Genomic DNA, 72,089 nt, shown 5'->3' with positions numbered 1-72,089 from the left:
CAATGGAAGACGTTCCTTGACCACGTTGACCACGCCGCGCCGAGAGCACTAGGGCGGTGGACGACGGCGAGTCCTAGGAAGGGAACGACACGGAGGCAGGGAAGACTCGGCAGTTGTTTCCCACGCGGAGGGGAGTACGACTGTACGAGGGTTTACTGGTTCGTCTGCCCTCGCCGGAGAATAGCAGCAGGTGTGGCCGTGTGGGTGAGTAGAGGGATGGCTAGGCCAGCGATGGGAGTACGGTGGGGCAGTGAGGCCTGCGCGGCAGCATAGCCGGCCGCGGGGAGGAGGGAGCAGGCAATCCCGCCGGCGCTTGTTTGAGCGGCTGGAGCAGGAAGAGCAGAGATTGAAGAAGCACGACGGCCGTTGGATGGACATCGTACGGTCACTGGAGCTAGAATCGTTCATATTGACTAAGTTGACAAAGCCCTCTGTCCCCGTCAACTTAGTAGGCCCACAAGTCAGCCTCCCACCATGGTGGGTCCCAGCTAGCAGGGGGAGTATTCATTTTTCTGTGCGTAATAAGGAGGAACTTTCGGTGGGTCCGAGCTAACAGCGGGGGGAACGTTTTTTTCACAAAATACGGTGGTCCGTCCGGTGGGTCCCAGGAGTCAGGGGAAAACATTTTTTTCGCGAAATACGGTGGCCCATTCGGTGGGTCACAGCAGCCAGGGGGAAATGTTTTTTCCACGAAATACTGGTGGCCCATCCGGTGGGTCCCTGCTGTCAGGTGGAGGAATAATTATTTTGCGCGTAATAAGGAGGCACTTCCTTGCGGCTGTCGTGGACCCAGCTGTCAGCCTCTTCACGTACAGTACTCTTTCGATGGAAGTCAGTCATTGACCACATTGACCACGCCGCGCCGAGAGCACCAGGGCGGTGGACGACGGCGAGGCCTAGGAAGGGGACGATGCGGAGCCGGGGAAGACGCGGCAGTGGATGCCCACGCGGAGAGGAGTACGAGGGTTCACTGGTTCGGCTGCAGTGTGAGGCTGGCGTCGCCGCAGAATAACAGGGGGAGTGGGTGAGTGGAGGGATGGCCTGGCCAGCGGTGGGAGTAGTATGGGGATGGTGAGGCCTCCGCGGCAGCACAGCCGGCCACGGGAGGCAGGAGCATGCGGCACGACCGGCGCTGCTTTGGGCGGCTGGGGCAAGAAGACCAGAGGTTGAAGAAGCACTACGGCCGTTGGATGGATATTGTTGACCACGCCGCGCCGAGAGAACCAGGGCGGTGGACGACGGCGAGGCCTACGAAGGGAACGACAGGGAGCCGGTGAAGACACGGCAGTGGCTGCCCACGCGGTGGAGAGTACGAGGGTTGAATGGTTCGGCTGTCGTCGCCGAAAAATAACAGGAGGTGTGGGTGAGTAGAGGGATAGACAGGCCAGGGATGCGAGTATGATGGGGCCATGAGGCCTGCCCGGCAACACTGCTGGCCACGGGAGGCGGGAGCAGGCGGTTCCGACGGTGCTGATTTGGGCGGCTGGGGCAGGAAGATCAGAGACTGAAGAAGCACGATTGCCGTTAGATTGACATCTAACGGTCTAACGCTGGTAGAGTCCATTGTTGACTAAGTTTCTTTTTTAAGAAACCTTGTGTACGCATGAACTTAGTAGGCCCACAAGTCAGCCTCCAAATCTGTGGCAGACAACATAAAGCCCATTTCTATTTTTTACAATTTGCAGCCCATTTGCTAGTTTTTATAATTTACAGCCCATTTGCTAATTCTTAAGTAATTTATTACAGCCCATTTTCTGCCCAGGACCAGGGTCAAAAAGTTCAACCTTATTTTGCATATTTCGGTGGAGTCCAAACTGTTGTAATCCCGAAATGATAAACATTTTTTAAAAACTTATTGATTTGCCAAAAAAATCGTTTTGTTTTTGTAAGCAAATAAGACGTGGGACAATTGAGTTGGTTTAAGGAAAAACCAATGGTGAAAAAATCAGCGCTAGGTGGGAAAAAAACAAAAATAAGGATGTAAATATGAAAAGGGAATTTTATGTGTTTTCAATATAATGATACGTGTATATGAACTAGTAAAACTATAGGTAGAGATTAGAAAACAGATGTAGGACATGCGTTTCAAGAGGAAAATAGAACTGGGCTGTGTGTTTGATTCAGTAAAAAAAACTGCCTGCGGAGACAAAATATAACTAATGCTGGCGGGCCAGAGGCCAGTAGATACCTGCTGGATCTTTGTGCCCCGTTGTCGTCATGGGCTGGTCCTGTTAAAAACAAAACCAACCCTGGTCAGTCTACAGCCCAGTTGAAACTTGCTCGACCTGAAAAAACAATATACGTGCTCAATAAACGAGAGAATTCTGCAAGCACAGACTGATAACTGGGGAGCAGCACAGATATTGTTTTTTTATCATGATAATAGTGCATGCACTTGTTTCGAAAAAACTGCAGAACTGGGAATTCGAACGGCGGGTGCTTATGCTACCCATCAAATAAAAATCAGGTGCCTGAGAATTTGTTTCGAAACAAATGATTCAGCTTTATATCCACGTCGACCCTCGGCATGATGGTTGGAAGCAAATGCAAGTTCATACCAAAAGATTGTTAACAACAATACCAACTTGCGAACGACAAGGTAGTACAACAACCAATACCAAACTAATCATGGCCCTAGTGTTCGTCTAGTAGAAAATCTTGCAGAGGACTAGCTCCCGCTCCTTCTCGTGCTCCAGGTCTCCGAGGTGGTACTGGTGCATCACCCAGTTGGTCCTCTGCTGGTCGAAGTTCTTGTTGGTGTGCAGCACCAGAACCTTTTTTGCTGCCCCTCTGCCGGCCATTGACCATCACAGGCAAGGTATTGCCGGTCTTGTGCCACATCGCGTGCATGCCGTACTCCGACTGTATCTTGCAACGCGTCCACGTGCCCCTTTTGAACACCCTGGAATTGCGCTGGAAGAAATGCTTCCTTACGCCACTTAGTGTGATACCTGCAGTATTGTGGAATACAGGTTTTAGTGTACCTAGTTGGCATTTTCATAACATCTTTGGCATGTTGCAGTCACTTGTTTCACTTTTTATTAACTGTCAAATTGTAATTGTTTCACCAGGTCTGCGTCTAAAAATAAAAATAGAGCTATAAACAAAGGAATATGTTTGTGCAAGTAGACGGCCGATCGGTGTCTTACCTGGAAGTTTCTCAGGTTGGGTGTAGCATATGTCGTGCTCGCTGTCGATGGTTGGTATGAACAAATCGATGAGAGACTGAAATCTCGCGCTATCAACACTCACTTTGGCCTCAAGGTGCTCGATCAGCTCCTGATCCGTGGGATCGAACTTGACGCCAGCCGGCAGCACCGGCCAATCCTTCTTCGACTTGCATCGGTAATTCCAGTTATATGGTACTCAATGTATGATCAATCGACTGTTTTAAGTGAATGATGAAAGATTTCGACAGAGTAAAAACTCGCGCTTCTTCGACAGTTGTACGAGAGTAATTGCCATGCCGTTTTGCAAGGGCGCTTGTAAAAACTCTAAACTCTATTCTCCTCTTATTTAATGGATGAGGCAAATCTTTTGCCTCCGTTTCAAAAAAAAAGATTTCGACAGATAAGTGGCACTCCAAATCTGAAGTCCGGAATACCCGAACATGCCGCCGGGATTCTTGTGTCACCTCACGCGCAGCGTGTTGTCACGTCAATTCAATGTGTGGACATGATGAATAATTTGACCGACGTATACTAGTACTACTACTGTACTACTCTCTCCGTTCCTAAATATAAGTCTTTGTAGGTATTTCACTATGGACCACATACGGATGTATATAGATGCATTTTGTGTGTAGATTCACTCATTTTGCTCGGTATGTGGTCCATTGTGAAATCTCTTCAAAAACTTATATTTAGGAACGGAGGGAGTACTTACTAGTCGTATTTAGTGTCACAATTTATACATAGGTTTAACTAACAAGTACACACTTGAAGCCTAACTGATATATATGTATACATATGGCTTCTGCACAGCATCTCCATCATCATTATCAGTACATCCTACATAGGTGAGTTAGGATAAACTTGATCCCAGGAAGGTACCTATCCTTCAAACCAGAGGAGTGCTTCAAACTAACAACAGTACATAATATCCAACAAAAGAGGGTCGTGCTACAGCAGCAGAATACATGGCTCAGTCTAGATATCAGCACGAATCAAGTTGTGCATATTTGCTGTTGGCATGAACCACATTGCCGCATGTCGGGTTTGCAAAAGCCATCCATCGCATGGAAGCTTGATACCTTTCACACACTGAAGATTACCTGGCAACAAGCTGTGTCAACGAATCTCTGGATATGGTGATTCATGAAACCCATGGTATGATGTGTAAACACAACCCCCCCTCACGAATGGAAGTTGCATAGCACAGTAATCATCGTCGGTGATATGATCGATGATTGGTTGGATGATCGGATAATTGAGCCCAAGGAACAAGGAGTGGTTGCTGAGGCTGTAAACCCGCCTCCAGTTGAATACGCCTGGCCCAACGGAGTTGGGATCTTTCTCGAACATGAAGCAGCCATAGCCATCAATGTCACGAACGCCCCACGCATTGTACTGCATGTGGTTTGATGTAATGGTTTGGTCAATTTGGTATGTGCGAATGAGCATCAAATGACCGCCGTTAGCTGAACGAGCGATAAACCAGCACCCATCGGCTGGTATGATTCGAGGTCCTGGAATCATGAAGACCAGCGCATTTGCGTCTGCTGCAACAATTCAAATTGGAGACGAAAAGGACAAAAATAAACAATCATGTTCAGAGTATGTGTGGAATTAAGATTATTATAACAGTGACACATATCATAGACAGAGAATTGCAATGTCGTGGTCATAATCATACCCCAAGTTAAAAAAAATAAGCCAATGGCTTTCATATTCTAGCAACATGTCATGGTTCAAACATCATGTAACAATGAGAGGAAAACAACTATGATAGCGCCTACTCGTATTCTACCATAGCACTTACTACTACTATTCTCATATCAACTCTAAGCAATAACATGCATTGTTATAAAAATCTTGTAAACGAGAGTAACATATAGCAATCATGATGTTATGCTCATAATATGTATTCTAACAATCATTAGATGCCAATTGTTCTCATATCAACTCTAACAATAACATGTGTGGTCATAAAAATCTAGGAAATGAGAGGAACATATAGCAATAATGTGGTTATAGACATGCTATGCATTCTAAATTTGTAACAAATGAACAGGCAGTCGTATTCATAAGGTAAAGATGAGATGAGATAGAACAATTACACGACGATAGATTCCACCAGTATAGGCAGCCAATCTATGCATCGACCGCGTAAACGATGCCATCGTGCACTATAGCATCAGACAGAAATGTTGCCTCAACAGGATTGATGATGAGCCATAACCATGTATGGCGACCGGATTCCAGATAGACTAATCCCATGTTGAACAAGGCAATGAGCTTGTAATCCATGTAGTCTTCTGATGGTGTGGGCACTTCACAGGTTACAACTTTCTGCAAACAGAGGTCGAGCCAAAAGCCTTACGCGTCTCGTGCGTAGTAGGCAGGAGTGTCCGGCGGGCCGCGAGGCTCGATGTCGGTGGTATCCAACGATGGAAGGGTGATCTCTCGCTGGGTGTAGATATCCACGAGACGCCACGGACTACCGGTGTGGTGGATGAGGATGATCCAGTTGGCCTTCATGCCCGCCCAGTAGTGGCCGCGCATGAAGGACAGGTGGACGGGTAGTGGTAGCATGTCGAGGGGCACCATGGCAACCTCCGTAGGATCATCAAGTCGGTGTCTGGGCCACCTGCGAGGATCGGGCATCAGCAAGCAGGGTGTATTGAAAAGAGCCGGCTGGTTGCAGACGAGTAGACGGTACAAAGACACTGAGCATGTGGCCAGACGGACAGTGCTGAGTAGGTCCATACGACTACAGATCTGCTCCAAGAGAACATCGGGGAGGGAATTCCAATCGCGGCTCTGCGTGTCAGTCGGTTCTGCCATTGGGGTTTTCGGTGCCTGCGAGCCAGCGGGGAAGTGGATTCGGGCGGGCGAGCAAAGAAGCTTCTCCTCATGTGGCCGAGCAGAGAGCGGGGGGATATGGTACGCGTGAGCTACCAAGGAAGATGGCGCGGGCGGGCGAGCAGTGAGCGGGGGTAAATGGTGTGCGGCTGACGATGGGGAAGAGAGGAGGAAGAAGAAGAGAGGAGGAAGAAGAGTGGAAGACGGGGAAGAAAGTGCATTAAATCTCAATTCTACTAGTACTACTACTAGGATATAGGCACCGTCCTCTGGAGTGTAAATAGTTACACCGATGACATGTGGGTCTACCACAAGAGGGCCCATATGTTAGTTAATGGAGGACACAGGTGCGTAGGCGTATTTGCGGAAGCGTGCTCTACTGGCAAACATAATGGCAATACTGGGTAAGGCTGATTTAGTAACACCAACACGCTGGTTCAGCTTATTAATTACGTGTCCCATCTGCTGCAGCGTGTATTGTCACTTCACTGTGAAGACTAGTTGAATAGTTCTCTCTGACCGAGATGGGGAATGATGGATCGCGAGGATTTCCTTTCTACAGTATCCCTATGCCTCTACGCTCACTTCACTCATTTTGCTCCGTACCTAGTCACTTGTTGAAATCTGTAGAAAGACAAATACTCCGTATTTGGGAACATAGGGAGGCTTTTACTCCATATTGGAGTATTTGGGAACAGAGGGAGTATCACCATATGGAGGGAACAGAGGAAGCTTGAAATATGAACATGTCAATGGAAGGGAGTAAGCCCCATGCATGCATGCATGCATGCAACATGCAACACTCACACGTACTCCACATGGACGCACGCAACACTCACGCACCCATGCGGCACACAGCACACGACACAACACACATGCTCACGCTCAAGTGCTCAACCTACTCCCTACGTCCGTGAAAGACTGTACATTTAGAGATTTACACATTGACCAGGGTATAATTAACGCCCAAAAGTAGCAGACTTCTGTGTGCATGCGACCATTGAGATAAGAAGATTAAATGAAGGCCGTTGCATGCTGTAATTAAGGATAGACATGTAGCATATACCTATAGCACAAGTTGGTGCATTAGTCAATCAATATCGATTTAGATTAAAGGCTAAATGCATTGGAAGTGTAGATGTACATCATGTACTACTACACTCTTTGTTTTATAGCCGATGTACACTCTTTGTTGGAAGGCCGAGGGAGGACACGTGCATGCACTCACATACACAGCCAGGGTGGTTCGGGTGCAAGGGTTGGACTCGTGTGGCGCCTGCATAAAGTTTTGTTTAACTGATTTCTTTGCTCCGCCAACTGATAGGTGGGACCCAGAAACCAGGTGACAATTTAACCAGTCAACAAAGTGCCACATCGACTATGTGGACGGTCAGTAGAGTGCAATACGGTGCTCTACGATGAGCTAGTGATCGTATAATCGACTCAAAACTATATATAGTGACCGTAAAGAGCGTATTGTTACATACGTTAACCGCCAGTGTATTTTTCTCGTTTCAAATTAAGCCATATTAATCGGAAAGGACGCATTATGGACTACTACTAGTACTAGTACTGCTTTGATGTGTCCCGTCAACTCGCCGAACGAGGAGAAGCTTGCTTACTACGCCTCTCCCTCGCCCACGCGCGCGGTGGTTCGCAGGACGAGGAGAGGGTTTTGACTACAGCGCCCTCTCCCTCTTCCTCTCCCTCGCCCTCGCCCTCGCGATGGACGTGCAGCAGTTCAATCGGTGTCAGATTGCCAGAAGCATATTGTACTGTAGTACCATCATTGTTGGACCTTCCGAAGAGGCGAAGAGGCAAGTGCAAGGTTCACACGAGTACGAACTGTTGAACCTCCCGAAGAGGCAAAGAGCCAAGCGCAAGGTTTTATAGGAGTTGTCATCCTAGTAGGAGTGTACTACAACTATAGCGAATGATGCTACTGTATGATGCCGCCACGTCACGTATATCCAAAGCTGTGCCACCTTTTTTTATCAAAGAGTGTGTTGGAGCCCGTGCAACAACCACACAAGTTGCACGTACACATAACACATTTACTAGTAATAAATTCTAAAGGACAAATGCCAGTATGCCACACAAGTTCATCTCCAATTCATGTGATAAATTTGTGCACGACTAGTCTACATATATTCACAGTGCTACCGTTCACAATTACCGTACTCCACTTACACGTTATAGATGGGCTACATGCATGTCCTCCTCCAGGTTCCAGTCCTAGGTGTTCTTCATGGATGGCACAATCCATAGCGGTGGGCAATGGGAATCATTGTCACAGCTTTCTAGTCCGGTTCCACAAGATGGAGACTCATCCAAGCTGAAGCGGCATAAATCAGGGATAGCGTGTCCCAGCATGTCGTTCATCGGGCGGTGCGCAATGAAGACACAACCATGCTTCATAAATGGCAGGCCTTCCATGTCGTGCACAGAAGGTGGCATCCGCTTCACAATAGGGTAGCTGTCCCCGATGAAAAGCGAGTACTCTCCAAGAGTGTTCCTCGGCACCCACGTAGCATCACGGGGGTCGAACTCGGCGCTGTTCATCTGGTACACGCGGCATCCCAGATCTGGACACATGGTGACGTACATAGTCAAGGTCCATGCATAATAATGTTGTGCTCAAATATGGCGGTCAGTAATACTATGCAGCAAATAGTACTACTCCAGTATAGAGGAAGTAAAATAACCGGCTTATTATATATAGCCACTCTTGGCTACATGGATTAGATAGTAAGACATGGAAAAACAAAAATGGTGGCAGCTAGTGGGTTCAAGTCTTCAAGGGCCCAGCTAGCTATACGCGTCCTCTAAGGTAAAAAGTACTCCTACTAGTAGTACTAAGTATACTACTAGTACAAAAATGAAAGAGAAGGCGAGAGGGTTAAAAAATGGAATACCTGGGTAGATGGTGACGGTCCGATCATGGTAGATTGTGTGACCATGTTGCACATCAGTGGTACCATGGGTAACGACTGCTAAGATAGTTGATCCCAATATGCCAAAGTCAGCTACAAGGTTCCAGGTTAGACCGAATCGCGGATGCCAATGCACATCCAGGATCGGCGATCTTATTTTGATCGGGGGATGACTGGTCCCTACAAAATAATGGAGTACTGTTAGGGATGCAAATGATGGTTTGTGAATTTTGTTTGTAATCTCCCGTACCGTAGGATGGCAACCAGATGAAACAAGTCCCCTGGCTGGTCACCGCGAAGATGCGGCCTAGATGGCGCACGACATCTTCGAACATGTAGGGGTACAAATTTGCCGCTGCCAACATGCGCCAGCCTCTGCCGTTACTGCGTCTTGCATTGATGACAATCCTTATGTCGAACACCGCGATGAGATAGTAATCGTCGTAGCCGTGTCGCTTTGTCGGCGGGTCCGCAATTGCTATCTTCTTCAATCTCATGTAGGCATCATCATACGTATTCAATCCCAGCCAGTCCGGAAGGCCGATCCCAATGGTGGAGAAGGGGTCTACCGGAACGGCCGCACTGATGTGGATGTTGTGCAAAATGATGGTGGTATCAGGCCGGAGGTATGCAAGCCAATCTTCGTTGGCACCGACCCAGACCTATATATAAGACGGTGGGCAGCGGAGAAATTACGGGATGGAAATGGAATAACTATGTACTACATGATCAAACTCCATTACTGACCTGCTCATCGGACAAAATCCGACTACCTCTCAACGTCGGCAACTCTAGCGGAGTCAACGTGCAACCATGGCCAGGGAGCGGTGGACTGTTCGAAGGATTGTCCCATAGAAGAACCTTCTCCTCGAGGATGCATGGAAGACCAACAAGCATGGCCTTTTCCCAAACATGTTTAAGCAGCGTCTTGAAAAAGTTGGTGCAGGAAGCACCGAGTCTTGCGGCGGTGAGGACGTCAGAGCGGCGTGCGATTTCTCCCAGAGGATCGTCGTCCAAGGTCTCCCAGCCCTGACGAGGAGGAGAACCGCCTGGCGAATCCAAGGGAGCAGCGACGAACTGCCTTCTCTTCGGGGGGAGGGGAACTGGCGAGGAGGAGATAAGAGCGTAGTAACCGCAGGGCCTCGTCCCTTCCAACTGTAGATCGTTCCTCAGCGAAGGGGTGAGGCTATTATTTACTACTAGTACTAGCATTATGGAACGTTATGGGATTGCATTATACTGTAAATAATAGCACTAGTAAGAAATTTTTGGCACTAGGTAGTAGTTTTTGGCGTGGATTAACAAATTTTGGGTATGTTTTTGCCATTTTTTGTACACGCCAACTAGTGTCAAAAAACGTCTTACATTATGTGACGGAGGATTACATACTCGTACTGTAGCAGTACCAGTACTACTTTTCTCAACTACGAGTATTAGTGCGATGTATTGTACTTCTAGTCTAATCTAGTATAGTGCACCAGTTTTGAACTCTTGAATCTCAGGGCCAAGGAGCTACAGTTGGAAGTGGAGGGTACTATTGTTCTCTAGAACCATCACTGTACTATCAATGCAGGGGAAGTACACCTGCGTAGTGGCCTAGTGGGTACTCTCGATGCTATATTCAGCCGCTTCTCTCGCGTAGGAGTAGCTGGCCTACCCAGCCGCTCCTCTCACGCACACACTAGCAGCCTGTTAATCAGCGATGATTACTGCGGTCTGCGGGGGCAGAACATTTGAGTTATTTGATACAGCGAGACTAGGCTTTTTGCTTCATATGTGGAGGTGTAATGGATCTCGTCGAACTTTGTTAGTAGTTCCTTCTTTATGAATGAGATGAAGCAAAGCTTTTGCCTCCGTTTCAAAAAAACACATCAAGAGGAATTTCTTTTATAGTAGAGCCGATAATGGAGTGAAGTCCATGCGTGCAACGCCACAAGCTACAGAGTACTAGTAGTACATCACTTTACATATAGTGCCATATTGCACAGTTCCCAATGCCCCGCCAGGCTTTTCTGGCTCCTCGGGCTTAATTGGGAGGCGCTAGTTTAAATATGCTACTAGCTGATGAGGAAGCTGCAAGCGAGGTGCGGCTAGGGCGAGCACGCGAGCCACGGGATGCTGGGAAGGAAAACCCGTTCACGTGGCTAGGCTGTCTAGTGCACCCAGATTGTGGGGCCGCACGTCCGTTTGACTTCAAAACTCAAACTACCCGTGTAAAATATTGGCTCGCGGCGAAGTGTAGTAGTACTATTTTTTTTTAAAAGGCCGTCGTGCGTTCGGCCGGGATCGAACCCACAAAACGAGGTATACACTCCTGCGACCACTAGTAGTACTCGTTGGAGTACAACGCAACCTAGAATCGCCTTTTGTCGCTAGTAGTACGTACATTGTTCCTTACAAGAAACCCCTAATAATGCAATAAACCACTAAAATGCCAAGAAACTACTACTACTTGCATACGTGGCAGACTTAAGATAAGACTACCTTATCAACCATTGTACATGCTTTTACCAACCAAAATCCTCGAGCGACCTCCTACCTCCGGCCCGTCCACCTAGTCATCCTCGGCCATGGGACGCGGCTACCGCCGCCGGTAGAAGGCGAGGTCAAAACCGTCGGCGGTGCGGAGCCCATGTTGTGGAAGCCTGGATGCCAGCTTCGTTCGGCGCTCGCGGCCGCTAGCTAGCCAAGATAGCTCCGTCCAGCTGCTTGTCTGCAAGGTTGGTAGCTAGATTGGCACGGCAGCGCGGCGGCTTGCTCGCGCGCGCCGCTCTCAGGCCAGCCATCTGGCTCGAGTGAAGGCCAGCGCGGCGGCTTGCTCGCTCGTGAGTCACACTCGGGCCAGTCTGCCAACCCGTGTGGAGGCCAGCGCGGCGTCCGGACCGTCCGGCGGAGCGGCGGCCAACTCGCTCATCACCGGCGCCACCGACGAACACGCATCAGTACTGTTTGAAGTAATGTTCAGGAAAAATAATGATTTGAGGGGGAATAACAGGATAGAAGGTCAGATGTGGGTCCCTCGTGTCAATGATCAAACAAAATGTGTTGGTTTAAGCTGCCTCGTCAGCACGGACGTGTGGGCCAACCCAGTCATAAATGGGTTTAAACGAACCTAATCGGTAGGAGTACTAGGTAGTAGTTTTTGGCGTGGATTAAGAAATTTTGGGTATGTTTTTGCTATTTTTTGTACAATATATTCTTCCTAGGGCTAGTTGAAAGTGGTAGTTTTTTGTTAAATACTCTACATATTGTAAGTAGGAGTGAAAGTTAAGCTTTGGAAGCCAATAAGCAAGGCTAGTTACATAGTGCATATGTGTACATGATTGAAAGTAAATATCAACCATGAGTGACTAATATCTTGATGGAGAACTCGAAACTATGGAAATACTAGCAATGTTCATGTCCGTTGCAACGAATCATAATTAGAATAATACTTATTCACAAACTTGGTACAAAACACCCTAATTTTGATATACATATGTCACTAGAGATATATTATGTTTCAATTATAATATATTCCTTGGGCTATTTTGGTGAGGTCAGGGAGGGATGTGGTTGGTTTTAAGACACTAATTATGGGTTTTCTACAAATTGGTAGACAAGTGGGATGTTGGTGAGAAAAGGCAACAACTTACCTCACAATCATTAGATGTAGATCTAATGGTCAGAAACGACGGATGACAGACACACCAACATCACCAACTTAGTCTTGTGTAGGAGTACTAGCAAGATCCGTGCATTAACGGAACATTAAGATGCATTTTTTTAATAAAAACACTTGTTGTGATTGACCCTTGCGGGAGTAATCCATGTGTAAAAACTAATGATATCTCGAGAAATATGAGATGAGGTGAAGAGGAGTTCGGTGTGGTGGTGGTTGGTGGTCGAACTGAGCGGAGGCATGGGGATTGACGACGCCAGCAGCGGCCACTAGGCCAGTTTGTTCTAGAGGCTTCCTTTCTTAATTGCTCAACAATGAGGTTTGTTGGAGATAAGGATGAACGAGGGAAGGCCTTGTCTGCAAATGTGGAGAGGGGTGTGGGTATCTTTTAGTTTAATTTCCATCCGTCAGATATAGATCGGACGGTCTATATTGCAAGATGGCACACGTACCATCATCACCAACTCGGTTTTTTATAAAAGAAGAAATATAAGTATGGAGATACAAACGTATTATCGATACTTGCTTCCGTAAACTAGCATCTACATTCTATTCAACACCTCGGCATGTGAGGCCTTAGCACAATGACTTCTCGACTGTGTAAAACAAAGATTTTCCCGTCGCCGACAAGGAGGGGGTGACGGCGGAGTGCTTTTTGGCTTGCTCTAGTCCTAGTAGTCATACTAGGTGGTCTAAGCACGTGTAGATTTATTCTTTTTCACGTATCGTGTTCGCCGTACCGCCACGACTGTTGATGAGTAGACGGTAAGTTATTCATGGGGAAACCCTTGTTGAGCGTGTTTGCGAGAGAGAGAGAGAGAGAGAGAGAGAGAGAGCGATATGTTAGAGACTGAGGCAATGATAACAGATTCTTTGTGTCTATGTGTGTGGAGGATAGAGAGAGACATGTACATGGGGCTTTATGTTGTGTAACATGGAGACACATATACATAATTCGAGAGTGAGTGTGTGAGATACACATGCGGACATGGGGAGAGATGAGGATCCAAATAAATGGGTGTTTGTGCGTGTCTGTGTGTGTTTGTGCACGCGTTTGTGTGTGACAGGGAGAGAGTGTATGTGGAGTAGAGAGACCACTGATGATGTAAACCTAGTATAAGAGAAGGGGGAATGGTGTGACATGTGTAGTAGCGAGATAGCACGGGTGCGGGCGGGGGGAGCAGACTATTTGGAAGAGACATCAAGTGTGTGTGTGGGAGAGGGGTGTGAGAGCGAGAGAAAGAGAGAGCTAGCGACAGAGAGAGAGAGAGAGAGAGAGAGAGAGAGAGAGAGAGAGAGAGAGATGATGTCTACTACACAACCTTCTTCTTGTAGACGTTGTTGGGCCTGCAAGTGCACAGGTTTGTAGGACAGTAGCAAATTTCCGTCAAGTGGATGACCTAAGGTTTATCAATCCGTAGGAGGCATAGGATGAAGATGGTCTCTCTCAAACAACCCTGCAACCAAATAACAAAGAGTCTCTTGTGTCCCCAACACACCCAATACAATGGTAAATTGTATAGGTGCACTAGTTCGGCGAAGAGATGAAGATACAAGTGCAAAATAGATAGTAGATATGGGTTTTTGTAATCTGAAATAATAAAAACAGCAAGGTAACGAGCGATAAAAGTGAGCGTAAACGGTATTGCAATGGTAGGAAACAAGGCCTAGGGTTCATACTTTCACTAGTGTAAGTTCTCTCAACAATAATAACATAGATAGAACATATGACAAGCCCTCAATATGCAACAAAGAGTCACTCCAAAGCCACTAATAGCGGAGAACAAACGTAGAGATTATGGTCGGGTACAAAACCACCACAAAGCTATTCTTTTGGATCAATCTATAAAAGAGTTCGTACTAGAATAACATCTTAAGATACAAATCAACCAAACCCTAATGTCACCTAGATACTCCATTGTCACCTCAAGTATCCGTGGGCATGATTATACGATAGGCATCACACAATCTCAGATTCATCCAACCAACATAAAAGTACTTCAAAGAGTGCCCCAAAACCTACTACCGGAGAGTCAAGAACGTGTGCCAACCCCTATGCATAGGTTCCCAAGTGTCACGAAACCCGCAAGTTGATCACCAAAACATACATCAAGTGGATCAATAGAATAACCCATTGTCACCACGGTTATCCCACGCAAGACATACATCAAGTGTTCATAAAAGACTCAATCCGATAAGATAACTTCAAAAGGGGAAACTCAATTCATCACAAGAGAGTAGAGGGGGAAAACATCATAAGATCCAACTACAATAGCAAAGCTTGGGATACATCAAGATCGTGCCATAGAAAGAACACGAGAGAGAACACAAGAGAGAGAGAGATCAAACACATAGCTACTGGTACATACCCTCAGCCCCGAGGGTGAACTACTCCCTCCTCGTCATGGATAGCGCCGGGATGATGAAGATGGCCTCCAGTGATGGGATCCCCCTCCGGCAGGGTGCCGGAATAGGGTCCCGATTGGTTTTTGGTGGCTACAGAGGCTTGCGGCGGCGAACTCCTGATCTATCTTCTGTTCTGGAAGTTTTAGGGTACGTAGGTATATATGGGTGCAGGGAGAAGGTCGGTGGAGCTACGGGGGTCCCACGAGGCAGGGGGCGCGCCCAGGAGGAGGGCACGCCCCCCACCCTCGTGAGCACCTCCCGTATCTTCTGACGTGGGGTCCAAGTCCATCATGTGGGTTTCCTTCCAAAAATAACTTCTCTAGTTGATTTCGTTCCGTTTTAACTCCGTATGATATTCCTTTTCCTCGAAACACTGAAATAGGCATAAAACAGCAAATCTGGGCTGGGCCTCCGGTTAATAGGTTAGTCCCAAAAATAATATAAAAGTGGATAATAAAGCCCAATATTGCCTAAAATAGTAGATAAAGTAGCATGGAGCAATAAAAAATTATAGATACGTTGGAGACGTATCAAGCATCCCCAAGCTTACTTCCTACTCGTCCTCGAGTAGGTAAATGATAAAAAAGAATTTTTGATGCGGAATGATACTTTGGCATAATTTCAATGTAAATCTTCTTAATTGTGATATGAATAGTCAGATCCAAAAGATTCAAGACAAAAGTTCATATTGACACAAAAATAATAATACTTCAAGCATACTAATCAAAGCAATCATGTCTTCTCAAAATAATATGGCAAAAGAAAGTTCATCCCTACAAAATCATATAGTTAGGCTATGCTTCATTTTCGTCACACAAATATGTTCCCAACTTCTATACCCCCGATGACAAGCCAAGCAATTGTTTCATACTTAAATAATCTCAAACTTTTTCAACCTTCACGCAATACATGAGCATGAGCCATGGATATAGCACTATGGGTGGAATAGAATATGATGATGGGGATTGTGTGGAGAAGACAAAAAAGGAGAAAGTCTCACATTGGCGAGGCTAATAAACGGGCTATGTAGATGCCCATCAATTGATGTCAACATGAGGAGTAGGGATTGCCATGCAACGGATGCACTAAAGCTATGAATGCTCAACAAAAGAAAACTAGTGGGTGTGCATCCAACTTGCTTGCTCACGAAGACCTAGGGCATTTGAGGAAGCCCATCGTAGGAATATACAAGACAAGTTCTATAATGAAGAATTCCCACTAGTATAAAAAAGACAACTTATGAGACTCACTACATGAAGAACAAGGTGCTACTTTGAAGCACAATATATGAGACTCACTACATGAAGAACAAGGTGCTACTTTGAAGCACAAGTGTGGAAAAAGAGATAGTAACATTGCCCTTTTCTTTTCTTTTTTTGGGGCCTTTTTTTTGGCCTTTCTCTTTTTTTTGGGCCTTTCTTTTTTTTATTTTGGCCTTTCTCTTTTTTTTGGGCAATGCTCTAATAATGATGATCATCACACTTCTATTGATTACAACATAAGGATTAAAACTTGAAACTTAGAACAAGATATGACTCTATATGAATGCCTCCGGCGGTGTACCGGGATGGTGCAATGAATCAAGAGTGACATGTATGAAAAATAATGCATGGTGGCTTTGCCACAAATACGATGTCAACTACAAGATCATGCAATGGCAATATGACAAAAGTAATGTATGTCATGATGATGATGGTGGAAGTTGCATGGCAATATATCTCGGAATGGCTATGGAAATGCCATGATAGGTAGGTATGGTGGCTGTGTTGAGGAAGATATAAGGAGGTTTATGTGTGATAGAGCATATCATATCACGGGGTTTGGATGCACTGGCGAAGTTTGCGCCAACTCTCAAGGTGAGAAAGGGCAATGCACGGTACCGAAGATGCTAGCAAAGGTGGAAAGGTGAGAGTGCGTATAATCCATGGACTCAACATTAGTCAAAAGAACTCATATACTTATTGCAAAATTTAGAAGTCATCAAAAATTCAAGTACTACGCGCATGCTCCTAGGGGGATAGATTGGTAGGAAAAGACCATCGCTCGTCCCCGACCGCCACTCATAAGGATGCACAAGCCAGGTACACTTCATGTTTCATATTTGTTACACAACTTTAACCATACGTGCATGCTACGGGACTTGCTAACTTCAACACAAGCATTTCTAAAATTCACAATTACTCAACTAGCACGACTTTGATATTATCACCTCCATATCTCAAAACAATTATCAAGCATCAAACTTATCTTAGTATTCAACACACTCATAAGAGAGTTTCACATATCTTGAATACCAAGTATATTAACATTAAGCAAACTACCATGCTATTAACGACTCTCAAAATAATCTAAGTGAAGCATGAGAGATCAATAGTTTCTTTAAAACAATTCTACCACCATGCTCTAAAAGATATAAGTGAAGCACTAGAGCAAAAATTATCACGCTCAAAAGATATAAGTGAAGCACTATGAGCAAAACTATTAAGCTCAAAAGATATAAGTGAAGCACATAGAGTATTCTAACAAATTCCAAATCATGTATGGCTCTCTCTCATTAAAGGATTTCATATATTTATACTTCATTCAAATAGCAAGAAAAGCTAAAGAAAACTACAATGCAAGGATAGCACAACTCATGTGAAGAAGCAAAAACTTAAGCTCAACCGATACTAACCGATAGTTGTTGAAGAAGAAAGGTGGGATGCCTACTAGGGCATCCCCAAGCTTAGATGCTTGAGACTTCTTGAAATATTATCTTGGGGTGCCTTGGGCATCCCCAAGCTTGAACTTTTGTGTCTCCTTAATTCCTCTCATATCATGGTTTCTCTTCTTTTATCAAAAGCTTCATTCACAACAAACTCAACAAGAACTCGTGAGATAGGTTAGTATAAACCAATGCAAAACCTTATCATATTATACTGTAACAAATCACTTAAATTATTATTTCACATTGAATACTAAATGCCTCTGTATATTTAATACTCCTATCCTCAAATAGAATCATTAAACAAGCAAACATATGCAAACAATGCAACCATAACAGCAATCTGCCAAAACAGTACAGTCTGTAAAGAATGCAAGAGTATCAATACTTCCCTGACTCCAAAAATTATGAACTAAAATTCCCACTGTAATAAGTTTATCAGAGCTCAGTATGCAAAAATATTCAACGTTAGACCATTCTCTGACTTTTCTAGGGAATTTTTGCAACAGCGGTAAACTTTCTGTTTTCAAACAGCAACACGCAGACAAGCAAAATAAGCATGGCAAAGGCTATCCTTGACCTTTTTATTGCAACTAAAGGTGCAAAATACTATTCTAACTAACTGCAAGCAAAAACTAACAAAATAAAATGACGCTCCAAGCAAAATACATATCATGTGGTGAATAAAAATATAACTCCAAGTAAAGTTACCGATGAACGAAGACGAAAGAGGGGATGTCTTCCGGGGCATCCCCAAGCTTAGTTGCTTGGTTGTACCTGAATATTACCTTGGGGTGCCTTGGGCATCCCCAAGCTTAGGCTCTTGCCACTCCTTATTCCATAGTCCATCGAATCCTTACCCAAAACTTGAAGACTTCAACCACATAAAACTCAAAACAAAACTCGTAAGCTCCGTTAGTATAAGAAAATAAAATCACCACTTAGGTACTGTAATGAACTCATTCTAAATTCATATTGGTGTAATATCTACTGTATCCTAACATCTCTATGGTTCATACCACTTAATACTAGCCATAGATGCATCAAAATAAGCAAACAACACATAGAAAACAGAATCTGTCAAAAACAGAACAGTCTGTAGTAATATGTAGAAAAAGTATACTTCTGGAACCCCAAAAATTATGAAATAAATTGCTGGACCTGAGAAATTTGTCTATTAATCATCTGCAACAAGAATCAACCTAAAATCACTCTCCAGTAAAAAATGGCAGCTAATCTCGTGAGCGCTAAAGTTTCTGTTTTTCGCAGCAAGATCATATAAACTTCACCCAAGTCTTCCCAAAGGTTCTACTTGGCACTTTATTGAAACAAAAGCTATAAAACATGATTAATACAGTAGCATAATCATGTGGACACACAAAAACAGTAAGGATAAATATTGGGTTGTCCCCCAACAAGCGCTTTTCTTTAATGCCTTTTTAGCTAGGCATGATGATGACAATGATGCTCACATAAAAGATAAGAATTGAAACATAACGGGAGCATCATGAAGAATATGACTAGCACATTTCAGTCTAACCCACTTCCTATGCATAGGGATTTTGTGAGCAAACAACTTATGGGAACAATAATCAACTAGCATAGGATGGTAACACAAGCATAGCTTCAAGAATTTAAGCACATAGAGAGGAAACTTGATATTATTGCAATTCCTACAAGCATATTTTCCTCTCTCATAATAATTTTCAGTAGCATCATGAATGAATTCAACAATATAACCAGCACCTAAAGCATTCTTTTCATGATCTACTAGCATAGAAAATTCACTACTCTCAACATAAGCAAAATTCTTCTCATTCGGAATACTAGTGGGAGCAAACTCAACAAAATAACTATCATGTGATTGAGAATTAAGATCAAGATGACACGTTTCATGGTTATCATTATTCTTTAAAGCATACGTGTCATCACAATAATCATCATAGATAGGAGGCAATGCTTTCATCGTAGTAAATTTGCTCATCAAAGCTTGGGGGACAAAAAATATCATCTCCATCAAACATAGCTTCCCCAAGCTTGTGGCTTTGCATATCATTAGCATCATGGATATTCAAGGAATTCATACTAACAACATTGCAATCATGCTCATCATTCAAAGATTTAGTACCAAACATTCTATAGATTTCTTCCTCTAGCACTTGAGCACAATTTTCCTTTCCATCATACTCACAAAAGATATTAAAAAGGTGAAGCGTATGAGACAAACTCAACTCCATTTTTTGTAGTTTTCTTTTATAAACTAGACTAGTGCTAAAACAAGAAACAAAAAGATTCGATTGGAAGATCTAAAGATATACCTTCACTTACCTAGCCTCCCCGGCAACGGCGCCAGAAAAGAGCTTGATGTCTACTACACAACCTTCTTCTTGTAGACGTTGTTGGGCCTGCAAGTGCACAGGTTTGTAGGACAATAACAAATTTCCCTCAAGTGGATGACCTAAGGTTTATCAATCCGTAGGAGGCGTAGGATGAAGATGGTCTCTCTCAAACAACCCTGCAACCAAATAACAAAGAGTCTCTTGTGTCCCCAACACACCCAATACAATGGTAAATTGTATAGGTGCACTAGTTTGGCGAAGAGACGAATATACAAGTGCAAAATAGATAGTAGATATGGGTTTTTGTAATCGGAAATAATAAAAACAGCAAGGTAACAAGCGATAAAAGTGAGCGTAAACGGTATTGCAATGGTAGGAAACAAGGCCTAGGGTTCATACTTTCACTAGTGTAAGTTCTCTCAACAATAATAACATAGATAGAACATATGACAAGCCCTCAATATGCAACAAAGAGTCACTCCAAAGCCACTAATAGCGGAGAACAAACGTAGAGATTATGGTCGGGTACGAAACCACAACAAAGCTATTCTTTCAGATCAATCTATAAAAGAGTTCGTACTAGAATAACACCTTAAGATACAAATCAACCAAAACCCTAATGTCACCTACATACTCCATTGTCACCTCAAGTATCCGTGGGCATGATTATACGATATGCATCACACAATCTCAGATTCATCCAACCAACATAAAAGTACTTCAAAGAGTGCCCCAAAAGCTACTACCGGAGAGTCAAGAACGTGTGCCAACCCCTATGCATAGGTTCTCAAGTGTCACGAAACCCGCAAGTTGATCACCAAAACATACATCAAGTGGATCAATAGAATAACCCATTGTCACCACGGTTATCCCATGCAAGACATACATCAAGTGTTCATAAAAAGACTCAATCCGATAAGATAACTTCAAAAGGGGAAACTCAATTCATCACAAGAGAGTAGAGGGGGGAAAACATCATAAGATCCAACTACAATAGCAAAGCTCAGGATACATCAAGATCGTGCCATAGAAGGAACATGAGAGAGAACACGAGAGAGAGAGAGATCAAACACATAGCTACTGGTACATACCCTCAGCCCCGAGGGTGAACTACTCCCTCCTCGTCATGGATAGCGCCGGGATGATGAAGATGGCCTCCGGTGATGGGATCCCCCTCCGGCAGGGTGCCGGAACAGGGTCCCGATTGGTTTTTGGTGGCTACAGAGGCTTGCGGCGGCGGAACTCTCAATCTATCTTCTGTTTTGGAAGTTTTAGGGTACGTAGGTATATATGGGTGCAGGGAGAACGTCGGTGGAGCTACGGGGGCCCCACGAGGCAGGGGGGCGCGCCCAGGGGGGAGGGCGCGCCCCCCACCCTCGTGAGCACCTCCCGTATCTTCTGACATGGGGTCCAAGTCCATCAGGTGGGTTTCCTTCCAAAAATAAGTTCTCCAGTTGATTTCGTTCCGTTTTGACTCCGTCTGATATTCCTTTTCCTCGAAACACTGAAATAGGCATAAAACAGCAAATCTGGGCTGGGCCTCCGGTTAATAGGTTAGTCCCAAAAATAATATAAAAGTGGATAATAAAGCCCAATATTGCCTAAAACAGTAGATAAAGTAGCATGGAGCAATCAAAAATTATAGATACGTTGGAGACGTATCAAGAGACAGAGAGACAGAGAGAGAGAGGAATAGAGGGGGCGAGAGGGGTCATTTGTGTCCATAAATGGCGTATAGATAGGGAGACAATGTTGATGTTGTCCGAAATTGGCCTATGAACGGAGACGCAGGGTAAGCGAGTCATCATGTGTGTGATAGGGACCTCATGAGAGATCTAGAATAGATGGTGTAGAGAACAATGTGCGAAATCGAGAATGATTATACATTAGGGAGCTATGCAAAGAGTCACGACATATATGTATACAGGGAAGGAGCTGGGGTGGGTCCGCATGTGGGAGAGATAGAAAGAGGAGAGTGGTGCACAAGGAGACAAAGTGTGCTTGTTTGCAGTGGGGGTGGTGTGTGAGGTGAGTCCGCGAGAACCACATAACTAGGGAGATAGACGTTTGGGGGTGATGTTTTGTGTGTATGGGAAATATACACTCTACATAGTGCATGTGCTTGAGTAAGAGAGATAGCGGGAGACCTAGAGAGTGAGGGAAGAGATGTGTGCATGCCCGGGAGACAAAGTGATAGAGACCTATGTTGGGGTCTGGACTTTATAAGAGAGAGGGGTGTTAATGTGCTCGTGTGTTGGTGTCTGGGGGAGAGAACGACTTCTCTATGTATGTGTGTGTGTGGTGGTGGGGGTGACTTCAGATAAAGAGTGAGGTGTCTATATTTGAGGGACTTTAGCGTAATTGAGATATTGTGCACTCATGGTTGATCAATTTGTTTCACAGTTTGTACTATGAGATAACGATACTTTTGAACATGCGTGATATACCTTGATGTACCAGAATTACAAACCTAAGATTGAAATTTTGGAATTCGACTCCATCATTAGCTTTTGTAATTCATTTAAACGGAGGTACATTTTTGAAGCCGGAATTTCGTGATTTCAAATTCATATATCAAACCTAGAGATATACACATACGGGCATGTTCAAACTTTATAATCATTGCCTTTATTCATACACATACACATTTTTGCTTTTGTCATCATATTTAGGATAAACACATTTGGAATTTCATTTGAATTGGACCGTATGATGGTATTTGCTTGTAGTAGCTCAATGATCCATATTTCAATTGAATGGACAATCTAAGTTTCGAGTTGGAGACATTGATTTTCAAAACTTGCACATTTTTTTGCGTGCAAAACAAACAAATTGTCGGCCATGATATCATAGTCGGCCGTACGAGAGCAGAATACTTATAATTTTAGGCGCCAAAATCTTTCAAACTTCCCGCTCACATCGAAATATCACGCGCCCGAAAGTTTAGCCCTGTGATATTCCTGTTTTACCCCTGCCACATGAACGGAAAAGGGCTGCTTTGGTAACTCCATTGTTTTCCCCTCTTTGCCCCCAACATTCTTCCCTAGAGCCCCTCCCCTTCCCCTCCCCGACCCCCCCCAACCACGGCAAGCCGCCGAATCTAGTCCTCCGCCGCAGTGGTGGACCTCACACCCCGCCGGATCTACTGTTGGATTTCGGGTTCCGGCAGATCCTCAAGGTTCGAACTCTGGGGTGCACGCGGAGATCACACCCCCTGCCTACCCATGTCTCGTTGCCTCGCAAGGATCTAAAACTACACGAAGAACAACACAGAGGACACGAGACTTATACTGGTTCAGGCCACCATTGTGGTGTAATACCCTACTCTAGTGTGTGGTGTGTGGATTGCCTCTGGGCCGATGATGAATAGTACAAGGAAGAACAGCCTCGCGAGGGGCTGTTCTAGGCTGGCGCGATGAACTACTAGGGTTAGTTCAATCGCCTCCCTCTCTCTCTGGTGTTGATCTCTCTCTCTCTCTTCCAGATGCGGATGAGGATCCGGTCCAGATGCCTCTACCCTATGGGTGGCTAGTCCTATTTATAGGCGGAGGCCCTGGGCCTCTTCCCAAATATTGAGCGGGAAGGGCGCCAACAATTGGCCATTTTGAAGGGGAACATCTAGTACACTTATCCTGACTAAAGTTGGTCTTCGCCTGCCAAAGACCCTGACGATGACGCCGGCTTGGGCTCCACGATGGCCTCCATCCTGCCGTCCTGCTGGTCTTGGGGTTGTTGCACCGAAATGGTTGCCTTTGCTTGATACTCTCGCCTGCGCTTGCCCCCTTTGCACCAAAGAGGAAACAAGGACTCTGCGCATGCCGGCGCCCGCCTGGCCTTGGTCGTCATGGCTTGCGTCATGAGCACCTCGCGAGGTACCCCGCCTTGATCTCTCCGCCTCCTCGCGAGCCAGCCTGACGAGGCCGTGCCCAAGGAAGCGTCCTGTCATCCACCCCACGAGTCTTGGCCCCTCGTGAGGGTCTTGACCATGTGTTGATGAAGATGGGTCGTACTGGGCCACTCCTGGAGCCACGCCGCAGGCCGCAGGCAGGCAAGTCTGGGTACCCCCGTTCCCAGAACACCGACAGTATCCCCCGGGCCCAAGGCGCGCCTGGACTTGGCTTAGCAGAGAAGCGAAGGGGCAAGTGCAAAGGGCCACGGGCCCCAATAGCCTGCGGCCTTGGGTGCCGCATGGCGGTTGATTGGACGTGGGCGTCCCTGTTCCCCCACACCTCCTTATTTTGTGCCCAGCTAGGCGGACCCGCGGTTGCACATAGTTACCCCTCTTCTCACTGCTTGCGTGCCTCCTGCTCTTCCTTCTCTCGAGCTCCAGCCTCTGCTTCCAATCCAATCTCAAATCATCCCCTTCCTGTCGCCATGGCTCTGACGAAGAAGGGGAAAGGGCAAAAGTTTGTGCCCTCGCCCGGCCCGTCGCCGTCGACGGCTCCTGTTGTTGATAAATCAGTCATACTCAACCTGGAAGGCTTGGACAAGGTCAGCTCCGCCCTTGCCACCATCTTCAACGAGTGTGGGAGGACGACGGTTTGGCCCGCGTATCACTTCTCCATTGACAGAATAGCCACCGAGGTCCGGTACTTTGCTGACGCCCTGTGGGCGGGACTGGTTCCCCCCTTTTCTGATTTCTTCAACGCCGTTCTTTCCCACTACCAGATCCACATGATGAATTTGGGTCCTGAATCCGTTGCTCTTCTCGCCGTTTTTGCTTTTGTTTGCGAGGCGATGGTGGGTATTCCTCCTTCGGTTACCTTGCTGCGCCACTTCTTCTCTTTGCGCCTCGGTGACTCCACCAATGCTCGGGGTGCGTGAGTTTCCTTGCTGCGCCAGAAACGGCGGCCTCGGGAATTGATTTCAGCCTTCCTCCGTCTGTGACCGGGTTCCGAGAGCGGTGGCTATACGTGGATGTCGAAGTGCCCAACCCCCTGCTCTCGGAGCCAACCTCGCCCGCTATCCCCAATTTGGGCTGGGGCCAGGAGACTCTCACGAGCCCCCGGCTCATCTTCGTCTAGCATCGCTTTGCGAACCTGAGGGCACTTGGTGTGACGGCGCCCAAGGTGGTGAAGGAGTTCCTCCTGTGCCGCATTGCCCCTCTCCAGCGTCATTCCCGCCGGATGTGGGCCTTCGGGAGGCGTGAAGACCGCATGAGGCTCCAAGGGGAAGATCTGACGCCTGAAGTGTTGAGGAAGGTTCTCATGATCCTGACTGGGGACCCTTCCCCAAGCAGCATCCGGCAAGGGGGCGCCCTGTTGTACCTTTGCTCAAACAGGGCTGATTTTGTGAAGCAGATTCCCAGCTTCAATGAATGGGGGTTGCGCCCCGCAGGCCTCAGGGGACCTCGCGAGAACCCAGTCGTCGTGGTTGCCCTTCCGGTTGCCCATGACGGTCCCTCCTCGAGTGGTGGAGCTGGGAGGCAAGGGCCGCCGGGGGCTGAGGGGGCCGCCGTCGGGACGATGACACCATGCGGAGCTCCTGAGGCGGCAGCTCCTGAGGTCTGCCCTGCGGCGGCTGAAGGTATTGAGCCGCTGCCCGCAGCTCCCGTGGCAGAGGCCCCTGAGGCCCTGGCCACCCTTCATGGTGCAGCGTCTAGCGGCGGGTGCCAGGGCGATGCCCCCGACGATGATCACATTGGCGCTTCTTCCTCATCGCAGGCTGACCCTTGCGCTGAGCTCCTGGGCCGCTTCCGTGTGGACTTCGAGGCTCTCCGAAAGAGAAGGGAGGCCTTGGGTGATGATTACCCTTGCCGCCTATTGAAGCGCAGGAAGTACTTCGCCATTGATGTGTAAGCCTTCCCCTTTCTCAGTCCCTTACTTTCCTGCTGCTTCAGCTGATCATTGCCTTGCAGGGCCCTTCCCGCCAAGCTCACAGAGATGGCTGAGGAGCCATCCCTCCAGGCCTCGCCCTCTCCACCGTCCCCAGGCGCTCCGGGCTCAAGCACTTCCCTTATGGTGAAGTCGGTTGGAGAGGTGAGCCATCCTGTGATGCGCCATGATTCTGCGCAACTCATGACCATCCTTCGCGAACCCTCCTGAGGCATAGCCAGGCTTCCCTGGGCTCTTCGATTGGTCGTGGACGACGACTGGCTGAGGTCGGTCTTGCATTCTTCCTTGGGGGATGAACCGGCTCTGGGACATGCTCCTGGCGAGGCGCGTCCGGCCATCGCGAGGGCGCCAGCCCCCAGCCCCCTGCCCAGAGGGGGTGTGCTGGTCTGTGGCCCTTCGCGCGCGCTTGGGGCAGAGGATGACGCGGAAGACGTGCTCGAGCGTGCTCGGGAGCGCCACGCCCTCCGCCAAGGGTTCCTCCGGAGGGAGGCTGACGCAGTGAGCCATCTTGGTGTAGAGCTTGCTGACAAGGACGCGCGCCTTGTGGCCGAGGGCCTACGCCTAGCTGAGGAGAGGCGCAAGCTGAAGGTGGTCGTTGCCCTTGCGCGCCACCAGCGTGACCTCGATAATGAGGAAGCCGAGGTGTCGCTGGCGGCTTCTCGGGAGGCCTGCTCCTGGGCCGTCAAGGAGGCTCAGGAGACTGACCAGCGGTGCAGGGCCGCTGAGGAGCGGGCGTGGGAGCTCCGGGCCTGGAGTAGCTCCCTGGAGGAGCAGGTGGAGTTGCATGAGGCGGCCCTTGCGTCGATGAAGGGGGCCTCGGTCGACCGGGCGGAGCTCCAGAACGTGAGGATGCACTGACGATGGAGGCCACCGAGCGCACCCTGGACCTCGAGCGGTTGGAGACGAGGGATCGCCTGGTGGCGCGGGCGGAGGATGACGTTGCCGCGAGGGAAGCCCGAGCCTCATAAGAGGTTGATCGCCGGGTGGTGGCAGCCCGCTTGAACCTTGAGCGCGAGTTCGAGGAGAGGCTGGAGTTGATCAAAGTCGAAGCAGAGGATAGGACCGCCGCCCTAAAGGCCAAGCTGGACGAAGTGACGCGACGTGCGGACGCTGCCCGAGCTGCCCTTGGCACGGCACAGGTGGATCTGGCTTCCTCCCGCACTGAGGTGCTTCTTCTCCGTCAAAGGGTGGACGCGGCCGAGGCCGTCGCGCGGTGGAGCGAGGACGAGATACGCCAGAGGCAAACCTTGGAGCACGAGCATGGCCCTATGCTCCGCACGCTCCGGGAAAGAGCTAACACGGCCCTGGGTAACATCTGCGAGGCAGCCGTTGGGGAGCCTCATGTGGTTAACTTTGCTGGTAACCTTCAGTTCTTCACCGATGTGGTGACGCAGCTGGAGACTCGGTCGGGCAGGGATGACAGGTTGGTGGAGGAGAGGAGTCGTGCCCTGCTTGGGCGTGCTTTTTCTCGCGTCTTCAGTCATCTCCAGAACATGGACCCCCATTTTGACTTTGATACCGCCATCGCACTGGTACCCCTGGCAATCCGGGGCGATCTGGCGCGTTGGGTGGAAGACAACGTGGACGCCCTTGTCAGGGCTTTCACCACTGACGACGATGGTGTAGTCGTAGTTGCTGATGAGGGCGGAGTGGTGAATGGCCCAGGCGCTGACGGCAGCGGCGCGGAAGGCGGTGGCGAGGCCAGTGATACCAGTGACGACTCCGGAGGTGTCCCTGAGGATGCATTGGGGGATTTACCCGATTGACCGCGTGTTGTTCCTGCTTTTACCCTGCGCAGAGAGAGTTCGGGCTTGGCCCTGAGGGTTGTAAGAGCATTTTGGGAGGGGGAGCCCCTCGTGTAAAAACTTGCAGTTAGCGTATTTGTAGACATGGTATCACCCGTGTGCCTGCGCCAGGCGGCTGGTTTCGTGGCGAGTCGACTGGCTTGTTTACCTTTGACCCGCGTGGACCCCGAGCTAGCCTGCGGAGGACCGTGGTGTCCTGAGTACCTCCTGAACGAGCTTATTGAACCTGCAAGAAGAACCTCCTAAGAGGGCGTGGCGATGGCAGTCTGGGCTGCGCGCATGTTGGGCCTGGCCCGGCTTGCGAGGGGCTCATGAGGGGAGGCGGCTGAGGCTGGATGGACGTAAGGCGGTAACCAGAACGCGAGAAATTGCTCGAACGAGACTAAACCCCCCTTCCCCGAACACACGCAAGTCTCAAGCTCAAATCCAACTTAAATCCGATCGGGGGAAAAACAACAACCAAAGGAAAGGCAAAAAAAGCACAAAGGCCGCGTCCGGCACCTAGTCTGGTCTTTGACGTCTTCTCACCAGCGCGGAGCTAAGTGCTGCCATTGGGCGTGGACGGGAGCCCCGAGGCCCGAGGGCGGCTCTCCGGAGACTCCAGGGCGTGTACAGACCCACTCATTATTACGTGAGAGTGTCACGGGGCGGCGAGCTTCACAGGCATTGGGCCTTCTTCACAGGTACCGGCCTTGCTTCATATCGCCAGACGAGGGGCCCACCTTGCGCCACACTCTATCGCCATCGATGACTGCCGGAGACCAAGGACGCCACTGATGGGATAGAGCGGCCGCCAGCGGTTCCCCCGACGACCACGGGTCCTCTGCCAGGGGTAGGCCCTGAGGCACCTCCCCGGCAGAGGGCCTACCTCCTGAGGACTCCTTGCTCCGAGCGCCGCAGGGGCGAGGCCGGATCTTGGCCCCCCTCCTGCAGCCCCCGGTGCCCTCCTCCTGTGTCACGCCCAATATGCGACCCTATCCAAAAGGAACTCGAAGGTCCCACCAAGGATAGACCCGCATATTGAAACGCTTTTGCAAGGTGGATATCATTACATCAACATTACATAATAGATGGGGATACATACATAAGGCATACAATGCCACACGAATACAACATCTTCTTACATAAGAGCACCATCCGACTACGGATGAAACACAAACAGAAACTCAAACGACATCCACCCTGCTAGCCCAGGCTGCCGACCTGGAACCTATCCCCTGATCGAAGAAGCAGAAGAAGAACTCAACGCAAGCAAGCATCGCTCTCGCGTCATGATCATCTCATAACCTGTACCTGCAACTGTTGTTGTAGTAATCTGTGAGCCACGAGGACTCAGCAATCCCATCACCATGGGTATCAAGACTAGCAAAGCTTAAAGGTAAAGGAAGGGGTAAAGTGGTGAGGCTGCAGCAGCGGCTAAGCATATATGGTGGCTAACATACGCAAATAAGAGCGAGAAGAGAGCAAACGGAATGGTCGTGAAGCTAGCAATGATCAAGAAGTGATCCTGAACTCCTACTTATGTCAAACATAACCCAGAAACCGTGTTCACTTCCCGGACTCCGCCGAGAAGAGACCATCACGGCTACACACACGATTGATGCGTATTAAATCGGATCTGGTGTCAAGTTATCTACAACCGGACATTAACAAATTCCCATCTGCCTATAACCCCAAGCACGGCTTTCAAAAGATTATACCCTGCAGGGGTGTCCCAACTTAGCCCATGATAAGCTCTCGCGATCAACGAAGGATATTCCTTCTCCCAGGAAGACCCGATCAGACTCGGAATCCCGGTTTACAAGACATTTCGACAATGGTAAAACAAGACCAGCAAAACCGCCCGATGCACCGACAAATCCCGATAGGAGCTGCACATATCTCGTTCTTAGGGCAACACCGGATGAGACTAGCTACGAGTAAAACCAACCCTCAAGTTGCCCCGAGGTGGCCCCATAGGCAGCTCAGTTCGGACCAACACTTAGACAAGCACTGGCCCGGGGGGGCTAAAATAAAGATGACCCTCGGGTTGGCCGACCCAAGGGAAAGGTATAGGTGGTGGTGAGGCAAATGGTAAAACCAAGGTTGGGCCTTGCTGGAGGAGTTTTATTCAAAGCAAACTGTCAAGGGGGTCCCATAAATCACCCGACCGCGTAAGGAACGCAAAATCCGGGAACATAACACCGGTATGACGGAAACTAGGGCGACAAGAGTGGAACAAAACACCAGGCAAAAGGCCAAGTCTTCCACCCTTTCCCAAGTATATAGATGCATTAATAATATAAGAGATATTGTGATATCCCAACCAAAATCATGTCCACCATGGAGAAATCTTCAACTTCACCTACAACTAGCAACGCTATAAGAGGGGTTGAGCAAGCGGTAACATAGCCAATCAATGGTTTGCATAGGAAAGGTGTCAAAGGTTAGGGGTTCATGGCAATATGGGAGGCTCGATAAACAGGTGATAGGTAGCGCAGCAAAGCGATAGAACGAAGCAACTAGCATAGCAATGATAGTAGTGAGATCCAGGGTAGCGGTCATCTTGCCTGAAATCCCGCAAGGAAGAAGAACGAGTCCATGAAGAAGACGAACGGATGAAGCCACGAAGACGAACCAAGCATAGACGAACGAATCCTCACGATCGCAACGAAACAGGAACTAACAAGAAGAAGCACACAACATGGTAAACACACCACACATGAGCAAGGCATGATGCACAACAAGCATGATGCATGACAAGGCTACATGAAGCTACTCATGGCAAGAGATGATGCAAACAAGAGCAACACACTAAGACAAGTTTAAATGAGGCCGAGAACAACATATAATAATTCCGGTAAGTCCTCATATGCATATTTCGAAATTGGTCCAGATCTGAATAAACCTTATGTTCAAGTTGTTAAACAGCAAGTTAAGATGCACCAAGATGATCTACACGAGATTCTAGTCAAGTTACATATAAAGTTCATTTAGTTCGGAGCTACGGCCTAGAAGATATGAGCAAAGCAAGTGAAACATGGCATTGATGCAAAATGCATACAAACATCAAGCAAACACACAAAAACATGGATGCAACATGATAATATGAAACTACATGTAAAATCAAGCAAGTTTCATATAGAGCACACTCAAAACGGAGCAACGGTGCAACACACACACTCTATATAAGTTATAGCAACAATCTGTCCAAAACAGCAACTAGGCATCTTGCAAGCATCAAAACAACATGCTACAACATCTCAACATGAAAACAAAAGACATGGGCATGATGTACAGGTAAAGCATAACAAAACATGAACACTGAGCTATCTCCGGAAACTACTAGAACATGCTCAGACACACATGGCAAGATTGCAAATAATATCAGTTTCAGACTTTGCAGAAATTAACATCAGGTTGCAATGTTTAGAGCTATCAAACAACATGTTACAGGAACTTATTATGGCAAACAAAGGCATGGCATGAATCTACTAATTGCATAGAACAAAAGTCCCTTACTGACCATGAGCCAAAAAGGATCAGAAAATATGATGGCACCCATGTAAACATGGCAAGTTATAATACCGATTCATACATGGCAGGAACAGAATTATGAAGGCATGTTGATGAGCTTGTACCACTCACCACAGAGCAATACATGGCATGGCAAGGCAACCAACAGTAAGAAGGCATGTTTATGAAACAAAACAAGGCAAGAACAAGTTCATATCATGCAAGGATCAACTACAACAACCTTGGCAAAATTGAATAACATGTAAACAATCTGCCAGGAAACATTTTGTAGCAAAAGTAGAGCACGAAAATGACATGCTAGACTACTCCATAATTGCAAACAAGGGCATGAATGGATAGACAATAACCATATGTTCAAAACATCCTTACTGAAGTATCTCAAAATATGCATGGATAACTCTGTAGCATCATGTTTACATGGCATCAAAATAACAGCAGAATAGGGACTAAAATCAGTAACATCACAATGCCTAGTTTGCATGCTTGTGCTAGTCACCACATTGATCACAAAAATACATGGTAAGCACCTCTGTAAAGAAGACATGGCATAGTTCAAAACACATGTAGACATCAACCTCATAGGATGCACACATCAATCATGGCAAAAATGACAAATGAGCTCGTTCTGTTAACAGACAGCAGATAACATTATCAAGCACTCTTGCAATGATGATTCAGGCATCAAGGTGAACTCAAATGAACATGATACAATGCACATGATGACATGATAAAATGCAACACGCAAGCAAATGACATGGCAAAGACGGCGAATAACTAAATGACATCTGGCGCATCGAATCCTCATCATGATAAAATGCAACACGCAAGCAAATGACATGGCAAAGACGGCGAATAATTGAATGACATCTGGCGCATAGAATCCGGGGCGTTACAACACTTCTCCACTAACAAGAGATCTCGTCCCGAGATCTTAGGACCGAGACGGAAGGGAAAAGGGGAGAGGTGAAACAAGAACTGAAGAGAAGAAGCAAAGAATCGATAGCACTCAAGAAGAAGAGAGGAACAACGAGAATGATGAGAATCGAAAGCTCATGGAAACACGATAGACTCAGAAACAACTCCGGTTCGAACGAGATAAGAAATGAATAAGACTGAAAGGATTTAGGCAGCACTCCGGCTGAAACATGGAAGGAATAGAACACAAGCTTAAGAGGATGGAATGATACTTGATGAAGACATGACACAAAACCTCCGGAAAGAATTGAAAGAGTTGAATGAAAAGAACTTAGAAGGAAGGGTTGAACAGAGTTGTTGAGAAAATCAACAACGAAAAGAATAATTTTGTTGTGGACTTATGGATAACATCTCAAAATCATAAGGTGATAACCGGCCACAAACGGAAATGATTGGATAGCTTAGAAGAACGAAGAAATGCAAAACTCCACTTCAAAAGAATTCGGAGAATTAATTGCACTTCGAGACGCGAGATGAAAAGATACTTGAACTCCTTCGATAATAATCTTGATGAACTCTTGAAGAATGAATTAAATCATAAAGAACCACCATGAAGAACTCCGGTGACAAAAGGATGATGAGTTAGAATGAAGGATGAAAGAATAAGATGAGCCTTGCGATGATTTAGATGGAGGTTCCGACAAAATAGTCGTGGAAAATTTGAACTCTGGAAAAAAAAAAGATGAAAACACTTGGAACTAGAATTTATTCATCAAGAACAAACTCCGAAAAAAGGGATTACTCACTTGGATGAAATAAGAATAAGATTTATTGTATGCCTATCCTTCATCAAATTTAATTGATGACAAACAATGGATTTTGCATATTACTTATTCTTCTTGAAAAGGATTGAGAAGTGACATATCGTAGACTTTAGAAGGTCTTCATGAACCACCGGTAGGATTGGAAAGAACGAATGAATTAATATGATAATCAAGGAAAGAGAATCTTGAACAACCACCGTAAAAATTCGGAAATGACTGATGAAAGAGAATGAGTCACCGGGAATAATTAGAAGAACAAATATTGTAGAGGGGATTTAGATGCAAAAGGACAAAGAGATCATGAACTGATTAAAGAACACTTGAACGAAGCACCGGGATAATTGGATAACGGTAGCTGAAATGATGGCCTCCGGTGAAAGAAACGAGAAAACAACTTCTGAAATACTCCGGATGGGAGAAAAGAACTTCTGACAAACGGAATAATTCGCGAGGATAACATGAAGCTAGAACCACGAAACTTCGGGAGGACGGACAAGGTTTAAGAGGAACTCTTCTTCGGTCTTCAAAGCTGAGAAAGACGACGAGAAACACCACCAAAATTGTTGAGATACTCCGGAAGAATGAAAAGCAAAGAGGTTGAGCCAACATTGAAAAGAATTTGAAAGCGATCTTGGAGAAGGCATGTGACTGATGAAATTCATTCTTACGTCCCACTTGAAAAGAATTGATAATAACTCCGGGGGAATCAGAAGAGTCAAGTAAGATCCTGGGAAAAGACCTGTGGGTTAGGGCCCACTGAAGAGAAAAACACCGTTGGAAAGGATTGTTGAACAGATAAATGATGCACCAGAATAGTTGAAATATTTGGATGAGGTGACAACCTCGAATTAATTAGAACACAGACGAATCTCCTAAGATGTCTTTAGCACTCCGGAAGGATAAACTGGCGAGAGGCGAACGAGCAGGGAAAACACTTGAGCCGAGGAAAAGAATGGAATCACTACCAAAATTAGAATTGAATCCACCGGAAAAGAGATGAAGAATGTTGAATAAAAGAGAATTCACCGGTTGAAATAATTGAGGGAAGACTGAAGAGGCTTCGCACGAATGAAATTGATGCTCGAAACAGACTCAGGCTCCGGGAAGAAGAGGGTGGGAGGGCGGGAAAAACAAAGGCAACTCGGGAGGGGAAACCAACGAATATCTTGAAAAGAAAACACCGGTTGAAAGAAAGCAAAGGCTCGCACGAGTAGGATGCATACTCGATTACGGACTCCGGTTCCAAGAAGAAGAAGGGTGGGCGGGTGGGAAAGAAAACAACTGAGGATTTGAACTCAAAGATGAAGAGGCTCGAGTCGACTTGACGAGAAAAGCACCGGATGAAAAGAGCTGAGAACCAACGATCGGAAAACCCAACTGTGTGATCCTAAAGAAAGTTTGAAAGGGAAGAGAAGTAATTCAAAACACCTACGTCAAGATTCCTCACTAGAGCGACGAAGGGGCTGAGGAGTAAAAAGAATTCCTAGTCTCTGATATAACTAGACTCCGAAAATAGTTTTCTTCTAGACTCAACAACGGCCAGACTACATGATCAATCAAGGGGGCTCCTAGGGTCGGTCGAGGCTCTGATACCAACTTGTCACGCCCAATATGCGACCCTATCCAAAAGGAACTCGAAGGTCCCACCAAGGATAGACCCGCATATTGAAACGCTTTTGCAAGGTGGATATCATTACATCAACATTACATAATAGATGGGGATACATACATAAGGCATACAATGCCACACGAATACAACATCATCTTACATAAGAGCACCATCCGACTATGGATGAAACACAAACAGAAACTCAAACGACATCCACCCTACTAGCCCAGACTGCCGACCTGGAACCTATCCCCTGATCGAAGAAGCAGAAGAAGAACTCAACGCAAGCAAGCATCGCTCTCGCGTCATGATCATCTCATAACCTGTACCTGCAACTATTGTTGTAGTAATCTGTGAGCCACGAGGACTCGGCAATCCCATCACCATGGGTATCAAGACTAGCAAAGCTTAAAGGTAAAGGAAGGGGTAAAGTGGTGAGGCTGCAGTAGCGGCTAAGCATATATGGTGGCTAACATACGCAAATAAGAGCGAGAAGACAGCAAACGAAACGGTCGTGAAGCTAGCAATGATCAAGAAGTGATCCTGAACTCCTACTTACGTCAAACATAACCCAGAAACCGTGTTCACTTCCCGGACTCCGCCGAGAAGAGACCATCACGGCTACACACACGGTTGATGCGTTTTAATTCGGATCTGGTGTCAAGTTATCTACAACCGGACATTAACAAATTCCCATCTGCCTATAACCGCAGGCACGGCTTTCAAAAGATTATACCCTGCAGGGGTGTCCCAACTGAGCCCATGATAAGCTCTCGCGATCAACGAAGGATATTCCTTCTCCCAGGAAGACCCGATCAGACTCGGAATCCCGGTTTACAAGACATTTCGACAATGGTAAAACAAGACCAGCAAAACCGCCCGATGCGCCGACAAATCCCAATAGGAGCTGCACATATCTCGTTCTCAGGGCAACACCGGATGAGACTAGCTACGAGTAAAACCAACCCTCAAGTTGCCCCGAGGTGGCCCCGCAGGCAGCTCAGTTCGGACCAACACTTAGACAAGCACTGGCCCGGGGGGCTAAAATAAAGATGACCCTCGGGTTGGCCGACCCAAGGGAAAGGTATAGGTGGTGGTGAGGCAAATGGTAAAACCAAGGTTGGGCCTTGCTGGAGGAGTTTTATTCAAAGCGAACTGTCAAGGGGGTCCCATAAATCACCCGACCGCGTAAGGAACGCAAAATCCGGGAACAGAACACCGGTATGACGGAAACTAGGGCGGCAAGAGTGGAACAAAACACTAGGCAAAAGTCCAAGTCTTCCACCCTTTACCAAGTATATAGATGCATTAATAATATAAGAGATATTGTGATATCCCAACCAAAATCCTGTCCACCATGGAGAAATCTTCAACTTCACCTGCAACTAGCAACGCTATAAGAGGGGCTGAGCAAGCAGTAACATAGCCAATCAATGGTTTGCATAGGAAAGGTGTCACAGGTTAGGGGTTCATGGCAATATGGGAGGCTTGATAAACAGGTGATAGGTAGCGCAGCAAAGCGATAGAACGAAGCAACTAGCATAGCAATGATAGTAGTGAGATCCAGGGTAGCGGTTGAAAGATCGTGGATGTCGCCTAGAGGGGGGGTGAATAGGCGTTTTAAAATAATTATGGTTTAGGCTTGAACAAATGCGGAATAAACCTAGCGGTTAATTTGTCAAGCACAAAACGTAAAACAACTAGGCTCACCTATGTGCACCAACAACTTATGCTAAGCAATATAAGCAACTATGTGATAGCAAGATATATGACAAAGAACAATATGGCTATCACAAAGTAAAGTGCATAAGTAAGGGGCTCGGGTAAGAGATAACCGAGGCACGCGGATACGACGATGTATCCCGAAGTTCACACCCTTGCGGATGCTAATCTCCATTTGGAGCGGTGTGGAGGCACAATGCTCCCCAAGAAGCCACTAGGGCCACCGTAATCTCCTCACGCCCTCGCACAATGCAAGATGCCGTGATTCCACTAAGGGACCCTTGAGGGCGGTCACCGAACCCGTACAAATGGAAACCCTTGGGGGCGGTCACCGAACCCATACACTTTGGCAACCCTTGGGGGCGGTCACCGGTACCCGTCAAATTGCTCAGGGCGATCTCCACAACCTAATTGGAGACCCCGATGCTTTCCCGGAGCTTTACACCATAATGATTGAGCTCCGAACACCACCAACCGTCTAGGGCGCCCAAGCACCCAAGATGAACAAGCTCAAGGGCACCAAGCACCCAAGAGTAATAAGCTTCTCAACTTGTAACTTCCACGTATCACGTGGAGAACTCAAACCAATGCACCAAATGCAATGGCAAGGGCCACAGAGTGCCCAAGTCCTTTTCACTCAAATTCCACCAAAGCAACTAATGCTAGGGAGTAAAATGAGAGGAAGAACAAGAAGGAGAACACCAAGAACTCCAAGAACTAGATCCAAGGGGTTCCCCTCACATAGAGGAGAAGGTGATTGGTGGAAATGTGGATCTAGATCTCCTCTCTCTTTTCCCCCAAAAACTAGCTAGAATCCATGGAGGGATTGAGAGATAGCAAGCTCGGAGAAGGTTAACAATGGGGGGAGAACACGAGCTCAAAAGATGGGGAACCATTGGGGAAGAAGACCCCCTTAAATAGGTCCCCACGAATATGCCCGTTATGTGCAGAAAACTGTAGGACCGGTACAACCGGTGCACGAACCGGAACAACCGGCCAAAGCAGAGGAAAAACCAATCTGGGAAAAGCTCTAAGCGGTACAACAGCTTGGGGAACCGGTAGTACCGGTTAAACCGGTTAAACCGGTCAACAACCGCCCAAGAACCGCTCCAAAACAGAAACTAGTCCGGTGGTAGAGCGGTACATGGATGGTACAACCTCCGGACCAATTCTGGAGCGGTACAACCGCTCCAAACACCGGTTGTACCGGTCAACCGGTACAACCTCTCTACGGGGCGGTACAACCTCTCTATGTAAAACAGGCAATATCAAAACAGCCCCAACTTTCGCATACGAGCTCCGAATTCGATGAAACCAAGTTTGTTGGAAAGCTAGAAACAAGGGCTAACACAATATTGATAGAAATATCAATAAGAAGCAAATGAGAAAAGGCCCATAAGAAAATGGTGAGAACCCTTCCTTGGATAAGACCGGTAAAACCTCCAACACCGAAAACATCATAGAAGACGCATGCGAACTCCGTTTTCGATGAATTCAAGCTTGTCATAAAGATGACCATAAGCTTTAAGACTCACAAAGAGAACCAAACAAGAACAAAGAAACATGGTGCAAGGATGCAATGGTTTGAGCTCTCTACTAACAATACGATCAAGCTACCAACTTGAGAGCCCCCCTTGATAGTACGGCAAACGATCCTATAACCCGGTCTCCCAACTACCACCACGAGACCGGTAAAATAGAAAACCTATCAAGGGAAAACCTTTGCCTTGCACATGGTCCACTTGAGCTAGATGATGACGATCTTGACTCCCTCAAGTTGGACCACCTTTCTTGATTGCGTTGGCTCGATGAAGACTACATGATTGCTCCCCCATAGTCCACTATGGGTGAGCGACTCTTCGGCACATCTTCACAAGTCCATTGACACCACAATGGATGGCAAGATTCAAACTTGATTGCTCCCCCATACTCCATTATGGGTGAGCCACTCTTCGTGTTGCTCCACTTGAACTTGCACACAGCAAACTTGATGACGATCACCACTTGATGTCATCCTCCATGGGTTGTATGGGATCTTCCTCTTGACGCAAGACCATGGAAACATACCTAACCCCACAAAGAACTCTCACGTAGACCATGGGTTAGTACACAAAGCGTAATGGACAATGCTTACCATACCATGGGAACACTTGGTCCCTCTCGGTACAACTTGTGCGCTTTGTGTGTTGATCAACTTGAATCACTCTTTGTACTTAGGCTAGATCAACCTTGAATCTTTCCAACTCTCTTCATTTGGATGATGTCTTGAAGGTAAACATGAATGATCACATAATCTTCTTCTTCAAGACATGCTTGCAATAAGCTCAACATTCACATGACCAATCTTTGGATAATTCCTTAATAGCACCTTGGTCAACTCATAAACTCCTTGAAACCAACACATGGACTTCAAGAAAAGCCTATGGACAAAACCTTCAAATATAACTCAAGGCAACCATTAGTCCATAGAGATTGTCACCAATTACCAAAACCAAACATGGGGGCATCGCATGTTCTTTCAATCTCCCCCATTTTGGTAATTGATGACAATCACTTTCAAGAGAGTTTATATAAGGAATTATGCATCACCATGCAATACAACAACCAATAGTGCATGCAAAAGAGATGCAAATGCTAAGGAACAAAACCAAAGCAAGAGGAGACAACTCTCTAAACTTCTCCACACAACTCTCTGAAACTTCTCCCCCATTGGCATCGATTGCCAAAATGGGCTAAAAGCTTAGAAGGCCATTATAAAATGTGTTCCTCCATAAATTGTGTATTTCTCAACACGAGAGTGGAATGCAATACACATATCCAACGGTAAATACTTGGAGGAAGACAAACTATATTGAGGCCCAAAGATTGCAAAAGGAAGATATGCCACAAAGACATAATCAAAGAGAGAAACACGCAATCAAGCAATCAAAAGATACCAATTGAAGCAAGCTATCAAAAGATACCAATTGAACCAACTAGGCCAATGATCCTACGAGCCACATGAATAAAGGATATTATGATAGGAGCGGAGCAGTGTTCCAAAGAAACTAGAGAAGCTCCCCATGATTTGTGCACATCAAGAATTTTTGTATTTGGATACAAAGTGCACAAAATAGGATCATAGCTCCCCCAAAATCAATAGAAACTTACAACAAGTGCAAAGAGAGCATATAGGAAACTAAGCCTAGTACTTGCAACAAACACATGGTTGAGCAACAAGTAAGAGAGGCAACTTAAGAGTGGGCTCAACCAAAAAGATGTGTGTGGCTCAAGGCAATGCACTTGAGAAGACTAATGTACAGAAGAGCATTAAGCAACAATAAAGTCTTCAAAGAATGAGGCACACGGTGCAAGGCCTATCATTCCCACACACAACTAGCGAATGGGTTCACAAACTTACTAATAAGCATATAGAGAACCTATGCTTGTGACAACCCACGGTGAAGATAGAAGATGAGAGGCTCATCAAGACAAGGGATACCAAAAAAAATGGCAAAAGCCTCGTAAAGATAAGCAAGAGGAAAATAATCTTCACCACACAAGAGTGCAACAAGATGCAACGAGATAAGACCCGCACTCAAGCCACACACTTTCACGGAGCCACCAAAGAAATAACATGAGAAAGAAACGATGGACATGAAAGAAAGGGATATCAAATAGAGATGTACCTTCTCTCAAGTGTATAAGATTCTAGGTAGATGAAAATCATGATTATATCAATCCACAAAGAAGGATATACACATGAAATAGTTACAAAAAGGAAAGAACAAGATATCCACAAGGAAGTCATAAATATACCAATAAGAAATTTGCTTGAGAGCATAGCACATGGCTAGATATGGTCTTATTGTTTATAAATGAATTCCAACCACACGAACATCAAAGACATCACAACTAGCAACAAGAGATCATTGTTGGGATGCTTTGAGAAAGGAAACAAGTAACACAAGAAAGAATGAATAGCATGCCATGATACAACCTACAAAAGGTTGATGCAAGAAATGTGTGCATAAAGTAGATGATGATACTTGTTACCGAGATATCATTGGAAGGATATAGTAGATACCAATTGAAGGTAGATAGTATTTCATTGATGATCCTAGCTTGACTACAGTAAGCACATGGTGACAACACCTTCCTTGTGAGTGAGACGAGCATCCAATGCATCTCCAATTGTTCCTAGAACAAAAACACAAACAAAATGGTACCCAAACTCATCGGGACCAAATAGTTAGAAACACCAATACATAGGACAAACTCCACATAAATATGTGTATCTAGATATGAAAATGAATTTCATGCACATCTCATCCAAATTGAGACTAGGTGGAGTTTCCCCTATATATTGAGTCAAAGAGAGAAAGCATGCCAAATGAAATACATGAAGTAAACATGCATGCTCAAGACTTTCAAAACCCGAAACCAAAAGACAAAGAAATGCCAAGGGAAGAAAAGATACCAAATGAATAAATCATCACTTGGAGGATGTCCATAAAATATACATCAAGGAATGAGATATCCATTGATACACACGAAAATAAAGATGTCGAACTCCCAAAGAGAGGATGGTTCCAAACAAACCAAGCTCTCAACAAAGTTTCATGATGGCACAAAGTACCAAAAAGAAATGGCTTGCCTTCCACCAAAACACACTTGATGAGGATCACAAGATGAGCGTTTTAGAGAAAATAGAATAGCTCCCCACAAGGTGTGCATTACATAGGATTTGCATTTGAATACAAAATGCACAAGGTGGGATCATCACTTTCACTATATCTAGAAAACACTAGACAAGAACAAGAAATAAACAAGATCCACAAGTGGCAGGGGAGTTGACACAAACTTGGCAAGAGATAAGGCAAATAAAAAGCAAACGCCAACGTGAAGATGATCAATAATTTCTACCACACATAAGTGAGTACCAATTGTCAAAAGACAAGAAGTATTTGGAAATAATTCCCGTTGGTAGATAGCAATGATATCCAACATCATCTTCACACCAAACACACGCAAATTGCAACTTGTAGAGCTAACATGCCACCTAGGAACAAGATAATCTACAATATCAATTCTAGGTGACAATATCTCAAATGTACACATTTTCTAGGCTTGTAATATGCACTTAGCATATTACTCCCCCATAATGTGATACCAATAAGAACTTATCAAGAGGCAATAAGAGGAACAAACAAGAGATAATTAATGGACTATTTAGAGTTTGAATTTCTCATGAGAGATATACCACCTAGCGACTAGATAATCTTGTAATATCAATACTAGATGGTATTCCTCATGTACACACATTTATAGGATTGTGAGGTGCGCAAAGCACATCACTCCCCCAAAATGTGATGTTCCATTAATCTCTCACACGAGCCAACTAGGATACAAACAAGAAACATAAAGGCTCAACGCACGACACACGCGTACATGATGTGCAAACCAACACACACATACTTGATTGCTCAAGATAAGCAAGTTGGAATCACAACATATATAAACACATGCAAGGAACAAAACCAAAACATGCAAGGGGGCAAGTAACTTTGAATGTAAGCAATTTTAAGTACAAGTTATCGCAAGGAGGCACATTGTATATAAGATATAAACTTGATGATTCAATTGACTTGGCTTGAGACAATAAGAGTGATGAAGTCCCCTTAATTCTTCATAATGTAGCCAAGTCTCCAATGCCCTCCAACAACACCTATTGATCAAGTTTGAGCTTGTTGGTCCCCAACCAAGTTGGGTCCTAAGAGGTTAGTCATAATAGGTCTGGCTACCCAAATGGTTCTTTGCTTGACACCGCTTTGAGTACCAACAAACTTGGCAAACACATTGCCAACCTTATCCTTACCAAGAGAATAGATATCATCAATAATAATTGGGTTTGATAAGTTACCACTAGTGCATGAAGAAGCGACGTGACCTTTCTCACGACATAAGTAGCAACGTCTGCTCTTCACTTTCTTCTCACTTGATTTCTCAATTTGAGAAGCATTAACTTGAGTCTTCTTGGGAAGAGGCCTTTCTTCAACTTGAGGTTGAGCATGAGATTGAACTTGTGCCCTCTTCCCTTGTTGCTTGACACTAATGGCCTTCTTCTTCAATGGGCAAGATCTAACATGATTCCCTTCTATTTTGCACTTGAAGCAAACAATCTTGGCCGAATTCTTGACTTGTTCTTGGCCCTTCCTTTTGTTCATCTTGGACTTCTTCTTCTTATTGGAGTTGAATCCAAGTCCACCTTTGTCATTGGGGTATTTTTGTGCACTCAAGATATTGTTGAGTGTGGATTTCCCTTCATGACACTTTTCCAAGTCTTTCTTCAAAGAAGTGACTTGGGCCTTGAGCTCTTTGATTTCCTCTACATGGTTAGTCTCAACACAAGTACTAGAGGAAGTATAAGCTTCATCGTTAGAGCAACAAGGCAAGGAAAGCAATTCATCACAAGATGTACCAACATTGTTAGTAGATGAATTACAAGGACTAGCACATGGCAATATACTATTTTGACTAGAAATAGTGCTAGTATCCACATGAGGCTCACTAGATGTTACCTTAGCAATCATGGCCTCATGAGATATCTTTAGCACACTATGGGATACTAGAAGATCATCATGAGAGCTTGAGAGATTTTTCATGACTTTCTTCCAATTTCCCATAATTGCAAGATAGCACCTCACGTTGAGCCCGTAGCTCAACATTCTCCTTCGAAAAGGATGCTTCACAAGTAATAGAATTAGTAGCACAAGCATCATCATTAACAACAAGAGGAGAAGGCAACTTGGCAAGCTCTTTTAAATAAGAAGCTTCAAGTTGAGCATGAGACTCGGTGAGTTTTATGAGCTCACCCTTGATGGCCCTTGAGCCATTTTCGAGGTGCTCAAAATCCTCAAGGAGTCTAGCATGAGCAACTTCAAGCTTAACATTTTTAGTTTCAAAAACATTGGCCACCTCAAGAGCTCTATCAGTAGATTCCTTCACTCTAGACAATTCTAGAGCAAAAGTCTCCTCAAGTGATTCCTTGGTGGTTTGTTCAAGTTCAAGAGCTTGAGAGAGGTCCGCAATCTCATTAGCGTAATCACGCCCATGACCTTCCATTTTATCAATGGTGACCTCATGCTCCTCAAGACGAGATTCCAACTCATCAATATATTTCTTGCTCTCAATAGCAATGGACATAATTTCCATGAAGTTGGAAAGAGCAATTTTATTTTTATGAAGAGCTTTAAAAACCATTTCCCCCTTAATTTTTAAGGAGGCAAAATTATCATTCTCTTCATCATTATCCTCATCATCATTAGCATCAACATCATCATCAAGAGACATATTGGGGTACAAAGTAGGAGATACCTTTGACGCCTTAGCCATAAGGCAAAATGCAATAGATGATGATGTAGGATCCCTTGAGGCACCATTAAACACCACATCTTGTTCCATGGAGTGTTCGGTTTCCTCTACATTGTTAGCACAACAATTCGAGGAAATAGATGCATTTTTATCATGGCAACAAGACATAGCAAGCATATCATCATGATATTTAGTCAAGCAATTTCTACATGATATGCAAGGACTATCAACACAAGCATGTGAAACATTTGGAGTGCTCGAAGTGTTAAAGCCCAAACAGGGAGCATTGCAATAATATAGTGATGAAGGATCATCCACAATAAGCATACTATCATCATTGCAATGACCAACACTACTCACCATATCATTACCTTGTGGCAAACCACATGTAGGTGAAGTAGAAGAAGTTGAGAAGACTATATGACCGGAGGTGGAGGGAGAACAACCATCCCCACAAATCTTGGACACACCATATTTATCTTGAAGCTTTGTCCATAACTCATGAGCATCCCGGAACGGCATGAGTTGAAATATAACTACATTGCTCAAAGCATCGAAAAGCACATTAGAGGCTTGAGCATTGAGATAAGAGTTTTTCTCGTCCTCTAAAGATAATGTTTGGGGATCCTTTGGAGGAGAAAAACCCATATCTACAATTCGCTCTATATTTGGGTCCATGACCCTAAAGAGATTAAGCATGCGAATTACCCAAACATCAAAATTTGTGCCATCGAAACTAAGAGTGTCAAAGAATCCTAATCCTCTAGTTGACATCTTTACTCTCTAGGCGGTTAAGCCCAACAAAGAGAAACCTTGCTCTAATACCAATTGAAAGATCGTGGATGTCGCCTAGAGGGGGGTGAATATGCATTTTAAAATAATTACGGTTTAGGCTTGAACAAATGCGGAATAAACCTAGCGGTTAATTTGTCAAGCACAAAACCTAAAACAACTAGGCTCACCTATGTGCACCAACAACTTATGCTAAGCAATATAAGCAACTATGTGATAGCAAGATATATGACAAAGAACAATATGGCTATCACAAAGTAAAGTGCATAAGTAAAGGGCTCGGGTAAGAGATAACCGAGGCACGCGGAGACGACGATGTATCCCGAAGTTCACACCCTTGCGGATGCTAATCTCCGTTTGGAGCGGTGTGGAGGCACAATGCTCCCCAAGAAGCCACTAGGGCCACTGTAATCTCCTCACGCCCTCGCACAATGCAAGATGCCGTGATTCCACTAAGGGACCCTTGAGGGCGGTCACCGAACCCGTACAAATGGCAACCCTTGGGGGCGGTCACCGAACCCGTACACTTTGGCAACCCTTGGGGGCGGTCACCGGTACCCGTCAAATTGCTCAGGGCGATCTCCACAACCTAATTGGAGACCCCGACGCTTGCCCGGAGCTTTACACCACAATGATTGAGCTCCGAACACCACCAACCGTCTAGGGCGCCCAAGCACCGAAGATGAACAAGCTCAAGGGCACCAAGCACCCAAGAGTAATAAGCTTCTCAACTTGTAAGTTCCACGTATCACGTCGAGAACTCAAACCGATGCACCAAATGCAATGGCAAGGGCACACAGAGTGCCCAAGTCCTTCTCTCTCAAATCCCACCAAAGCAACTAATGCTAGGGAGGAAAATGAGAGGAAGAACAAGCAGGAGAACACCAAGAACTCCAAGAACTAGATCCAAGGGGTTCCCCTCACATAGAGGAGAAGGTGATTGGTGGAAATGTGGATCTAGATCTCCTCTCTCTTTTCCCCCAAAAACTAGCTAGAATCCATGGAGGGATTGAGAGATAGCAAGCTCGGAGAAGGTCAACAATGGGGGAAGAACACGAGCTCAAAAGATGGGGAACCATTGGGGAAGAAGACCCCCTTAAATAGGTCCCCACGAATATGCCCGTTATGTGCAGAAAACTGTAGGACCGGTACAACCGGTGCACGAACCGGAACAACCGGCCAAAGCAGAGGAAAAACCAACCTGGGAAAAGCTCTAAGCGGTACAACAGCTTGGGGAACCGGTAGTACCGGTTAAACCGGTTAAACCGGTCAACAACCGCCCAAGAACCGCTCCAAAACAGAAACTAGTCCGGTGGTAGAGCGGTACATGGACGGTACAACCTCCGGACCAATTCTGGAGCGGTACAACCGCTCCAAACACCGGTTGTACCGGTCAACCGGTACAACCTCTCTACGGGGCGGTACAACCTCTCTATGTAAAACACGCAATATCAAAACAGCCCCAACTTTCGCATACGAGCTCCGAATTCGATGAAACCAAGTTTGTTGGAAAGCTAGCAACAAGGGCTAACACAATCTTGATAGAAATATCAATAAGAAGCAAATGAGAAAAGGCCCATAAGAAAATGGTGAGAACCCTTCCTTGGATAAGACCGGTAAAACCTCCAACACCGAAAACATCATAGAAGACGCGTGCGAACTCCGTTTTCGATGAACTCAAGTTTGTCATCAAGATGACCATAAGCTCTAAGACTCACAAAGAGAACCAAACAAGAACAAAGAAACATGATGCAAGGATGCAATGGTTTGAGCTCTCTACTAACGATACGATCAAGCTACCAACTTGAGAGCCCCCCTTGATAGTACGGCAAACGATCCTATAACCCGGTCTCCCAACTACCACCACGAGACCGGTAAAATAGAAAACCTATCAAGGGCAAACCTTTGCCTTGCACATGGTCCACTTGAGCTAGATGAAGACGATCTTGACTCCCTCAAGTTGGACCACCTTTCTTGATTGCGTTGGCTCGATGAAGACTACATGATTGCTCCCCCATAGTCCACTATGGGTGAGCGACTCTTCGGCACATCTTCACAAGTCCATTGACTCCAAAATGGATGGCAAGATTCAAACTTGATTGCTCCCCCCATACTCCATTATGGGTGAGCCACTCTTCGTGTTGCTCCACTTGAACTTGCACACAGCAAACTTGATGACGATCACCACTTGATGTCATCCTCCATGGGTTGTATGGGATCTTCCTCTTGACGCAAGACAATGGAAACATACCTAACCCCACAAAGAACTCTCACGTAGACCATGGGTTAGTACACAAAGCGTAATGGACAATGCTTACCATACCATGGGAACACTTGGTCCCTCTCGGTACAACTTGTGCGCTTTGTGTGTTGATCAACATGAATCACTCTCTGTACTTAGGCTAGATGAACCTTGAATCTTTCCAACTCTCTTCATTTGGATGATGTCTTGAAGGTAAACATGAATGATCACATAATCTTCTTCTTCAAGACATGCTTGCAATAAGCTCAACACTCACATGACCAATCTTTGGATAATTCCTTAATAGGACCTTGGTCAACTCATAAACTCCTTGAAACCAACACATGGACTTCAAGAAAAGCCTATGGACAAAACCTTCAAATATAACTCAAGGCAACCATTAGTCCATAGAGATTGTCATCAATTACCAAAACCAAACATGGGGGCATCGCATGTTCTTTCAGCGGTCATCTTGCCTGAAATCCCGCAAGGAAGAAGAACGAGTCCATGAAGAAGACGAACGGATGAAGCCACAAAGACGAACCAAGCGTAGACGAACGAATCCTCACGATCGCAACGAAACAGGAACTAACAAGAAGAAGCACACAACATGGTAAACACACCACACATGAGCAAGGCATGATGCACAACAATCATGATGCATGACAAGGCTACATGAAGCTACTCATGGCAAGAGATGATGCAAACAAGAGCAACACACTAAGGCAAGTTTAAATGAGGCCGAGAACAACATATAACAATTCCGGTAAGTCCTCATATGCATATTTCTAAATTGGTCCAGATCTGAATAAACCTTATGTTCAAGTTGTTAAACAGCAATTTAAGATTCATCAAGATGATCTACATGAGATTCTAGTCAAGTTACATATAAAGTTCATTTAGTTCGGAGCTACGGCCCAGAAGATATGAGCAAAGCAAGTGAAACATGGCATTGATGCAAAATGCATACAAACATCAAGCAAACACACAAAAACAAGGATGCAACATGATAATATGAAAATACATGCAAAATCAAGCAAGTTTCATATAGAGCACACTCAAAACGGAGCAACGGTGCAACACACACACTCTATACAAGTTATAGCAACAATCTGTCCAAAACAGCAACTAGGCATCTTGCAAGCATCAAAACAACATGCTACAGCATCTCAACATGAAAACAAAAGACATGGGCATGATGTACAGGTAAAGCATAACAAAACATGAACACTGAGCTATCTCCGGAAACTACTAGAACATGCTCAAACACACATGGCAAGATTGCAAATAATATCAGTTTTAGACTTTGCAGAAATTAACATCAGGTTGCAATGTTTAGAGCTATCAAACAACATGTTACAGGAACTTATTATGGCAAACAAAGGCATGCCATGAATCTACTAATTGCATAGAACAAAAGTCCCTTACTGACCATGAGCCAAAAACGATCAGAAAATATGATGGCACCCATGTAAACATAGCAAGTTATAATACCGATTCATACATGGCAGGAACAGAATTATGAAGGCATGTTGATGAGCTTGTACCACTCACCACAGAGCAATACATGGCATGGCAAGGCAACCAACAGTAAGAAGGCATGTTTATGAAACAAAACAAGGCAAGAACAAGTTCATATCATGCAAGGATCAACTACAACAACCTTGGCAAAATTGAATAACATGTAAACAATCTACCAGGAAACATTTTGTAGCAAAAGTAGAGCATGAAAATGACATGCAAGACTACTCCATAATTGCAAACAAGGGCATGAATGGATAGACAATAACCATATGTTCAAAACATCCTTACTGAAGTATCTCAAAATATGAATGGATATCTCTGTAGCATCATGTTTACATGGCATCAAAATAACAGCAGAACAGGGACTAAAATCAGTAACATCACGATGCCTAGTTTGCATGCTTGTGCTAGTCACCACATTGATCACAAAAATACATATTAATCACCTTTGTAAAGAAGACATGGCATAGTTCAAAACACATGTAGACATCAACCTCATAGGATGCACACATCAATCATGGCAAAAATGACAAATGAGCTCGTTCTGTTAACAGACAGCAAATAACATTATGAAGCACTCTTGCAACGATGATTCAGGCATCAAGATGAACTCAAATGAACATGATGCAATGCACATGATGACATGATAAAATGCAACACGCAAGCAAATGACATGGCAAAGACGGCGAATAACTGAATGACATCTGGCGCATCGAATCCTCATCATGATAAAATGCAACACGCAAGCAAATGACATGGCAAAGACGGCGAATAACTGAATGACATCTGGCGCATCGAATCCGGGGCGTTACAACTTGTCACGCCCAATATGCGACCCTATCCATAAGGAACTCGAAGGTCCCACCAAGGATAGACCCGCATATTGAAACGCTTTTGCAAGGTGGATATCATTACATCAACATTACATAATAGATGGGGATACATGCAAGAGGCATACAATGCCACACGAATGCAACAACACAATACATAAGAGCAACATCCGACTACGGATGAAACACAAACAGAAACTCAAACTACATCCACCCTGCTAGCCCAGGCTGCCGACCTGGAACCTATCCCCTGATCGAAGAAGCAGAAGAAGAACTCAACGCAAGCAAGCATCGCTCTCGCGTCATGATCATCGCATAACCTGTACCTGCAACTGTTGTTGTAGTAATCTGTGAGCCACGAGGACTCAGCAATCCCATTACCATGGGTATCAAGACTAGCAAAGCTTAAAGGGAAAGGAAGGGGTAAAGTGGTGAGGCTGCAGCAGTGACTAAGCATATATGGTGGCTAACATACGCAAATAAGAGCGAGAAGAGAGCAAATGGAACGGTCGTCAACTAGTAATGATCAAGACCTGAACTCCTACTTACGTCAAACATAACCCAGAAATCGTGTTCACTTCCCGGACTCCGCCGAAAAGAGACCATCACGGCTACACACGCGGTTGATGCGTTTTAATTCGTATCTGGTGTCAAGTTATCTACAACCGGACATTAACATATTCCCATCTGCCTATAACCGCAAGCACGGCTTTCGAAAGATTATACCCTGCAGGGGTGTCCCAACTTAGCCCATGATAAGATCTCGCGATCAACGAAGGATATACCTTCTCCCAGGAAGACCCGATCAGACTCGGAATCCCGGTTTACAAGACATTTCAACAATGGTAAAACAAGACCAGCAAAGCCGCCCGATGCGCCGACAAATCCCGATAGGAGCTGCACATATCTCGTTCTCAGGGCAACACCGGATGAGACTAGCAACGAGTAAAACCAACCCTCAAGTTGCCCCGAGGTGGCCCCGCAGGCAGCTCAGTTCGGACCAACACTTAGACAAGCACTGGCCCGGGGGGGCTAAAATAAAGATGACCCTCGGGTTGGCCGACCCAAGGGAAAGGGATAGGTGGTGGTGAGGCAAATGGTAAAACCAAGGTTGGGCCTTGCTGGAGGAGTTTTATTCAAAGCGAGCTGTCAAGGGGGTCCCATAAATCACCCGACCGTGTAAGGAACGCAAAATCCGAGAACATAACACTGGTATGACAGAAACTAGGGCGGCAAGAGTGGAACAAAACACCAGGCAAAAGGCCGAGTCTTCCACCCTTTACCAAATATATAGATGCATTAATAATATAAGAGATATTGTGATATCCCAACCAAAAATCCTGTCCACCATGGAGAAATCTTCAACTTCACCTGCAGCTAACAACGCTATAAGAGGGGCTGAGCAAAGCGGTAACATAGCCAAGCAACGGTTTGCATAGGAAAGGTGTCAAAGGTTAGAGGTTCATGGCAATATGGGAGGCTTGATAAACAGGTGATAGGTAGCGCAGCATAGCGATAGAACGAAACAACTAGCATAGCAATGATAGTAGTGAGATCCAGGGTAGCGGTCATCTTGCCTGAAATCCCGCTAGGAAGAAGAACGAGTCCATGAAGAAGATGAACGGATGAAGCCGAACCAAGCGTAGACGAACGAATCCTCACGATCGCAACGAAACAGGAACTAACAAAAAGAAGCACACAACATGGTAAACACACCACACATGAACAAGACATGATGCACAAACAAGTATGATGCAAGACAAGACTACATGAAGCTACTCATGGCAAGAGATGATGCAAACAAGAGCAACATATCAAGGCAAGTTTTAAATGTGGCCGGGAACAACATATAACAATTCCGGTAAGTCCTCATATGCAAATTTCGAAGTTGGTCCAGATCTGAATAAACCTCATGTTCAAGTTTTTAAACAGCAAGTTAAGATGCACCAAGATGATCTACACGAGATTCTAGTCAAGTTACATATAAAGTTCATTTAGTTCGGGGCTACGGCCTAGAAGATATGAGCAAAACAAGTTAAACATGGCATTGATGCAAAATGCATACAAACATCAAGCAAGCACCTCAAAACATGGATGCAACATGATAATATGAAACTACATGCAAAAACAAGCAAGTTTCATGTAGAGCACACTCAAAACGCAGCAACGTTGCAACACACACACACTATACAAGTTTAAAGGACAAGCTGTCCAAAACAGCAACTAGGCATATTGCAAGCACCAAAACAACATGCTACAGCACCACAATATGAAAACAAAAGACATGGGCATGATGTACAGGTAAAGCATAACAAAACATGAACAGTGAGCTATCTCCATAAATCACTAGAACATGCTCAAACACATATGGCAAGATTGCAAGTAATAACAATTTCAGACTTTGCAGATATTAATATCAGGTTGCAATGTTCAGAGCTATCAAACAACATGTTACAGGAACTTATCATGGCAAACAAAGACATGGCATGATACTACTAAATGCATAGATCAGAAGTCCTTTACTGACCATGAGCCAAAAAGGAGCAGAAAATATGATGGCACCCACGTAAACATAGCAAGTTATAATACAGATTCATACATGGCAGAAACAGAATTATGAAGGCATGTTGGTGAGCTTGTTACACTCACCACAGAGCAATACATGGCATGGAAAGGCAACCAACAGTAAGAAGGCATGTTTATGAAGCTAGGCATGGCAAGAGCAAGTCCATATGGTACATGGATCACTACCAACAAGCATGGCAACAACTGAACTTAATGTTAACAGGCTGACAGCAACATTATCAAGCAACTTTGGAGAAAGATATGAACAAGCTACAGCAGGCTATAATTGCAACTAGGGGCATGGATGGATAGTGCATAACATGTAGAACAAAACATGTTTAGTGATCATCTCCAGATTATGCATAGAATGATTTGTAGAAGCAGGTTTACATAGCATCACGAAATAACAGATTCAGCCTAGCAAAACAGCAACATCAAGTACACTACTTAACAAGCTCGATTCACGCACCACAAGTCATTGCATGACAAGATAAGCATAGCATCATCAAGAAGACATGTTTATGAAACAAACCAAGGCAAGAACAAGTTCATAGCATGCAAAGATCAACTACAACAACCTTGGCAAAATTGAATAACATGTAAACAATCTGCCAGGAAACATTTTGAAGCAAAAGTAGAGCACGAAAATGACATGCTAGACTACTCCATAATTGCAACCAAGGGCATGAATGGATAGAGAACAACCATATGTTCAAAACACCCTTACTGAAGTATCTCAAAATATGCATGGATCTCTCTGTAGTATCAAGTTTACATGGCATCAAAATAACAGCAGAACAGAGACTAAAATCAGCAACATCACGATGCCTAGTTTGCATGCTTGTGCTAGTCACCACATTGATCACAAAAATACATGGTAAGCACCTTTGTAGATAAGACATGGCATAGTTCAAAACACATGTAGACATCAACCTCATAGGATGCACACATCAATCATGGCAAAAATGACAAAAGTGCAAGTTCTGTTAACAGACAGCAGAAAACATCATGAAGCACTCTTGCAACGACGATTCAGGCATCAAGATGAGCTCAAATGAACATGATGCAATGGAATGAAATGAAGTACTCGTTGAAACGAACAATTTGACATATTACACGCACAAAACGGAGCTACGGATGCAGAGTTACAGCAGGTCTAACATGCACACATATTATGAGTTTTTAGGACTTGGCAGATTTTTCAAAAAAAACATGACATGCGTAAAATACTAAAACGTGCACGGGGCGAGGGATAGGGATGCATCCAGGGCTCACCTTGCTGGGCCACGGCCCAGGTCGGTGGAGGAGGCAGGCCGAGGCAAACGGGGAGCTAGGCTGGGCCGAGCCGTTGCAGGGCCCACGTGGCCGGCCACGACCGAGGGCGTCGTCCTTGCGCTCACGCGCGGAGGCAGGGGAGGCCGGCGGCATGAAGAGGTCCGACGAGTGGGGAGGCGCGGTGAGGACCTGCGGAGAGCCGCGGATCTGGACGGGATCCACCGGATCCGTCCATTCCCGGTGACAGAAGGAGGTGGGGCGATGAGTTCGACGCCGGTGGCGACGAAGCTCCATGGCGCGGCGGTGGTTCCCTGCGGGGCACAGAGAGCGAGCGAGGTGAGGCGAGAGGACCGGAGGAGGGGAAAGGAGGAGAAGGGCTGGAGCGGAGCGCTGGCCTGGGACGGCGGAGACGGCGGCTCCGGCGATGGCTGCATGTAGGCGGGCTCGCCGGCGCTGCGGGAGAGAGCAGCGCTCGGGTTCCCTCCTGATCCAGATCAAGCGGGGCAGTGGGGAGCTCGGGGCTGCGGGCTGAGGAACGGGCCCCGATGGGCTTCGGGGGCCCCGTGCGGGCCTGGACGGGCCGCGGCGACGCTGGCTGGGGGACGGTGACGTGGCGCGTAGGGAGAGGCTGAGGGCGCGGCTGGCGGCGGCGCTAGCCACTGGGCCGGCAACAAGTGGCGAGGATGAGGTGGGGCGGTGCTGAATCCGAGGAGGAGGGTGGAGGCTGCGGCAGGAGGTAGGTGGAGGGGTAGGAAGCTGCTGGATTGGGGCGGCCATCCGGCGCGACGACCTATACCTCCTGCGATCCATGGTTAGCGTATGCATGTTCCTGAGGGATTAGCGGTACCCGATAGTCGCTGCCTCCAGCGTGGTCGACGTGGCCTTCCCTGGGCTCCTGAAAGAGTTCAGCTTCATGTGTCTCTTCCCCCCAGCCTAGGCAAAGGAACGAGCCATGGTCTTCCTCCTGCGCGTGTCCATGATCCACCATGTGGGGCACATACACTTCCGGGGCCGCCGCCCCGAATGCCTCGTTGTAGTGCCCCGTGTGTCACGCGGTCCCGCTCGAGGTGCCCACCTGGGAGTGGTAGCGCGGTGGCCAACCGGGATCGTGGACTACAATGGATCCACCTTCGCTGGCCGGAGGCGGAGGCGGCACTAGCGGCAGCCAGGCGCCGACGGCCAAGGTGGTGTTGGAGTGGCCCTGGAATCCGCTCGGAGCTGTGCAGGCGCGTGTGGGGCCACCATGTGGTCCGCCTTGGGCCTGAGGCGGTGGCTGGGCGCCGAACGAGTGAGCCCCTGAGGCGGCGGAGCCCAGGAGCTTCGCCACTCGCTCCAGGAGCACGTCGCGGCCGCCCTCTAGCAGCCTGCATCGTAGTAGCTCTCGGGCGACAGTGAGCGCGGCCCTTGAGTTTTCCTGCTCCCGCCGGGTGTACGGGGCCGTGGCCGCGGCGTGGCTTGAGGCCCTTGCTGCCGACCGCACTTGCCGCGGCGTGAGAGCTGGTGTCGTCTGGCCGCGTTGCCCGCGGCCCGCAGCGCCCTGCGGACCGCGGGCTGCCTGGGGCACAGGGTTGAGGTCGCCCTAGGTAGGCGGCTCTGCGCGGGCGGGCCAGGCCGCCCAGGGATCGGGATTGCCCGTTGGGTCGCCGAACATGATGATGATGATGCGACGGGCGGCGAAACACGAGGCGACGGAAGGCGGATTCCGGTGCACCCCTACCTGGCGCGCCAAATGTCAGATTTCGGGTTCCGGCAGACCCTCAAGGTTCGAACTCTGGGGTGCACGCGGAGATCACAACCCCTGCCTACCCATGTCTCATCGCCTCGCAAGGATCTAAAACTACACGAAGAACAACACAGAGGACACGAGACTTATACTGGTTCAGGCCACCATTGTGGTGTAATACCCTACTCCAGTGTGTGGTGTGTGGATTGCCTCTGGGGCCGATGATGAATAGTACAAGGAAGAACAGCCTCGCGAGGGGCTGTTCTAGGCTGGCGCGATGAACTACTAGGGTTAGTTCAATCGCCTCCCTCTCTCTTTGGTGTTGATCTCTCTCTCTCTTCCAGATGCGGATGCGGATCCGGTCCAGATGCCTCTACCCTGTGGGTGGCTAGTCCTATTTATAGGCGGAGGCCCTGGGCCTCTTCCCAAATATTGAGCGGGAAGGGCGCAAACAATTGGCCATTTTGAAGGGGAACATCTAGTACACTTATCCTGACTAAAGTTGGTCTTCGCCTGCCAAAGACCCTGACGATGACGCCAGCTTGGGCTCCACGATGACCTCCATCCTGTCGTCCTGCTGGTCTTGGTCTTGTTGCACCGAAATGGTTGTCTTTGCTTGATACTCTTGCCTGCGCTTGCCCCCTTTACACCAAAGAGGAAACAAGGACTCTGCACAGGCCGGCGCCCGCCTGGCCTTGATCGTCATGGCTTGCATCATGAGCACCTCGCGAGGTACCCCGCCTTGATCTCTCCGCCTCCTCGCGAGCCAGCCTGATGAGGCCGTGCCCAAGGAAGCCTCCTGTCGTCCGCCCCACGAGGCTTGGCCCCTCGCGAGGGTCTTGAGCATGTGTTGATGAAGATGGGCCGTACTGGGCCACTCCTGGAGCCCACGCCGCAGGCCGCAGGCAGGCAAGTCTGGGTACTCCCATTCCCAGAACGCTGACATCTACCTTTCGCACCTTGGAACCCCCAACTGCCAACTCACCACTTCACTGGAGCCGCTTCAGCGATTGGCTTGTCCACCGCTCCAGATCTCCTTGACCGCCATCATGGTCCACCGCACCGGATCTGCTTAACCGGCGCCCTCGTCCACCACAGCGTAGGCCCTTCACTGACTCCCTCGTCTGCCCCTTCGCTGGCCCTTCATACAAGCCCTCGTCCTCGACAACAGATCCGCCTCATCGAAAGCACTGTACAACGCGCCCGCCGAAGCCTTCGTCCACTACACCAGATCCGCTCCACGGATGCCATATTCAACTCCACTGGCCCTGCTTTACCGACGCTGCAGCCTCATCAGGTTATTTCGATTTGTACTCCTTCGTTTTTCTCTTTATTGTGCAAATGTTCACTTACCATAGATGAGCTTTCTTGTATGTCGACAGGCGCCGCAACCGTAGCACCGGAGCCGCTTCAGCGACGGTGACAGCCGGCCCAAACTCAATCGCAACACGAGCACCATCGACGATCCTTAGCTATCAAGTATGACAAGATACCCATACGCCGCCGAGAATCAGGTACTATCATCCAACGGCCGGCGCCTACGTTCACTTTCCTAGCATAAGCACCGCACCTTTGAATTTCTTCAGGGCATCATTCAGTTTTTCATGAGACGCGTTATTCTGCTTGCACCTGTAGGGCCATACTTTTGGCAGTGAACATGTTACATGTGCTAAATTACATACCAGTGCACATATAGTTAATATGCTTTAGTTTTCTTCTGATGCCACCTGTTGGTTCCACCAGACTGGTTAATGTTCTCTATGCTTAATTACATATCAGCAAACTAGCATGTGGTTCCGCTGCTTTTTGTTCGTTTTACCCTACATTTTCTGATGCTGGCTATTACATCACTACTCCGAGCCTCTGTTCATTACTTGTTTGTGTGTTCTTGATCTTCCCAAGTTGCATGACTAATTTGATGCTTCTATTAATTATGGAGCTGCCAACCCCATCAAGCAAAATATTTGTTCTTTTGGGGCTGGCACCGTGAACAAGCATAAAAATAGAGGGAAGCAGATATATTGTCGTGTATGCACACACCCTTCTTTCATTAGTTTAGATGAACCATTGATGATCAATTCGGACCAGTGCATGCGATTAAAATTAATTTTACCTAAATAGATGGTGCAGAATAAACTACAACAACTAGATTTGCAACCACGGGATGCTGACGATATTTTCAAAGAACATTGCAACAGCAGCTAGGCTTCATAGCAACATATGGTAAGCCAATGTGTTTTAGTACATGTGAAATGTAATGCAAGTGGGCTGCTTTCTTGGCTTGTGCCCTCAACGTGTAATCCTAGCGAATTACAAATAGTTCAGTTGTCTGCTTTGTTGTATTGCTTGATTCGAATGCTTGTTTGTTGTTACGCTATACCTGAGATGGCCAATATGTTAGCAGTGCCTGCTGTACTATCGTAAAGAAATGCATGCCTATTTTATTTGAGTCCTTAACTTTTCCTCTCAACTTCATCACAAGACTGTCTTCGTAGTTTATATGAGGCCACACTGTTAAGTGCTTTCTCAGATTATTTCAACTGCTTAGATGCCTTGGCAACTTAAATATAGCGGTTGTACACTCCCTTTCAACTAGGGATGTCAACTGGGTCCCGTTTAATCCCGATTAAAGTCCACTAGTGGTATGATAGTTCAAAAGAGTTTTTGTTTTTTGAGGAAAATGAACTAGGGAGGTAGCAAAAACTAACTAGATGGGACTGGCAGATGTCGTTTATTTGCCACTTACATCCCTAGTTTCATCTTACCATTTTAACTTCTTTTCGGCTAATGCTGCTTCGAATCATTCAAATATAGTTTGCCATGCTCGGCAATAATTCATCCGTCGTTTACCATGTAAGCTTACTGCCTGGATCATACGATAACTATCTCTTACTTATGTCCAACGGAAACTTTTCAGGATGTCATTCACACTAGGACACAATGTACAACCCCAGAATCTATTTGTGGAAGCAGTGCGCCATCCATGTTACCAGATGGTAGCAGTTCAGAGGCAACACCGCCGGAGAGCAGTCTGAGCACAGATATTATAGTGATTGAGGCTCTACTAGAGGCAGAAAGAGATGGTGTGGCTGCCATGAATGAGGTAATGTTTATCTTGAGGCTGGAAATGATAGAATTAGCGGTACGCATTATGCAAGCAACCCAAGAATTGGAGGAAGTAAGAATGTTGCATTTGAAGACGGAGGAGGTCCTGCTGTTTCTGCTATCTGAAGCCCAAGGTAATCCCGATTCTTCTTTAGATACCAGTTAAAATTGTCATTAGATTATTGTACTTGCATGTTGTGTCATGTCTCTGAATGGATTATGTTGCAAGACCCCCTATGTTGTCCGGAATTCCATGTTGTCCATGTGTTGTAATGATCCAAATTTTTTAGGCGAGGTAATCCTCAGTACTTGTATGATTGACATAAGGTGAACTGTTTTTCGTGTCAGCATATTATATTGGATGAAATAACTGTTTGAATCAGAGTGTATCCAACCTACTGAATTCTAAGATCACGGCATTTCTAAATCATAATCATATATAAAGGTGGAATAAATCTTTGTTGTGGTGTTGAAGATGTTGGGGAACGTTGCAGAAAATTAAAATTTTTCCTACGGTTTCACCAAGAACCATCTATGAGTTCATCTAAGCAACGAGTCAAGGGAGAGAGTTTGCATCTACATACCACTTGTAGATCGCGTGCGGAAGCTTGCAAGGTGATGATGTAGTCGTACTCGACGTGATTTGAATCACCGATGACCAAGTGCTGAATGGACAGCACCTCCGCATTCAACACACGTACGGGACGGGAGACGTCTCCTCCTTCTTGATCCAGCAAGGGGGAAGGAGAGGTTGAGGAAGACAGCTCCACCGGCAGCACGACGGCGTGGTGATGGTGGAGAGGCAGTACTCCGACAGGGCTTCGCCAAGCACACAACGGAGGAGGAGAGGTGTTGGGGAGGGGAGGGTTGCGCCTTGGAGGGTGGTGCGGCTGCCCTCCCCTCACCCCTCTATTTATAGGGGGAAGGGAGAAGGGGGCCGGCCCCCTAGAACCCTTCTAGGGGGGGTGCGGTGGCCTAGGGGAGAGGGGAGAGGGTGGCTTGCCCCCCAAGTCAAGGGGGGGCGCCCCCTCTAGGGTTCCCCCTCAACCCTAGGCGCATGGGCCCAAGGGAGGGGGGTGCGGCCAGCCCACCAGGGGCTGGCTCCCTGCCCCACGCAGCCCATGTGGCCCCCCGGGAGGGGTGGCCCCTCCCGGTGGACCCCCGGAACCCTTCCGGTGGCCCCGGTACAATACCGGTATGACCCCGAAACTTCCCGGTGTCCGTTTGACAACTTCCCATATATAAATCTTTACCTCCGGACCATTCCGGATCTCCTAGTGATGTCCAGGATCCCATCCGGGACTCTGAACAACATTCGGTAGTCACATACTAGTCTTCCTAATAACCCTAGCGTCACCGAACCTTAAGTGTGTAGACCCTATGGGTTCGGGAGACATGCAGACATGACCGAGACGCTCTCAGTTAATAACCAACAGCGGGATCTGGATACCCATGATGGCTCCCACATGCTCCTCGATGTTGTCATCGAATGAACCACGATGTCGAGGATTCGATCAAACCCTGTATGCAATTCCCTTTGTCAATCGGTACATTACTTGCCCGAGACTCGATCGTCGGTATCCCAATACCTTGTTCAGTCTCGTTACCGGCAAGTCACTTTACTCGTACCGTAATGCATGATCCCGTGTCCAACACCTTGGTCACATTGAGCTCAATATGATGATGCATTACCGAGTGGGCCCAGAGATACCTCTCCGTCATACGGAGTGACAAATCCCAGTCTCGATCCGTGTCAACCCAACAGCTACTTTCGGAGATACCTGTAATGCACCTTTATAGTCACCCAGTTACGTTGTGACGTTTGATACACCCAAGGCACTCTTACGGTATCCGGGAGTTACACGATCTCATGGTCGAAGGAAGAGATACTTGACACTGGCAAAGCTCTAGCAAAACGAACTACACGATCTTTTATGCTATGCTTAAGATTGGGTCTTGTCCATCACATCATTCTCCTAATGATGTGATCCCGTTATCAACGACATCCAATGTCCATAGTCAGGAAACAATGACTATCTGTTGATCACAACGAGCTGGTCAACTAGAGGCTCACCAGGGACATATTGTGGTCTAAGTATTCACACGTGTATTATGATTTCCGGATAATACAGTTATAGCATGAATAAAAGACATTTATCATGAACATTGAAATATAATAATACTTTTATTATTGCCTCTAGGGCATATTTCCAATAGTCTCCCACTTGCACTAGAGTCACCAATCTAGTTACATTGTGATGAATCGAACACCCATAGAGTTCTGGTGTTGATCATGTTTTGCACGCGAGAGAGGTTTAGTCAGCGGATCTGCGACATTCAGATCCGTGTGCACTTTGCAAATCTCTATGTCTCCATCTTGAACATTTTCACGGATGGAGTTGAAACGACGCTTGATGTGCCTGGTCTTCTTGTGAAACCTGGGCTCCTTGGCGAGGGCAATAGCTCCAGTGTTGTCACAGAAGAGTTTGATCGGCCCCGACGCATTGGGTATGACTCCTAGGTCGGTGATGAACTCCTTCACCCAAATCGCTTCATGCGCTGCCTCCGAGGCTGCCATGTACTCCGCTTCACACGTAGATCCCGCCACGACGCTCTGCTTGCAGCTGCACCAGCTTACTGCTCCACCATTCAACATATACACGCATCCGGTTTGTGACTTAGAGTCATCCAGATCTGAGTCGAAGCTAGCGTCGACGTAACCCTTTACGACGAGCTCTTCGTCTCCTCCATAAACGAGAAACATGTCCTTCGTCCTTTTCAGGTACTTCAGGATATTCTTGACCGCTGTCCAGTGTTCCTTGCCGGGATTACTTTGGTATCTTGCTACCAAACTTACGGCAAGGTTTACATCGGGTCTGGTACACAGCATGGCATACATAATAGATCCTATGGCTGAAGCATAGGGGATGACACTCATCTCTTCTTTATCTTTTGCTGTGGTCGGTGACTGAGCCGAGCTCAATCTCACACCTTGTAACATAGGCAAGAACCCCTTCTTGGACTGATCCATTTTGAACCTCTTCAAAATCTTATCAAGGTATGTGCTTTGTGAAAGACCTATGAGGCGTCTCGATCTATCTCTATAGATCTTGATGCCTAATATATAAGCAGCTTCTCCAAGGTCCTTCATTGAAAAACACTTATTCAAGTAGGCCTTAATGTTGTCCAGAAATTCTATATTATTTCCCATCAAGAGTATGTCATCTACATATAATATGAGAAATGCTACAGAGCTCCCACTCACTTTCTTGTAAACGCAGGCTTCTCCATAAGTCTGCATAAACCCAAACGCTTTGATCATCTCATCAAAGCGAATGTTCCAACTCCGAGATGCTTGCACCAGTCCATAAATGGATCGCTGGAGCTTGCATACTTTGTTAGCGTTCTGAGGATCGACAAAACCTTCCGGCTGCATCATATACAGTTCTTCCTTAAGATGCCCGTTAAGGAATGCCGTTTTGACGTCCATTTGCCATATCTCATAATCATAGTATGCGGCAATTGCTAACATGATTCGGACGGACTTCAGCTTTGCTACGGGAGAGAAAGTCTCGTCGTAGTCAATCCCTTGAACTTGTTGATAACCCTTAGCGACAAGTCGAGCCTTATAGATTGTAACATTACCATCCGCGTCCGTCTTCTTCTTAAAGATCCATTTGTTTTCTATCGCTCGCCGATCATCGGGCAAGTCTGTCAAAGTCCATACTTTGTTTTCATACATGGATTCTATCTCGGATTTCATGGCTTCAAGCCATTTGTTGGAATCCGGGCCCGCCATCACTTCTTCATAGTTCGAAGGTTCATTGTTGTCTAACAACATGATTTCTAGGACACGGTTGCCGTACCACTCTGGTGTGGAACGTGTCCTTGTGGACCTACGAAGTTCAGCAGTAACTTGATCCGAAGTACCTTGATCATCATTATTGTTTTCCTCTTCAGTTGGTGTGGGCATCACAGGAACGGTTTCCTGCGCTGCGCCACTTTCCCGCTCAAGAGGTAGTACTTCATCGAGTTCTACTTTCCTCCCACTTACTTCTTTCGAGAGAAACTCTTTTTCCAGAAAGCATCTGTTCTTGGCAACAAAGATCTTGCCTTCGGATCTTAAGTAGAAGGTATACCCTACAGTTTCCTTAGGGTATCCTATGAATACGCATTTTTCCGACTTGGGTTCGAGCTTTTCAGGTTGAAGTTTCTTGACATAAGCATCGCATCCCCAAACTTTTAGAAACGACAGCTTAGGTTTCTTTCCAAACCATAATTCATACGGTGTCGTCTCAACGGATTTAGACGGTGCCCTATTTAAAGTGAATGTAGCTGTCTCTAGAGCGTATCCCCAAAATGATAGCGGTAAATCGGTAAGAGACATCATAGACCGCACCATATCCAATAGGGTGCGATTACGACGTTCGGACACACCGTTTCGCTGAGGTGTTCCAGGCGGCGTGAGCTGTGAAACGATTCCACATTTCCTTAAGTGTGTACCAAATTCGTGACTTAAGTATTCTCCTCCACGATCTGATCGTAAGAATTTTATCTTTCGGTCACGTTGATTCTCTACCTCATTCTGAAATTCCTTGAACTTTTCAAAGGTCTCAGACTTGTGTTTCATTAAGTAGACATACCCATATCTACTCAAGTCATCAGTGAGAGTGAGAACATAACGATGTCCTCCGCGAGCCTCAACGCTCATTGGACCGCACACATCGGTATGTATGATTTCCAACAAGTTGGTTGCTCGCTCCATTGTTCCGGAGAATGGAGTCTTGGTCATTTTGCCCAAAAGGCATGGTTCGCACGTGTCAAACGATTCATAATCAAGAGACTCTAAAAGTCCATCGGCATGGAGCTTCTTCATGCGCTTGACACCAATGTGACCAAGGCGGCAGTGCCACAAGTATGTGGGACTATCGTTATCAACTTTAAATCTTTTGGCATCTACACTATGAACATGTGTAATATTACGCTCGAGATTCATTAAGAATAAACCATTGACCATCGGAGCATGACCATAAAACATATCTCTCATATAAATCGAACAACCATTATTCTTAGACTTAAATGAGTAGCCATCTCGTATTAAACGAGATCCAGATACAATGTTCATGCTCAAACTTGGCACTAAATAACAATTATTAAGGTTCAAAACTAATCCCGTAGGTAAATGTAGAGGCAGCGTGCCGACGGCGATCACATCGACTCTGGAACCATTCCCGACGCGCATCGTCACCTCGTCCTTCGCCAGTCTCCGTTTATTCTGCAGCTCCTGCTGTGAGTTACAAATATGAGCAACGGCGCCGGTATCAAATACCCAGGAGTTACTGCGAGTACTGGTAAGGTACACATCAATCACATGTATATCAAATATACCTTTGGTGTTGCCGGCCTTCTTATCCGCTAAGTATTTGGGGCAGTTCCGCTTCCAGTGACCCTTCCCCTTTCAATAAAAGCACTCAGTCTCAGGCTTGGGTCCATTCTTTGACTTCTTCCCGGTAACTGGCTTACCAGGCGCGGCAACATCTTTGCCGTCCTTCTTGAAGTTCTTCTTACCCTTGCCCTTCTTGAACTTAGTGGTCTTATTGACCATCAACACTTGATGTTCTTTCTTGATTTCAGCCTCTGCTGACTTCAGCATCGAGAACACTTCAGGAATGGTCTTTTCCATCACATGCATGTTGTAGTTCATCACAAAGCTCTTGTAGCTTGGTGGGAGCGACTGGAGGATTCTGTCAATGACCGCCTCATCTGGGAGGTTAATGTTCAGCTGGGTCATACGGTTGTGCAACCCAGACATCTTCAGGATGTGCTCACTGACAGAACTGTTTTCCTCCATCTTATAACTATAGAACTTGTCGGAGACATCATATCTCTCGACCCGGGCATGAGCTTGAAAAACTAGTTTCAGCTCTTCGAACATCTCATATGCTCCGTGGTGCTCAAAACGCTTTTGGAGCCCCGGTTCTAAGCTGTAAAGCATGCCGCACTGAACGAGGGAGTAATCATCAGCACGAGACTGCCAAGCATTCATAATGTCTTGGTTCTCTGGGACGGGAGCGTCACCTAGCGGTCCTTCTAGGACATATTGTTTCCTGGCAGCTATGAGGATGATCCTCAGGTTCCGGACCCAGTCCGTATAGTTGCTGCCATCATCTTTCAGCTTGGTTTTCTCTAGGAACGCGTTGAAGTTCATGTTGACATTAGCGTTGGCCATTGATCTACAAGACATATTTGCAAAGGTTTTAGACTAAGTTCATGATAATAAAGTTCTAATAAAATTATGAACTCCCACTTAGATTAGACATCCCTCTAGTCATCTAAGTGTTACACGATCCGAGTCGACTAGCCCGTGTCCGATCATCACGTGAGACGGACTAGTCATCGTCGGTGAACATTCTCATGTTGATCGTATCTTCCATACGATTCGTGTTCGACCTTTCGGTCTCCGTGTTCCGAGGCCATGTCTGCACATGCTAGGCTCGTCAAGTTAACCCTAAGTGTTTTCGCTGTGTAAAACTGTCTTACACCCATTGTATGTGAACGTAAGAATCCATCACACCCGATCATCACGTGGTGCTTAGAAGCGACGAACTGTAGCAACGGTGCACAGTTAGGGGAGAACACTTCTTGAAATTTTATAAGGGATCATCTTATTTACTACCGTCGTCCTAAGTAAACAAGATGCATAATACATAATAAACATCACATGCAATTATATAGTTGTGACATGATATGGCCAATATCATATAGCTCCATTGATCTTCATCTTCGGGGCTCCATGATCATCTTGTCACCGGCTTGACACCATGATCTCCATCATCATGATCTCCATCATCGTGTCTTCATGAAGTTGTCACGCCAACGACTACTTCTACTTCTATGACTAACGTTTAGCAATAAAGTAAAGTAGTTTACATGGCGTTATTCAATGACACGCAGGTCATACAAAAAATAAAGACAACTCCTATGGCTCCTGCCGGTTGTCATACTCATCGACATGCAAGTCGTGAATCCTATTACAAAGAACATGATCTCATACATCACAATTCATCATTCATCACAACTTCTGGCCATATCACATCACATGATCAATCGCTGCAAAAACAAGTTAGACGTCCTCTAATTGTTGTTGCATCTTTTACGTGGCTGCAATTGGGTTCTAGCAAGAACGTTTTCTTACCTACGAATCACCACAACGTGATTTTGTCAACTTCTATTTACCCTTCATAAGGGCCCTGTTCATCGATTCCGCTCCAACTAAAGTGGGAGAGACAGACACCCGCCAGCCACCTTATGCAACTAGTGCATGTCAGTCGGTGGAACCGGTCTCACGTAAGCGTACGTGTAAGGTTGGTCCGGGCCGCTTCATCCCACAATACCGTTGAGCAAGAAAACACTAGTAGAGGCAAGTAAGATGACAAAATCCACGCCCACAACAAAATTGTGTTCTACTCGTGCAAAGAGAACTACGCATAGACCTAGCTCATGATGCCACTGTTGGGGAACGTTGCAGAAAATTAAAATTTTTCCTACGGTTTCACCAAGAACCATCTATGAGTTCATCTAAGCAACGAGTCAAGGGAGAGAGTTTGCATCTACATACCACTTGTAGATCGCGTGCGGAAGCTTGCAAGGTGATGATGTAGTCGTACTCGACGTGATTCGAATCACCGATGACCAAGTGCTGAACGGACAGCACCTCTGCGTTCAACACACGTACGGGACGGGAGACGTCTCCTCCTTCTTGATCCAGCAAGGGGGAAGGAGAGGTTGAGGAAGACAGCTCCACCGGCAGCACGACGGCGTGGTGATGTTGGAGAGGCAGTACTCCGACAGGGCTTCGCCAAGCACACAACGGAGGAGGAGAGGTGTTGGGGAGGGGAGGGCTGCGCCTTGGAGGGTGGTGCAGCTGCCCTCCCCTCACCCCTCTATTTATAGGGGGAAGGGAGAAGGGGGCCGGCCCCCTAGAACCCATCTAGGGGGGTGCGGCGGCCTAGGGGAGAGGGGAGAGGATGGCTTGCCCCCCAAGTCAAGGGGGGGCGCCCCCTCTAGGGTTCCCCCTCAACCCTAGGCGCATGGGCCCAAGGGAGGGGGGTGCGGCCAGCCCACCAGGGGCTGGCTCCCTGCCCCACGCAGCCCATGTGGCCCCCGGGAGGGGTGGCCCCTCCCAGTGGACCCCCGGAACCCTTCCGGTGGCCCCGGTACAATACCGGTATGACCCCGAAACTTCCCGGTGTCCGTTTGACAACTTCCCATATATAAATCTTTATCTCCGGACCATTCCGGATCTCCTCGTGATGTCCAGGATCCCATCCGGGACTCCGAACAACATTCGGTAGTCACATACTAGTCTTCCTAATAACCCTAGCGTCACCGAACCTTAAGTGTGTAGACCCTACGGGTTCGGGAGACATGCAGACATGACCGAGACGCTCTCAGTTAATAACCAACAGCGGGATCTGGATACCCATGATGGCTCCCACATGCTCCTCGATGTTGTCATCGAATGAACCACGATGTCGAGGATTCGATCAAACCCTGTATGCAATTCCCTTTGTCAATCGGTACATTACTTGCCCGAGACTCGATCGTCGGTATCCCAATACCTTGTTCAGTCTCGTTACCGGCAAGTCACTTTACTCGTACCGTAATGCATGATCCCGTGTCCAACACCTTGGTCACATTGAGCTCAATATGATGATGCATTACCGAGTGGGCCCAGAGATACCTCTCCGTCATACGGAGTGACAAATCCCAGTCTCGATCCGTGTCAACCCAACAGCTACTTTCGGAGATACCTGTAATGCACCTTTATAGTCACCCAGTTACGTTGTGACGTTTGATACACCCAAGGCACTCTTACGGTATCCAGGAGTTACACGATCTCATGGTCGAAGGAAGAGATACTTGACACTGGCAAAGCTCTAGCAAAACGAACTACACGATCTTTTATGCTATGCTTAGGATTGGGTCTTGTCCATCACATCATTCTCCTAATGATGTGATCCCGTTATCAACGACATCCAATGTCCATAGTCAGGAAACCATGACTATCTGTTGATCACAACGAGCTGGTCAACTAGAGGCTCACCAGGGACATATTGTGGTCTAAGTATTCACACGTGTATTACGATTTCCGGATAATACAGTTACAGCATGAATAAAAGACATTTATCATGAACATTGAAATATAATAATACTTTTATTATTGCCTCTAGGGCATATTTCCAACAGAAGAAATAAATAACAAAACGTATAATTATCTGTGGATATTCGTAATCGAATACAAATTGGATTTGAATTTAGTTTGCCAGGTCCCAAGGCAAACATGAATGCTAATTCTCCCAAGTTTTGAACGAAGCGGCTAAACACCCACTATAATTTGTGGGCTGCCCGAAGCAAGTGTTTGCGAGATGGAAATTACTGTCTACCCCTGACACTTACATCCTTATCGACCGGATTTACACTGTTGTCGATAGGGGTAGACTAGTAACTTCAATCAGACGTGACACAGCGGCCTCTGAGCTCATTCAGACACGGTGGGCGCCAAAGTGGGCGGCAAAACACATTTGATTCAAGCTCGTCTGAAAGACATGTGTCTCTTCCTCCATTTCCCCATTCATACACGGTGGGCAGCAAAACAAACTCTCCTCGTCCCAAATCGATGTAGGCTAATATTTTAGATAGGGGCAGATGTGTAACTTCCATCAGATGTGACACAACCGCCCTACCTATCAGCCCCGTTCATACACCATGGGCGCCAACCGTGGGCGGCAAAACACCCTCTCCTCGCCCGAAATAGTTACCGGCAAATATTTGGGAGATGCGAGATTACCGTCCTATCCCCAACCGACGCGATGTCCAAAATTTTAAATGGGGGATAAGTTCATAACTTTCCCCCATTTCAGAGAAGCGCGTCCCAAAGTTTGAGATCCCCCCCTCCCCTCCATTTCCCCATTCATACACCATCGGCGGCACGACAACCTCCGCACTGCGGCCAGCCTCCTCCGTCCGCCACCCCATCCTCCACCTTGCTGGCGCCGCTACCCCTACCCCGTCGTCCACTGCAAGAGATGGACGTCTCTCATCCACGATGCTGGACCAGGATCCTTTCATCGCCTCCTCTCGCTTCATCGGCGCCATCGTCCACCTTGCCGTTGCCGCTCCTATGACCGCCTCGTCCACGGCAACATGATATATCCCCCGACCCGGCCGTCTGCCGTCTAAAGTCTTCTTCCCCGCCGCCGACAGCCATCGCACCCGCAGCACCCTCAACGTATCAGCATAGGCCTACATGATGTCGCAAGAGAGGTGGTACTCTTCCATATGTGCTTAAGTTATTGATCTCACTCGGAAAATAGATCGTAATTTGTTTACTGTACTTTTCTTGTCCGTACCAAATCGTAGTGGCTAGTTGAGAGCAAACATTGGTTGCGAAGTAGCTTTGTCTGGTTTGCACCTTCAGATCCGCCATGGCACGGGCACTATACTCGTAAACCTTATGGTTTCCCCCCTTTATATTCACTACCATCATCGTAGGTGCTTCGTGTCGTGCTAGCACTGCTCCTCAAGACCTCAACCCAAAGCTTACGTGTTGAAATACGAATCTGATATGATGCTCATATCACTAAAATAGAGAACATTTAATTGGTCACCTAATGTTCCTATATTCATTTCAAAAAGCATGTGTGCCACCCACTGGTCTAGCTAGTTTCACTTTCCTGATTTTTCTCTTGATGCTTAGGGTTTTCCTCTTTTATCTACTCTACTATGATCTGCGTAGGTGCTTTCTGTCTTACTGGCATTACTCCACCCTTCAAGCTAAACAACACAACACTCAGAATTCAAAAGCTTAGTTGTTCAAATATGATTGTGATATGATACTAATATTAGTTAACTGACACATTTAATTGGTTAGCTAAAGGTCCCACTTGAGTTTCCAAATGAATGTCGCGACATATAGAGAGACAACATAATTGCATTTCTTTGTCACTTGTTGACCGTACTTTCTTGTCCATGCCAAATCTTAGTTGTTATTTCAAAGCAAACATCGGTTGCTAACTACCCTTTGCGCGGTTTGCAGCTTCAGATCTGCCATCCCACTGCCACGGTCAACAATGTACTCATCATGCTTATGTTTTCCCCATTTTATGATGACCACAATCAGCCTACATGGTTCGTGTCGTAATAGCACTGCTCCACCCATCGAGATAAACAAGCTTAGTTGTACAAATTCATATCTGATATTATTGCTGATATTAGTAAAACTGACAGATGTTTAATTGGTGAGCTAAATGTTCCTACTTTAGTTTCGAAATGCATGTGAGCCACATATGGAGAGACCGGAAAGAATAGTATTTCTCTGTGCGCTCTGGTTCATCATGGGTGGCCAACCGACATTGTATTGAAAGACTTGTAATATCTTCAATCTATTTGCTCTTCTGCTCTTCTTTAAGATGATACTCTTCTCTTGCGGTCGACTGGTCAGGTCGAGTTGTTCTCCCTTAGTATATTTTGAATCTGTCAGGTCAGGTCGACTTGTTCTTCTTTACTATATGTTGAAGCTATCATCTGCAAAGTGTCATCACTTCTGGAGCTCTCATATTTTGAGTAGTAGGCCACATTATATGAATGCACACAACAAATTACAGCATGCATGGCATCTTTTAAGAGAATTACAGAGATAGCACAAAGGGGTTTACAGGGAGGCAGTATTGGATTAGAATCACTTCTGCATTACAAAGAAAATCTCACTTGTTTTTATGTTTTCATGCATGTCAGATATTGAACATTATCAAAATGAATATGAGAATGGGCGCACGAGAGGAATATTGCGGAATGATCCACTGGCTAACAAACTTGGCATGGTGGAGGATGGCCTATCTTATTCACCCATCAAGGTGCTTGCTCTAGCTTTGCAAAGTTGTATTGGTCGCACATATTTTGCATCTGACCTCTTGCATTACTTCTAATTTGTTACACCATCTGCTTAGTTTAAGCATCATATATGATTATATGCCATACCTATCCATTTTTTGTACCTATTCCATGTGTCGTCACACTGTGTTTTTCCAGTCAAATGTTGTTCTTTCGTAATAGATGTCCAAAAGGAAGAGGGTGAGTGCAGATCCTCAAGGAGTACAAACTAGGTATTTCGAAAAGGTAGTGATACCTGTTAAATCAGATAGATCAGCAGCCACAGAAAACACAGGCCCAACTGTACCACACTTTACCCCTACTCTAGTGGCCAAACCCCTATTAGAACTGTTGAGAGCCCAGCGTCAGGTACTGTCTATGATATCAATTCAAAATTTGAACTCCTAAATTTCTGCCTGTGCCTTACCTTCTCTCTTGTATGAAAACTAATTTTAGATGAATCTCCTTGCTCAAAGGATCATACGATCTCAAAACAATAATGGGCTCTGCATTGCTCTCGTCAGTACCTCTCTCCCTTTTGCCTTGTAACGTTGTACTTAATTAATTGCTATTTGATTATGTATCATCAGTCTGCACCTGAGCTTCATTATCCTCTGTTTCTTCCAATATTATTTGATCTATATTTAATCTTTGCAAAATGTAGAATAATGGCAACGCTTATAAAGAATTTTCTTTGGGGAATTTATTGAATTATCCTTCCATCAACATGGAGAAGGGCTTTGTCCAGCCTGTGTTAACATGTAATGTAAGTTCATCCTTCTCAAGCCTTCAAACTTTGTTCTAGTATAGATTTGGATAGGCATCATTTCCTCCACTGCTGTTTGCTTTGCTATTTACATCTGATTGGATGTTTGCAACAACTACCAGTTTCAAATTGTAGTTGTAAAAACATGTTCCTTATGCAGAACAGGTCCATTTATTTGCTTATATAATTGTGAAACCTGTTACGTGTCTCCTTGTTTCTCTTTCAGAGTCATATCTCTTACGCCAGGCAGAACTTTAGGGAAGATAGTGAGCCAAACCATCTTGTGGACAGCGAGATGACCCCAAGGTCCTGTCTTGATGAAGATAGTGAGTTGAAGCTACTCACCAGTAGGTGTGAGACAATCTTTGTGCAGTCGCTGCCTCAATCAGTTCGACTTCTTCAGTCTCAACTTAAAGCGGAAAGGCTTGCTTCAGCTCAGCTCTGACTTGAAGTCAAAGATGCAATGAAGATGTCAGAGGACTGCCGTGCGCACCATCAAGCCTTAAATCTAGTGTTGATGCATCTATCGTTGACACAACTGAGGTATACTCAGCTTCTTCAGCTGTTTGGGGGGCCCTTCCTTGCCAGGCCTAGTGCCTTCTGAAGTGCTCTCAGTTTTGTATATTCTTTTGTCGGCGCGTTTATTTGCACTGGTGGCGAACTTTGATGCCCAGTGGATGTAATATGTGATAGCCGTGATAGCCTAGCGTAAGTTGCTTGCTTATTTATTTCCTTGTTGTCTTGTTTATTTGTTTGCTTGTAGTCATTGCAGTTCTTTTTCCGTGGTTTGCTAGTGGCTGCAATAACCTATTTTTTAAAACTAGGCTACAATAACCATGGGCTGATATTTACTGTAGTGACACTGGGCCTCCTACGGGCCGTAGAAATAGTGGGCCTTCTACGGGGCGTAAAAACAATGGGCCTTCTAAGGGCCGTAGAAACAATGGGCTTTCTACGGGCCGTATCATCAATGGGCCTTATACGGGCAGTATGATAACATGGGCCAATAACAGGCCGCATTATGGCCATAAACGGGCTAGAGTTGGAATCGTCCGTTCATGGGCCAACCATAACGGGCCATCATTAATAGGCCGTATTTCATGACGCTATGAAAATGGCCAACGTATTAACGGACCACAAACGGGCCGACTATAACCACGGGCTGAATTTGGCCCACAATCAGAAAATGACAGTAACAGGCTGTAAGTAAACGAATGCTGGAAATGAGCCCAAAAATAAATGGGCTTCGAGAAGGCCAAAAGATAACATGGGCTAGAAACGGCCCAATGGAATAACGGGCCGTTAATGGGTGTAAAGTGATACACTGTTCATTACGGGCCAGTTTCACCACGGGTAGTTAATGGGTGTAAAGTGATACACTGTTCATTACGGGCCAGTTTCACCACGGGTCATTAATAGACCAAGAGTTATATAGGGCCTCATATGGGCCGAAAGACGTCATGGGCCATACATGGGCCAGAAGTGAAAATGGGCTGGAATCATATTGGGTGGCCTAGATGACGCTACTGGGCCTAATTCGGATAGGGCATAACGGGCCTTGGGTTAGCGGGCTGTAAATGGGCTATATGCAAATAGGCCGTTAACAGGCTTTCCATGGGCCGGCCCGCCACATTTTGACCAAGTCAAACGGGCCGGCCTTTTCACAGGAATGGGCCTCTATTGGGCCGTGCC

This window comes from Triticum aestivum, chromosome 2B (genome assembly GCF_018294505.1).
Source record: "Triticum aestivum cultivar Chinese Spring chromosome 2B, IWGSC CS RefSeq v2.1, whole genome shotgun sequence".
Lineage (NCBI taxonomy): Eukaryota > Viridiplantae > Streptophyta > Magnoliopsida > Poales > Poaceae > Triticum > Triticum aestivum.
Note: the sequence above shows the minus strand (reverse complement) of the source record.